Below are 72089 nucleotides of genomic sequence, written 5' to 3' on the forward strand. Positions count from 1 at the left end.
GAGGGCACTGACAGGCTTCTTTCAGAAAAAGGCCTCTGTCTTGAGTGGGAATCAAGGTGGGAGGCATCTCCTCTCAACAGGGGCACTGACTAGAAGAAGTAGGGGCTGAGGTTCCTCCCTGAAAACTGACAAAGAACTGGGTTTGCAGGACATGGGAGTCCTGGTTACATAGAGTTATGACTTAAATATGTGCTATCCCCCAAAAGCTCATGTGTGAGAAAATGGAAATAAAAAAGTTTAGAGGTGAAATTATTGGGTTAGGAAAGTCTTAACATAATCAATGTATTAATCCACTGATAGGGATTAGCTGGGTGACAACTGTAGGCCACAGTTAAAGGAGGTGGTTCACTGTGGGTGTACTTTTGGGGTTTATATTTGTCCCTGGTAAGGAAGATCTCTCTCTCTCTCTCTCTCTCTCTCTCTCTCTCTCTCTCTCTCTCTCTCTCTTCTCTCTCTCTCTCCCTCCCCTCCCTCCCTCCCTCCCTCCATCCTTTGCAATTATCAGGCCCTGAGCTGCTTTCCTTCGCACTCTCCTGTCATGGCCCAGAGCAGTGGAGATGGCCATCTACAGACTGAGAACTTTGAAATCATGAGCACCAAATAAACATTTCCCCCACTAAAATTGTTCCTGCCAAGTCTTTTGGTTATGGCAGAGAAAGAGCTGTGTAAAGCAGAAAAGCAGATAGCATCACTGAGTCACAAAAAACCTTCCAGGAAGCCATCAGGGAAAGGAATTCACCTTTACATTTCACAGTTTCTGGTCCAGATCAATTTTCTTTTTCCATCAAATATGGAGGGAAAACATGGACTTTCCTTCTATCAATTACACACACATGTGCACACACACATGCACAGACATGTATGTGAAAACTAAATTCTTTGCAAAATCACATTAGAATTGTGTATTCCAGTTATATATGAAATTTTCCTATATTATATATAACCATATATTTCATATGTATAATCATGTATGTAAAATATTTGTATATATGAATACTGTATCTGTTTATAGCTAAGTCGAACCTTTTGGCTTCTGGCCAAAGATGAAAACACACACACACACACACACACACACAAATATTGCTCAGGACAGATCACAGCAGCATCTTGGGTATTGACTGCACTGTGCAGGCAGCTGACCCTCCTGCTCTGGAAGGTGAGCATTTACTGATACTGACAAGGGGTCCCAGGTCTATTCCAAAGGAGATTGCATAGCAGCTTCCACACAACTGCTGCTTGCCTTAGTGCCCCTGCAGCTGTTTCCATCCCTGGAAATTCTTTCTCATACTTCCGTATAAAGAACAAGTCATTTTTATAATAATGGCAAATCAATTGCAAAACTTTGTTTTTCAAACCACAGATTATAGTAGAACAGAGTTGTTTTCTTGTTAATCTTTGAAGGGTTTTTGAATGGGGAGGATGATTCTGATTGTCACAATTTGTAAGCTACAAAATCTAGGCCTCCCGTACTCTGTTCACACTCTGCTGAAACCCTTTGCCTTAAGCTCATCACCGTGGTGCTCCTGGTGATATAAGAAAGCCCTGTCAGATGAGACACTTTTTATGAAAGCTTTTAGATATGAATTATTTGATTTAGTGAGAGTTTATTCTGGAACTAAGTAATGGAGTGATTGTTAATAAACAAAAATCAGAGGGGTTTTGGGTCTGTTTGCCTTTGGCTTGTTCAAGCTGAGTAAACCCATAATGTGGTGATATTCTAGAGTGGGCCAGAACTGTTTGCTTCTGGTCCATCTCTCTTCCTGACCGCTTGCTTCTTTCTGTGAAGGCAAGCCAGTCCCTTGCAGTCAGCAGTGGCCAGGGAGTGCTAAGTCACCTGAATCAGCACAAAATCTCTGTGTTTTCCTCCCTGAGAAATATGGTTGTGAAACATTCATCATCCCACCACTGCCATGATGTAAACTGACTGTTTTATTAATATTAAAAACTCTGCATCAAAATGGTGAAATGTACTTGAGGGGATATCATTTGAACCATATTATAATAGAGGAATTGATTAAAAATTATACTATTTGGTATCTTTGTACAAACTTTAACCCAACAATATTAAATAAGTCAAGTTCTATTTTTAAAAATTTCTTCTGAGTGTTTAAGTTATTTCCTCTAGAAATGCTTTAAGTTTTCCAACTGATGAACAGTTGTTTTCATATATATACAGTTAGAGTATATGCAGCAATGTATGAAGCGAAAGCTTAGTGGCCTTAAGGAATCAGTAGAAGCCCTAAAGATGCCCAAGTTATACCCATGGGGCAACAAAGGTTCTGAGAAGTTCTAGATTAAGAGGAAATAGACATCATTTTAAAAATTCAAAGCACTAACCCTTCTTAAAATGTGGACAAGGGCAGTCTAAAGTAACTAAGACAGGAAAGGATGCCTAAAGATAAGCCTTCAGTTGATTTTGTGGAGCTTTGGTGTCCCCTTAACACTGATTCCACTTGCCAGTTAGCATTGTTTGATGTTTTAAATAGTGACTGACATCACAATTAGAAAATAAATTCTTTCTCCATTATTCAGAAGGAGCTGCCACCTATTTTTGTACACTATGTGATGAAGAGAATCCTCTGTTTTTACATTAAGAGTCTGATCAATGATTAAACATGTTTTAAAGCAACGGAATATAGCATGTCTCTCCAAGTTTCTTAGTAATAGCCTCATTTCAAATTGGAAAATTTGATCTTACTCAAATAAGCACAAAATAACAGAGATAAAATGAAAACCAAGTGCCTCAAATCTTTCCATACATACAGGGCATGATAAGAATGTTCAGGTGACTTTGCGACCACATCTATTGTTCATTCCTTGCATAAGTAGGTGAGTTGGGTCAATTTCACTGTCTCGGTGTAGTTCTCTATCATGTCCAAATTAGGTTCTCAGAAAACTGTGTGGCTCTTTCAAAAGTCAGTTTTCTACGTAGAGGTGGTCTGGTTTCAGGTCAGCGGTACCAGAAGAGGTGTATTCTCTACAGAAGAGCTCTCAAGGTCCTAAGAGAGGGACATCATGAGGCAAGTCCAGCTTCCAGATATGACTGGATTTTTTTTTTTTTTTTTTTAGTAACTGGTATTGAACTCAGGGTACTCGACCACTGAGCCACATCCCCAGCCCCATTTTGTATTTTATTTACAGACAAGGTCTCACTGAGTTGCTTAGTGCCTTTCTTTTTGCTGAGGCTGACTTGTGATCCTCCTGCCTTAATCTCCTAAGCTGTTGGGTTTACAGGCATGCCCTACTGCGCCTGGCTGGATCATTTTTTTTAACAAACATACAAAATAATTATTGTGTTGTTAGAGTAGGCATTGTAGGAAATATTCTCTAATTTCACAGTAGTTCTTTATTAATCTCTCTCTCTCTAGATGCAGATATAGATGTGGATTCAGATATATAAAGAAAGCTACCAGATTAGGCAACAGTTGAATGTGAGTGGTGTTTATACATTGACACTGATTGTACTATTATATTATCTGAATGTTTAAATTTTTAACACTAAAAAATTAATATTAAAATATTATTGTGACAAGTTTCTGTACTTCCTTCATTGTATATTGACATTAAAACTAATCTTTTCAAACAACTTCAGAGAGCATATCAAAAATGTCCATTATCAAATGTGTCAAATAGGAGGTGAAAAGTTGACCTATATAATTAAGTGTAGTGTGATTTTAATGAAAACACAAACACTTATATGTTTTACATGTATAGAACATGTGTGTATGTGTGTGTGTTTAAGAACAGAAAATCCATCAAAATCAAAATGAGCTAACATGAAAGTATGGAATCATGAATGATTTTTTCCTTTTGTCACTTTTCTAAAACACAGTTGTATTTTACATGTAAGAAAAAAATAAAAAGTATTAAAATAACTTCATTTGCTACTTTAGTATGAATATTAACATGTTAGAGTGAGCATCAGCCAAACATGTCAAATGGAACCTTGGTCTTCATCAGTAACTGTCCAGCAATGGATTGTGTGTCAAAGACAATGAATGACCTGGAAATGTAAGCACTTGAAACCATGGTGCTTTCTTATTAAGCCTGGATGTTAGTTCAAACAAAACTACCCAGGAATCACTTGTGAGGACTAACATTTGTGTATTACTCCAGCACTTAGAAAGAGTTTTTATTTTAATTGTGGTTAAGTGAATTCTCACGAAATCTTAGTGAGTTTGGGTTGCACTTTTACAGATGAATGAGCTGAAATTCATAGTCCTTTCTACCACCCAACATTGCCGAGACAGTTGCAAGACTCATATGAACTTCATGGAGATGATGTAGCAGAAAGAAATTACCCATATGCATTATTTATAATAATAACTCTTAATTTCAAAGAATATGGGTCTTTTGCTCACTTTGAGATGGGGATTGAATTCACACAGAATAACTACACTTAGGCATTTCCCTTGCATTTCTTCTTTTGCAAAGGTATACAGAATCCTCCAATTTGGACAATATGAATAGCTCTAGAAAGATGCATATCTTTAAATATTAAATACAAGTTCAAGCTAGGAGCCTGGATGTTATGACTGTTTTAAAATATAATTGCATAAATGGTCTAGTGTATTGATGAGAAATTGGAAGAGTCATAAGAAAAAGAAAGTGAAGAAGTGGGAATCTAACCTGATTCCCATGTTTTTAGTTTCCTCAATCTGCTAGTGGCTTCATTTAGAAGTTTACATCTTTTAGTGGAAAAATTAATTTCTCTTTCACAAGTTCCACTCACATTTTGTTGCTAATAAAACGAAGGATGTAAATACTATTAAGTACAAAACAGCCTGCTGCATAATTGTTTCACAGCAATTACAGATTATATCGAGCCATTCGTGGAGCAGAAACAGTTTTTTCCAAGACACCAGCTCCCTGTACCTTGAAATTTTATTAGTCTAAGAATTTCATGCACCATATGTTAGAATATGAGACTAGCTGCAATTGAACAAACAACTTTCTGATATATAAGTGAATGATAACCTGATTTTAAATGTGTTTATCTAATGAGATAGTAACTGTAATTTACAACACATATAAAAACCCCCACTGTTACTCCTGGTGCACCTTTTGCCTAAAAAGGGTGATGCAGGGAGATATGCTAATGACGATCGTCTTGGTTTTTACCAAGTCAGTAATAAAATTTGCATTTGATATTGTGCACAGTAAACTGGGTTATTAGCCTTGAAAATGAGTCTCATAAAATTTAAATATAGGCTTAAATCATATTAACTGTCCTGTAGGTTTTCTGAGAGGCTTTAAAGCATTGTGTTGCCTCCATAGTGTAGGGAATGCAGATGTTTGTGTGCCTTCAAGGGGGCCCCAAAAAGGATACAGCCGAGAGCTTGAGGGATGTACTAGAAAAGCATCCACTACTGTGCTTGCAGCTCTGAGGACCCAGCCCAGGTCAAGTACCTGTAGATCCAGGAGGCTGGGGGAAGGTGGGTGGTTTCCAAAGAAAATTTTCAAGGAGATTTGGCCATTCTGGCCAATCAATTCCTATACAAAAACAGCTTGGACCATCAACAGGACTTTGAAATGCTCTCAAATCCTATGGCTAGATGATGCAGGAAAGTTGACAGCTATAAAACAGTCACTTGTTATCCCAATTGAGATGGATGAAGGACCTAAGGGTCGTAATTTCTCCAAGAACTTCTGATTGCAGTGTCCTGCTTCTAGGTCCACACTAAATAACAATCATTTACTGTTATGAGAAAGAAGTGCATTTGAAAATGCAGATAGCTCATTGTTGACTCCCTGACAGGGTTAGATACTCCACCTGGTACAATGGGTGTTGTTAGCTTTTGCACTGCTGTGACCAAAATACCTGACAGGAACAGCTTAAAAAGGAGAAATTCATTCAGGCCTCCCAGTTTCAAAGGTCTCCGTCCACAATTAGTCAACTCCTTGGCTCTGGGCCCAAGGAGAAGCAGCATATCATAAGGGGAAGGGCCCAGCAGAGGAAAGCTGCTCAGCTCAAGGTAGGGTCAGAAAACTGAGAGAGGGAAAAGAGATAGGGCCATAGAGAAGATGCACACTTTCCAGGGCCTGACTCCAGTGATCCACTTCCTCCAGCCATGCCCCACCTGCCTATAGCTACCACCCAGTCTGTCCATTCAAACTAGGATGATCTGATTAGGTCCCAGTTCTCATAATCTAATCACTTTAACTCTGCATTAATAGCCATTTGGGGGGACACCTCCCATCCAAACCACAACACTAGGCATCTACTGACAAGTAGCCTGGTGAGACTCCATCATCTGTCCAACAATGGTACTTCGCCCCTGAGCCAAAGCCTCAATCTTGGTAAGCAACTCTAAATATTTCTATCATTATAATTATTATTATCATTGTTACAGGACATCTCTGCTTGAGATGAAGAACTTGAAACTCAAAGTATTAAAAAATGGAACTTATTTCATTTCTGCTTAAGCTGCCTTTGGCTAAGTTTCTAAGCTTCATAAAAGCCTCAATATCATTTATTCAAGCCAGAATATTCCATTTCTTCTTCTTCTTTAGCTCACACATTTGATCAATCACCAAGTCTTACAAACTCTGCTTCATTTCATTTGATTTTATTTCCTGTTTCGTCTGTTTGTTCCCTAAACTAAGCCTTTATCTTATAACATCCTCTTAATTAATCTCTTGAGCCATCTAATACTTTGCCCACATAGTACTTGCCTGAGTGATCTTCCAAAGTCCAAATGAAAAATATTAATTTTCACATACAAACCCTTTAAGCAGTGTCAACTCTGTACCCTCACAGCATCTTAAAGCCATTTTTAATAAGCACTACTCATCCTCCCACTTATAGCCTAAGCCCAGATTCAAAACTCCTGTACTCTGTGCTCAGGTGTAGGAAACTATGGCTCCTGGGCCAAATCCATCCACTGTTTGTTTCTGTAGGTATTGCAGACTAAGAATGTTTTTCACACTTTAAAAATGCAAAATATAAAACCAAACAATAAACAAAAAGGCAAAAACATTTAGCCTTCCATTAAAAAACAGCTGGTTGAACAAGTTAGAACATTATTTCTTAGCCAACAAGCCCCAAATGTTTATTATCTGGTTATCAACCATCCCCTACTCTGTACCCATTTATGAAACTTCTTTCAGCTCCTCCATGAATCTTGCTTCAGGATCTCAGCATATGCACTTCTCTCTCTGTCTTAGTCCCAGACCTAACTCTTGTTCATCCTTCAAATGTCATCTTACATGTCATCTTGCCCACCCAAACTTTCTGATTCTGTAAATTTTGATTAAATATATATTCTAAATGCTCCCAGAATATTAACTTTTTTCTTCCCCAGCACTTAATACATATAAAGGGACACTTTTCATTGAACATCTCCTCAAGGTGTATGAGTCAACAACAGGCATTCAGCAAGCATTTGTTTAATGAATGAATTTAATTGATCAGTTTGTGCTTCAATCATAATAAACAACATAATCCACTGTTGCAGTATATCCTCAACATCAGAGAAAGTGAATTCTTCATCTCAATATCTAAAATATAATACAATTGTAAATACAAAATATTAATTTTTTGTTATACAGGCTAAATTGAAAGATTATTGAAAACATCTAGTTATATGTCCTTTTTAAATGTGTTCTTTTTATTAATTTTTTAAAAATTTTGTTTAAGAGAGAGAGGGAGAGAATTTTTTAATATTTATTTTTCAGTTTTCGGTGGACACAACATCTTTATTTTATTTTTATGTGGTGCTGAGGATTGAACCCAGCGCCCTGCACATGCCAGGCAAGTGCGCTACCGCTTGAGCCACATCCCTAGCCCCCAAATTTGTTCTTTTTAGTTACACATGACAGTAGAATGAATTTTGACATATCATACACACATGAAGTAAACCTTCCCATTCTTGTGGTTGTATACGATGTGGAGTTACACTGTTAATGTATTCATATATGAACATAGGAGAGTTATGTTCCGTTAATTCTACTGTCTTTCCAACTCCTATCAGCCGTCTCTTCACTCCATTCCCCTCTATTCAAACCAGTGAACCTCCACTCCTCCCTTCACCTCCAACTCCTCCCCCAACTACTGTGAGTCAGCATTCACCAAGCAGAGAGAAAGTTCAGCCTTTGGGTTTTTTTGGATTGGCTATTTCACTCAGCATGATAGTCTTCAGTTCCATCTATTTACCATAATTTCATTTTTCTTTATGGCACAGTATATTCCATTGTGTATATGTGTCACATTTTCTTTAACCATTCATCTGTGGAAGGGCACCTAGGTTGGTTTCATGCCTTAGCTATTGTGAATTGAGCTGCTATGAACATTGGTATAGCCACATCACTATAGAATGCTGATTTTAACTCCTTTGGGTATAAAGCAAAGAGTGGTATAATGAGGTCAAATGATGGTTCCATTCCAAGTTTTCTGAGGAATCTCCATGCTGCTATCCAGAGAGGTTGCACTAATTTGTAGTCCAACCAGCAATGCCTGAGTGGACCTTTTTCCCCACATCCTTGCCAACATTTATTGTCACTTTTACTTTTACAGTAAGCAAACTTACTGTATTCTTGATAATTGCCTTTCTGATTGGAGAGAGAAGAAATCTCAAAATAGTTTTAATTTTCATTTCTCTAATTGCTAGTAATGTTGGAAATTTTTCACATATTTTGTTGACCATTCATATTTCTTCTTCTGTGAAGTGCCTGGTCAGTTCCTTAGCCAATTTATTGATTGGGTTAGTTGGGTTTGTGTGTGTGTGTGTGTGTGTTATTTTTGAGTTCTTATGTACTCTGGAGATGAATACTCCATCTGAGGTGCAGATGGCAAAGATTTTCTCCCATTCTGCAGGCTCTCTCTTCAGTTTGACACCATCTCATTTATTAATTCTTGATTTTACTTCTTGTTCTTTAGGAGTTTTACTGAGTAATTTGTTTCCTAAGTTGACATGATGGAGATTTAGGCCTACTTTTTCTTCTAGCAGGCACAGGATCTCTAGTCTAATGCCTAGGTTCTTGATCCACTTTGAGTTGAGCTTTATGCATTTACATGTGAATTTACACGTGAATTTCCAGTTTTACCAACATCATTTGTTGAAGAAGCTATATTTTCTCCAGTGTGTGTTTATGATGGCTTTGTCTAGTATTTATGTGTGTTTGTCTTTGTGTCTTCCATACTGTACCATTGGTCTTCATGTCTGTTTTGGTGCCAGTACCATGCCATTTTTGTTACTATAGCTCTGTAGTATAATTTAAGGTCTGGTATTGTGATGCCCTCTGCTTCACTTTTCTTGTGAAGGATTGCTTTGTCTATCCTGAGTCTTTTATTTTTTTCAATGAATTTCATAACTACTTTTTTAATTTCTATGAAGAGTGTCATTGGGACCTTAATAGGGATTGCATTAAATCTCTATACTGCTTTTTATTATGGCCATTTTTGACAATATTAATTTTGACTATCCAAGAACATGGGACATCTTTCCATCTTCTAAGTTCTTCCTCAATTTCTTTCTTTAGTGTTCTGTAATTTTCATTGTAGAGGTTTTTCACCTCTTTTGTTAGATTGATTGCCAAATATTTTATTTTATTAGAGTCTATTGTGAATGGGATAGTTTTACTAATTTCCCTTTCAGTTGATTCATCACTAATGTATAGGAATGCAATTGATTTATGGATGTTAATTTTATATCCCACTACTTTGCTGAATTCATGTATCAGTTCTAGAAGTTTTCGGGTGGAGCTTTTTGGGTCTTCTAAATATAGAATCATTTCATAAGCAAATAGGGATAGTTTGAGTACTTCTTTTCCTTTTCATATCCCTTTAATTTCTTCCTTCTGTCTAATTGCTATGGCTAGAGTTTCCAGGAATATGTTGAATAAAAATGGTGAAAGAGGGCATCCTTGTCTGGTTCCAGTTTTTAGAGGAAATTCTTTCTATATTTCTCCATTTAGAATGATGTTGGCCTTGGGTTTAACACACATAGCTTTTACAATGTTGAGGTATGCTCCTACTATCCCTGGTTTTTCTAGTGTTTTAAAGATGAATGGATGCTCTATTTTGTCAAATGCTTTTTCTACATCTATTGAGATATCCATGTGATTCTTTTCTTTAAGTCTATTGATATGATGAATTAGGCTTATTGATTTCTGTATGTGTAACCAACTTTGCATCTCTGAGATGAACCTGATTTGATCATGGTGCATTATCTTTTTAATATATTTTTATATGTGATTTGCCAGGATTTTATTAAGAATTTTTCCACCTATGCTCATGAGAGATATTGGTCTAAATTTTTTTTTCCTTGATGTGTCTTTGTCTGGTTTTGGTATCAGGGTGATACTAGTTTCATAGAATGAGTTTGGAAGGCTTCCCTCCTTTTCTATTTCATGGAATAATTTGAGGAGAATTGGTGTAAGGCCTTCTTTGAAGATCTGGTAGAACTTAATTGGGAATCCATCTGGTCCTGTGCTTTTCTTTGTTGGTAGGATTTTGATGGTGTCTTCAATTTCATTGCTTGAAATTGATCTATTTGAATTTTTTCTATGTCCTCTTGATTCAATTTGGGTAGGATATATGTCTCTGGAAATTTTATGTCTTTAAGATTTTCTGTTTTATTAGAGTATAAATTTTCAAAATAAGTTCTGATTATCATCTGTATTTCAGTAGTGTCAATTGTGATATTTCCTTTTTCATTATGATTTTTAGTAATTTGAGTTTTCTCTTTCCCTTTGTTACCTTGGCTAAAGGTTTTATTAATAAAATTATATAATTTTATTAATAAAATTGTATTAATTTATTGTTATTAAATTAAATTTATTATTATTAATTTTATTATTTTTTCCAAAAAACCAACTTTTTGTTTTGTCAATTGTTTGGATTATTTATTTTATTTCAATTTCACTGATTTCATCCAGGATTTTAATTATTTCCAGTCTTTTACTGCTTTTGGTTTTGGTTCTTCTTTTTCCAGGGCTTTGAGATGTAATGTTAAGTGATTTATTTGTTGACTTTCTATTATTTTAATGAATAAGCCCAATGCAGTGTACTTGCCTCTTAGCACTGCCTTCATAGTGTCCCAGAGATTTTGATATGTATTGTTTCTATTCTCATTTACCTCTAAGTATTTTTTAAATTTCATCCCTGATTTCTTCTGCTATTTATTTGTCATTGAATAACATATTATTTAATCTCCAGGTGTTAGAATAGCTTTTATTTTTCATTTTATTGTTGATTTCTAATTCCATTCCATTATGACCTGATAAGATACAAGGTATTATCTATTTTTTTTTTTTGTATTTGCTGCGAATTGCTTTGTGGCCTAAGATATGGTCTATTTTAGAGAAGGATCCATGCATTACTGAGAAGAAAGTATATTCAATCATTGATGGATGTATATCTATTAATTCTAAATTATTAAATTATTGTATTTTTTATTTATATAGTTTCCTTATTTACTTTTGGTTTGGAGGACTTATCCAGTGGTGAGAGAGATGTGTTAAAGTCACTCAGTATTACTGTGTTGTGGTCTATTTGTTTCTTGAAATTGAGAAGGGTTTGTTTGATGTACGTAGATGCTCCATTGTTTGGGGCATAAATATTTACAAATGTTATGTCTTGTTGATTTATAATTCTCTTAAGCAGTATAAAATATCCCTCTTTGTCCCTTCTGATTAACTTTGGCTTAAAGTCCACTTTATCTGATGTGAGGATAGAAACATCTGCTTGTTTACAAGATTGATGTTAATAATGTTTTTCCCATCCTTTTACCTTCAGTCTGTGGATGTCTTTTCCTATGAGGTGAATCTCTTGGAGACAGCATATTGTTGGGTCTTGTTTTTTAATCCAATCTGCCAGTCTATGTCTTTTGATTGATAAGTTCAGGCCATTTACATTCAATGTTATTATTGAGATATGATTTTTATTCCCTATCATCTTGATATATATGGTTTTTTATTTGAATTAGTTTCTCCATTGATTTGCTGTTCTTTTAGTTTAATTCTTCCTTTTGCTGATTTTTACTTTTATTTTTAATTTCATCTTCATGAAATATATTATTGAGTAGTTTTTTTTTTCTCCTCGGGGGGAGGGGTTACCAGGTATTGAACTAAGGAACATTTAATCACTGAGCCACATCCTCAGCCCTATTTTGTATTTTATTTAGAGACAGATTCTCACTGAGTTGCTTAGCACCTCACCATTTATGAGGCTCACTTTGAACTCATGATCCTCTTGCCTCAGCCTCCCAAGCTGCTGGGATTACAGGCATGCACCACTATACCCTTGTACCACCATATCCTTATACCACCATACCCAGCCTAATTGAGTATGTTTTGTAGTGTAAGCTTTCTAGTTGTGAATTCTTTTAAATTTGTTTATCATGGAAGGTTTTTATTTCATCATCAATTCTGATAATTAATTTTGCTTGGTGTATTATTCTTGACTGGCATCCATTTTCTTTCCAAAATTAGTATCTATTATTCTAAGTCCTCCTAGTTTTGAGTGTCTGGGTTGAGAGATCAGCTGAGATCCCAGTTGGTTTCCCTCTAAATATTACTGTAGATTTTCTCCAGCAGCCTTTAAAATTCAATCCTTATTCTGTTAGGAATTTTCATAATAATGTGCCTTTGGTGTGGGTCTGTTGTAATTTTGTATATTTGGGGACTTATAAGCCTCCTGAATGTATTTTCCATTTGATTCTTTAGGTTTGGGAAATTTTCTGATATTATTTCATTGAAAAGATTTTGCATTCTTTTGGTTTGCATCTCTGAGTCTTCATCTATCACAATAAATCTTAAATTTGGTATTTTCAGGTTTTCTCATATTTCTTGGAGTTTCTGCTCATTGTCTCTTAATATCTTTTCTCCATAGTCAACTTTGTTTTCAAGATTATATATTTTGTCTTCATTGCCTGAAACTCTGTCTTCTAAATGATCTAGTTTGTTGGTGATGCTTTCATTTGAGTTTTTAATTTGTTTTGTTTTGTTTTTTGACTCCTTCATTTTGAGGATTTCTGCTTGTTTCCCCCCACCCCCCAGGATCTCTATGTCTTTATTGAAGTGATCTTTCACTTCCTGTATTTTTTCTCTGATCTCACTCCTTATATCATCCCTTACCTCACAGATCAGTTTAACCACATACATTCTAAACTCCTTCTCTGACATTTCTTCCACTGTGGTGGTGTTGGATTCTGTGGTGTTGTTATTGGAGTATGTCAGTTTGTTTGATGTGAATTGTCCCTTTGATTTTTCATGTTGTTTGTATGTCTACCCATTTAACAGTAAGGATCTTAGGCAATAGAGTTTCTACCTTGTTTACCTATAGTGTCTCTGAAGGTTTCCAGTACCTCAACTGGTTGAGAAACTGCCTATCCACTTTCTTGGTTTCATGCCATGGAGCAGCATTCTCTATTCCACCATCTACGATCCACCCATCCCCCCAGTTACATGTCCTTAGCAACAATAAAGCCACTGCTAAGCTAATTGTATATGCTGTGGTTGCCCCAAAAGTGAAAAGGGTTTATAGAAATTATGCTAATTGAAGTGGATTAGACTTTGCAAGTCACTTTCTTCAGGAGTGTGGCATCAGTCTCTCTTTCTGCAATTCCAGAGACTACCAGCAGGGGTCAGTGGATATATTTTAGGTAATCTGTAGATTTGGACCTGAATAACAAATAGGTAGGATTAAAATTATGAATAAGTTATACTCCATGTATGTATATGTCAAAATATATTTTATTGTCATGTAGACCTTAAAAAACCACAAGTTTTTATAAAGAAAAAAATAAATTTTTGACCAGATGAATTTTCAATTTTTTCAACAAAACTATGATGATTTTGCCAGGTGCAGTGGTGCATGCCTGTAAACCCAGCAACTAAGGAGGCTGAGGCAAGAGGAGTACTACTTCAAGGCCAGCCTTAGGAACTTAGTGAGACCCTGTCTAAAAATAAATAAATAAATAAATAAATAAATAAATGGCTGAGGATGTAGTTTAAAGGTATGGCACCCCTGAGTTCAATCTCCAGTACTGAAAAAACAAAATAAAGATTAATTAACAGAACAGTGTATATTTAACCAAATATTGATTAACTTTATTTATGTATTACCTATACTTAATATACTTTATCAGAAAAATAGAAAGAAAAAAACCAGTTACACCGAGATTTAAGCCTTGTCCTTTTTAAACAATTTATAATTTAAATGATACAATACAATCAATAGAACTTTTAAAAATTAATTCAGTGAACAAATACTTGCTAAATACCTGCTTCTGTCTTTCATCTCTCTAAGATATGCAGAATGAAGAGTATATATACATATATAATAAGTTCTAGGAAAGGAGAAATTGGTTTATATCAATCAACACTATTTCACTAGTCATCCCTTCAACTAGAGGAGACACAGTGCAGCTACAACTACATCTCTAGTTTTCAGGTTCCCTGGTCCCTCCTCAATAATGACCTGTCAGATGACTTTTACTTCTTTCTTCCTAAATATCAGAACAGAAGAGATGGTTTAAAAAAATAGATCTCTGCAGTTTCTTTCCCTTTTCCTCATAAACCTAGCCCAAATCTCATGACAGCTTCCTCCATTCAGTTGCGAGTTTCTATGAGCCCAGGAGTAAGGAGAAGAAAGAGAATTTGGAAAACTTCTTAGAAGACCATGGCAAGCTCTTGATTGGGAGTCCTACCATCCACAAGCATTGTCATAGCATGTCCTTTATCTAATCTCTCTCTATCAGCCAAAGGAATTTACTTGTTTAAAGTTATAGGCTCTGCCTCTATGTTTCACAGGCCCAAACCAGAATATAAGAACTGATTGAAGTTAACTCTTATCATATGCCAGTTTCATGTACCTACAAAACAATACTGTCTAAGTAGCTCCTTCTTCTGTGCAGTGTGTGTGTGTGTGTGTGTGTGTGTGAGAGAGAGAGAGAGAGAGAGAGAGAGAGAGAGAGAGAGTGTTTGTGGTAGTGTACAAGAGAGAGAAAGAGAAAAGAGGGGGAAGAGAAAATACAATTATTCATTTTTTTTAAGTTAACAAAATACAAAGAGGGCTGGGGATGTGGTTCAAGCGGTAGTGCGCTCACCTGGCATGCGTGCGGCCCGGGTTCGATCCTCAGCACCACATACAAACAAAGATGTTGTGTCCGCCAAAAACTGAAAAGTAAATATTAAAAAAATTCTCTCTTGCTCTCTCTTTCTTAAAAAAAAAATATGTGGTGTTCTTCTGCAAGAAAGACTTGTCTCCTCTCCTCCATCTTTCTTTAAAAAAAAAATACAAATACCTTAATTTCCTTTAAGAATAATAAAAAGAATATACAGACAAAAAAACATCAGAATGGTTCCAATTTATGTATTTATTAAATAACCATGGGAAAATTTACTTTTTAAGGTAGAAAAAGGAGAACACTTTAAAAATATCACAACTGATGTGATTCTGCAATCTGTATACGGGGTAAAAATGGGAGTTCATAATCCACTTGAATCAAATGTATGAAGTATGATATGTCAAGAGCTTTGTAATGTTTTGAACAACTAATAATAATTAAAAATTAGAAAAAAAATTTAAAAAATAAAGAGAAATATATAAATAAATAAAAATATCACAGCTTGGGAACTCAGGTTTGGTTTTTTCATCCAACTATTCCTACCAGAAAAAAATACATATATATATATTTATATATATAAATATATATAGTATACATATATAAACTGTATATATGTACATACATATATAAATATGTATATGTATATATTTAAACATACATGTTTTATATATTATATATAATATACATAGTTTTTATATATACACATATATACATAGCTTATATATGGTAGTTTATATATACATATATAGTATATACATGTATACTATATACTCAATAATTTATACATATACATATATTTATATATAAACAAATGTATGTATTTATATATTATATATAAACATTTACACATATATGTTCATACATATACATATATATGTTTATATATGCATTTACATATGTATATATGCACAATATTGAGGGACAATCAGATAAAGTCCACCATTGCTCTAAAATTACTTCCAATCTTGTGCCTTTGGGGACTGACTTCACACACTGGCAGACATCACCTAGAGGTGTTTATCATATGGGATTTTTCAGCCTACATTATATTTGAGGTATGCTGGGTGCCATTTCTCCACTCAGGCTAGCATTTTACTTAACAGCATTTTAAAGAGTCCAATATGTATGTAACAGAAAACAAATATTTTGTGTCAACACGTTCAAGTGACAGCCGCCTCTGAAAAACACATTGCCATATAGATTTATTTCATTCTGATCTGACACTAATTGACCACTCTACACATCAGCACATCATCAATTAGGCTGCCAGCCAGACTTGCCAAGAAAACATCCTTACCAAACACGCCTGTGACCACTCTGTCTTAATATTAACTTAGAAGCCAAATGCATTGTCCTGACATTTTAGGAAGGCTCCTGGCTCCAAGGCCAGGCTTGACACACGTTTATTTCTATCTTTGAAACACAGTCAAATTGTTTATTCAGAAATGTTTTTCTTCTTGCATGATTTTGCCTATACTGAACATGCGTCAGAATAAATCTGAAGCTTTCAGAGTCTAGGGAATCATTGCTGGTCAAACTATTAGGAAAGTTTAGGCTCAACTGCACTTTTTCCCCTACTACACCCCCTGTTTTTAAACCCAAAGAGCTTTTCAAAAATATCTATAAATCAGCCGACTCAGTCCATTGCTGAATAGAAATTACACATCTAAACAGCCAAACAATGCTGTTCTTCTCATTTTCGTGTTTTCCTTATAGATTGATGAAAATTTGAAGATTTTCAAGCCAAACCAATGAGTTATAGTCTGCATTTTACTTTCATCTTTCCTTATTGTGTGACCTTTTATTTGAGAACATTGATCGCTTTCTGCCATTTGCTTAATGATTTTGACGTCATTCCTTTGGGCATCAGATTGGAGTAATAAAAGGAACAAAAAGTCACATTGCTCTATTGCTAGTGCTATAAACAAAATTGCATGAAAACTAAGGCCAAAAACAAGTATTTGAAAATGCAAATGCATTTTAGAACGGAAAATAAATTTCAGAAAAGCTGTTGTGTTGTTTCCAGTTTGTGCCGACGTTCCATTTTGACTCTATAGGAAAAGAGTGTGGAATAGGAGCAGACAACTGCTTTATGGCCAGTTAGCCTCGGTACTCTTGTCCGGTGTGTGCATACTCCCAAATACAGGAATTAATTAGCGTGGGCTGTGTGGCAAGCAGATGGGACACTCTGATAAAGAAATTAAGCTTTGGTATGGACAAAATGGACAAGACAAACCACTTGCTCTAAGACAGTTTCTGTAAACACCAATGTTGTTCATCAAATTTCTCAATGGATGTTTTCTGCTGTGATTCTTCAGATTTTTTTTTTTTTGATGAGTAAATATTTATTGAGCTATCACCATATCCAAGGCACTGGTGTATATCACCATATAAATTTACATATTGTCATAGCTTGGCTCCTCTTCCCCCCACCCCCCAGCAAGCACTAGAAATTGGCCCTAAGCCTTGTACATGTGGGGCAAGCACTATATCACTGAGCTATATCTCCAGCTGCTGCTTCTTATTTTATTTTGAAACAGAGTCTTAAGATGTTGCCCAGGCTGGTCTCAAACTTGCCATCTTCCTGCCTCAGACTCCTCAGTAGCTGGAATTCCAGGTGTTCTGGCTTTCTTTACTCTGAATTTCTAACATTACAGCTGCCTCCCTCTATCTGTAGCTCCATCTCTTAATTATAAATATACATACATATAAAGAGAGAGAGATTCAACCAATTGTGTATTGAAAATATGTGGGGGGAAAATTGCATCAGTACTAAATAGGCACAGGCATTTTTCTTGTGGTTATTCCTTAAACAATATAGTATAACAATTATTTACATAGCATTTACATTGTATTTGGTATTGTAAGAAGTCTAGAGATGACTGAAAGTGTACTGAAGAATGTTCATAGGTTATATGCAATACTACACCATTTTATGTAAGGAATTTGAGCATCTTCAGGTTTTAGTATGCTGGGAGTGCAAGAACTAATCCTCTATAGATAAATACTGAGAGCAACTATAATTTGAAAGAAAGAATGAGAACCCAAAATATTTTTTACATGCTCCTAATTATTGCTGCACTTGTAATAAAAAGACCATTAAAAGCAGCAGAAATTTTGTATATTACATACTAAGACCTATTGACCTTCCCAGGGGAGTGGGTAACTGGGGAATAAACTCTTTGACCATGTTATCTACTGGTAGGCTCAGATTTCCATCCTATTGCCTGAAGAATATTAAACTGGAAAACTCCTGCTTCTGCAGATACCACCCCCACTCTCAGCCCCAGCTTTGTGTCCTGGGAGCTAGATGTTACAGGCTGCTTTGGTGAGCAGACTTGCCCTTGGACTTCTGATTGGGTTGGTCAATGTGGGTTCTGCAGATCAGAAAGAAGAAGGAAGGAAAGGCAGAGGTATTCATTATGGGCTCTTGGGCTCCTAGCTTGAGGACATCTTGATAGGTGGCTGACGTCCTTGACCTAAGTGCAAAGCTTTCATTAGGCCACCCTTTAGACATCTCCTCCAGCCCCAGATTCTGTCAATCCTTCTTCGACCTCCTCCAGCGGGAATAGACATTAAATGGAGCCCCAAATGTTAGTACTCATCCCAGGTATTGCAGTATCCCTTGTTTTCTTGAGCCCACTGCACACTTTTATTAATTGACTCTATTAAACTCCCTTCAAATTGTTTTATTAGGGTGTGCTACTTGTCTCCCTTCCAGACCCTGTTTGATACTCTAATGTAGAAATTAGCACAAAGATATGTGCTGATGTATAGAATCCTTGAAGCTGCGGTACTATCAGTCAGAAGCAGAAAAGATAAATACCAGAAAATGTCTCCATAGTAAAGAATCTGATTGCACGTTTGATGTTTGTAAACAACTCTCAAGCCCCAGTCCCCACTCTGCCCCTCTTGGCCCATATCTGTACAGGTTGAGAAGAAAGCCTGGGTGTTCCCTTCCATGGTTCAAATCACACAAGTCCTGACTACACCCAGGAACCTTCCCTGCCCCACCCCCAGGCACAATAAAGCCAGGCCAGTGTCCTTTCACTACCCTATCAAGTCAATTTTTAACCTGCTCGGGAGCCTGCCACCCCTGCCCCGAGAAAACCTCATTATGTGAGTCATAAACCTCTACTTATTCTCTGGGTGCATGTGTGACCTCATTAGTCTTGTTACTTGAACCAAATTTTAAGGAAAAAGGATACCCATTCTGCCTCTCTCTAGAGTGACCACAAGGGTCTTTATCTATGAACTATCAATGAAGCACCATTCAACTCACACAAATACACCCAACATAAACTCAGTGGGGCATGATTAGCTAACAGAGGAGTGAGAAGTGCTAGTGCCCTGGTATTGCAGGCACCATCTCTGCACCCTAGGAGAACAGAAAAGGGAGTCTCACTGGGCTGTCAGGAGCATGAAATGAAATAACTTGTGCACACTTGTAACAGTACCAGATTCACAAAGGCTAAGCTTATTGGTGCCCACCTAGGGCTCAAGACAAGAACTTGAAATGTAGAGTCTGCAAATACCGAATTAATACTTCACTCACCCGGGTCTGAGAGTGCATTTGTCCAAATCTCATTTGGGGTGAAAATAAGGGGTTTTTTAATGACCATTAGATCACTGACCTTTATTTTTGAAAATCCTCCTCTGTGTGCCTGCTTCTCTCCCCAATACTGGTCAGTGTAAGTCTTGGTGGATGATCTAAGAGACTGCCGAAAGGAAGCTTTGATAATACAAGATTTTTTTCACTAAGCCAATTCTAAAATTGGATTACCCCTCTCTCCAAAAGATGAAAACTTGTATTTATTTGCACTCCTTTAGGATTTGCTAAGTGTTTTTCTTAGTTAGGACTGTTTCTACTCACAAATAATTGAAATGAACTAAGCTAGTGCTTAAGTAAAGGGATGTGAGAATAGCTGGTAACTCAAGGAATCTTGGACTAGAGGTGCAGCAGGGTCCCCCTGGAAACTCTCCCTTCACGTCTTCTGTAAATTGTTCTATTATGCAACAGCCCAACAAAATCACCAAGTGCTTTCCATCTCAGAACCTTCCAAAAGGCTGATCCTTTACCCCCAAACACCCCCAAGGCAGAAAAGTTGCTGGGCTAACTTGTCTTCACATCCCACCAAGGAAACCACTTCTTAAGGAATACCTGTCTGCACCTTGGATATGCTGATAGCTCTCACCACACTTTTGTGGTCATTCGAGGGATTTTTGACTGGATCCTTCACATGGTGAAAAACTATATGAAAATGAATACCATGATTCAGCCTTACCAGATGAAGAAACAGATGCCCAGGAAGAGTTTGATACCAAATAGACAGCAAATACATTTTCAGTGTAATTCTGTGTTGTACAATATCTTTCTATAAGTCTGATAATCCTTCCAGGACTTCTCTTACCCCTAGTGCAGAGCCAGTACAAGGTATGCCCTTGGCAAATATTTATTGAATTAATGAATGTAGATCTGGTGAGCCACTTGCTGACTATAAACAGGATAAAATGCAACAAGTGGATGGAGATGGTGCCTGGAAAAAAATGAACAGAATTTCTCACTTCATATACTCAGAGCACATCCATGATTAACAATTAATACAAGTAAATTTTACCAAATAAATTAAACAAAGAATCAATTATGTGAGTTTTCCAAAATAAAGGTCGGTGATCTAATGGTCATGAAAACAACAACAACAACAACAAAAAAAACTTATTTTCTCCCCAAATTAGATTTGGACAAATACGCTCTTAGGGGTGAGTGAAGTATTAATTCAGTATTTGCAGATTCTACATTTCAAGCTCTTGTCTTGAGCCCTAGGTGGGCATCAATAAGCTTAGCCTTTGTGAATCTGGTACTGTTACAAATGTGCACAAGTTTTTTCATTTCATGCTCCTGACAGACCAGTAGAGGAGAAGCCAAATGTGAAGTTTGGAGACTTAATTTGCCTGAGCACATGCACTGTATCAGAGCCAATTAAGATCTTAGGACCTCTGCCTGTAGCAGCCAAACCATACATCCTACCTGCATTCTTGACTTTGGAAGACATAAGAAATTACATATAAAATGTCCATTAGTTTTTTTTTAATAAAAAATCCCCACAATATTTAGTGAGAAAACACCATTAGGACTACAGATACAAATGTACCAAATACTCCATAGTGACAAACACAAATTTCACAATTATAATGTAAATGCTCCTGCAGGCAGATTGAACACAGCCAAGATTAAAGGACCCATTCTCACACTAGAACTATCAAGTAGAATAGTTCTAACAATCAAAGAGTATAAGAATGGTACATCCTGTAATTATTTTTTTCCACCCCTTTCCCTGTTACTAAAAGCCTGACTTCCTGGCTTATGCCTCTAGAGGTCTGAGCTTCTATCCAACTCACCCTAGCAGCCATTTGCCTCAATGCAGATGCTCAAATCATGAACATCCACAGCAAGGTACCAACAAAGGGGGGGGGGGGATTAACATGGTGTAGCTTTGTCCTAGATAACTTGGGAACTTTGTGGCTAACAGAAACAATAAGAGAAACCATTACATAGAAGATGCATCTTTCTGACATTTTTCAGATAATGACTGGGAAAATGAGGGAAGGGCAGCTAAGAGCAATGATACCTTGCAGGCCATCATGCCTGACAAGTGACTGAACTCAGTGACTGTTGAGGGAATGGAAGAGTGTGGCAAAAGGATTTAGAAGCCCAGACAATGAAGTCAGAAAGATCTGGGTTCAGTACTGTCTCCACTCAGTGGATCTGGTTTGTGCTGCGTGAGCCAATTTTTAGGGAATTTTGCATCGTTAAACACAGACTTCATTAAAACAAATTTCTACAAACTTACAAGTAAAAAGTCACATTAAAAATAAAGGCAATATAGAGGCTGAGGTTGTAGCTCAGTGGTTGAGCACTTGCTTGGCACGCATGAGGCACTGGATTCGATTCTTAGCGCCACATTAATAAATAAATAAATATATTAAAAATATATTTTTTAAAAAAATAATAAAGGGAACATAAATTCAAAAGTCATCATTTCCCAATTCTATTACTGTTGTCTATGTTCTTGGGTTGATCTATATTTTTGTACCTACAAGATGGAAATCCTAGGTTATGTGTATTCTTCTGCATCTCTTTCCCTCTGCACTCTGGGTTGGTAGCTTGAAACCAGCCATGGTGGAATAAAGCCTAGACAGAGACAAACACTACAAACTGGGGCTTAATTTGTTATTTTGTCAATGGCCTAAACTATAAAAATCATGGAGAGAATATCAGCAATGCAGATTAAATCCCAAAGTGTGCCAGAACACTGATAAATTGTGAATAGCGGGAAAAAAATTGAGAAAGTAATTGACTATTTAAAAACTGTAAAAAAGAGATGGTTCATGGCACAGATAAGGCAAGTGACATTCCAACACGTGTCTAAGATGTTTCACTTCTGTCTGCCTTGGTATCATAAATGGAAATATCAACCAGCACTTGTGTTGGATATTTACACGTGGTTCTGGTTGTTAAAAATTTACCAACACAGCACTGTCCCCAGTTCATATTAGCTGTGAGTCCTTAGGAAAAGTACTTAATCCCCCTCACAGTACTGCCATGGGGAACAAAGCTCAGGAATAACACATGCAGAGCACTTAGCCCAGGTCCTCCCCATGATGAGCTTTCAAGGTGTACACCCCTGTCTCTTCTTCCCCAGCATCAATACTATTATTCATTCTCTCTTAAATTTGTACCTAACTTCTGGAACAGATTACATATTCACATAATAAAAATTCAAAAGATAAAAAATGGTATAGGGTAAAAAATAGATCTTCCCACCAAACTATCCACAGACATCTAGTTCCCCTCTCTAGAAGCATACACAGCTACATTTCCTTGTTTATTCTTCCAGAGAATGTTTATGAATTTACAAAACACATGTCTATATATGTATATATTTAATACAAATGATGCTGTACCATATACATTATTTCTTATTTTGCTTTATTCCCTAATAAAGTATCTTGCAGAGCTCTCCGGAAGAATGTGGATAGTTCACTGCAAACTACACAGTATTCTAATAATAGATGTAGCTACATAACCAGTTCCTTGTTGATGAAAATTTAGGTTGTTTCTAATCTTTTTCTATTACATTACTGCAAGAGTGTGCCATATTTGTAATTTTTACACATATATCTATTTTTACACATGTATCTATTGGTATTTTATTTTGAAAAATATTTGTCAAGGGGATAAACTCAGTGTGATATTTGCTTATACTCAGTATTATATCCACCAACTCACTGAAATATTTACTGAATGTTGACTATATGGCCAGCTCCATCATTTTATTTAAAAGTGTTGGATATTGATGAAAGGTATATATAGGGGGAAGGGAGAGAAGGGTTAATTTTATTTAAAATTGTACATAAGTAACCTGAGGAAAATCACTTTTTTTCCTTTAAACAAGCAAAATATGCTACTTGACAAAGTGAAATTGAGAGACAAAAAAAGGAGGCAATTAAAATAATCTAATCTGTAAGTTGACTTTATATGCAATTGACACTATAGTCATTGTAAACAAAAGCCATGGTTAAGTAATATTCCATTTTGTATATATACAACATTTTCTTTATCCAGGCATCTAATATATATTACATTTTCTTTATCCATTCATCTATTGAAGGGCATTTAGGTTGACTCCACAATTTAGCTATTGGGAATTGAGCTGCTATAAATATTGATGTGCCTGCATCACTGTAGTATGCTGATTGTAAGTCCTTTGTGTATAAAACAAGGAGTGGGATAACTGGGTCAGATGGTGGTTCCACTCCAGGTTTTCTGAGGAATCTCTACACTGCTTTCCAGAGTGGTTGCACCAATTTGTAGTCCCACCAACAATATATGAATGTACCTTTTCCCAACATTCTCCTCAACATTTATTGTTACTTGTATTCTTGATAATTGCCACTCTGACTGGAGTGAGATGAAATCTCAGTGTAGTTTAATTTGCATTTCTCTAATTGCTAGTGATGTTGAACAATTTTTTCATTTATTTCTTGACCATTCATATTTCTTCTGTGAAGTACCTGTTCAGTTCCATTTCCCATTTATTGATTGGGTTATTTGTGGGTTTATATTATTATTATTAAGTTTTTGAATTCTTTGTAATCCTGGAGATTAAAGCTTTATCTAATATGCGGGTGGTAAAGATTTTCTCTCAATCCATAGGATGTCTCTTCACATTCCTGACTGTTCTCTATGAAGAAAAATTTTAGTTTGATACCATCTCATTTATTGATTCTTATCTAGGTGCCCTTCAACAGATGAATGGATTAAAAAATGTGGTATATACATACAATGGAATATTATTCATCCATAAAGAAGAATGGAATTATAGCATTTGCTGGTGAATGGATGGAACTGGAGATGATTGTGCTAAATGAAATAAGCCAATCCCCCCCTCAAAAAAATAAAAAAATAAAAAACAAGAAAAAACAAAAGTGGAATGTTTTCTCTAATATGCAGATGCTAACATACAATAAAAGGTGGGAAGAATAGAAGTTCATTGGATTAGACAAAGGGAAATGAAGGGAAGTGAGGAGGAATGAGAATAGGGAAGACGGTAGAATGATCATACTTAACTTTCCTATACATGAATACACGACGGGTGTAACTCTACATCATATACAACCATAAGAATGGGATAATATTTAGAATATATTTACTCTGTGTATATATAATATATCAAATACACCCTACTGTCATATATGTCTAAAAAGAACAAATTAAAAATGCTTGTTCAAAATAAATAATCTATAGCTAAATCCATTGCTTTGGAGAGAATATGTCATTCTCGCAGTGGCAAGAGTCTAAAAATTATTCATTAAGTTGTGACTGTTTGCATCTCATTCTCCTTCCAACAGTTAAACCCCTCTCAATCTCTTTTATTCACATCTTTGCATAAGGTTCCATGGAAATCAATCACACTTCCCACACAAACAATTTATCGTAACCTTTATGTGAAAATTCTGGGCCACAACAACACATGGAAAGGCCTGCTTTGATGGCCTTGAACGACCTCGAACGACCTTCCCTTATGGAAACCCTTGAGAAGCAGCAGCAGTTCTTGATCACTGAGGGTGGGGACTTCCCATGAGGTGAGGAGAGATTTCCTAGAAGGAGTCACTTTTACAGCTGAGGTTGCCAAATCTCTGGTTTTGTTTGTTTGTTTGTTTTAAGATTTCCTCAAAGGTGCTAAGCAGTCTGTCTCAGGGGCCAAAATCAACACCACTTTCACCTTTGTAAAACAATCACATACATTACCAGATGAGGCAAAAAAAAAATTTCTGGTCAATACATGCATTTAAGTGCACAGCTTCTTCAGCTGGAGAGTCCCTTCCAGATGGAGGTGACCCTTGCAGTTCATAAGGGGTATTTGTCCTGCCTGACTTCTGAAGATAACCACCCTACAGAGTGCAAATGATTGGCCAACACTATAGCCAATGGCAGAACACAAGCTTTTTATCTGAAGAGTAGCCAGCAAACCATTAAGTCTCCTAATGGCACCAAAGGGATCTTCATTTCTGACCTCTGCTCCCTTTTGGGGTATTGAAAACTCTATTTAATAAAGTTGCTTCTCTATGCTTAAGAAATTCATATTCTATAAAAGAAAACAAAATCACATGCTTTTAAAAAAATACCTAAAATTTAGTGCAAAAATAAGTGGGGAATGAAAGAGTGAAATCAAAGGAAGCCTTGGGAGAAAAAAAAAATAGCATTTGAGCCATGCTTTCAAAGTGTGCTAAAGTTTCCCAGTGGAGCAGAAAGATATTTTAGAAGCTTAAATAACTCAGTAAATTGCTTATAAAGCATTGGGCCTATTGTAGAAATGGTTTAATTTGATAGCAGCATTGATTGGTCTCAGGCTATAAAAATATGTGGAAAAATATCTTTTTGAACAGGTAGATGGGGCTAGCTTTTTAAAGGCATTAAATGTCAAACTCAGACAGATAGAGCCAAAGGTCTGGTAGTGGGGAGCCCTGTAAGGTTCCCAGCAGTTGGCCTGTACACCCACAACATGACTAGAGGTCACTTAGTTTCCAGACATCCATCAACACCCCACAAGCACTCCCTTCTTAGAGCCTAAACACCAAACTAGCTGTTTTAATGCTGAATTCCTCTTTCATTTCTGATCCTTATGCCCTGTCCCCATCTTATCAAAAAATAAAATAAAATAAAATAAAAAACCTCTAACACTGAAAGCTCTTTTAATGAACAAAAATTTGGGGTCAGGGTGTAGCTCAGTAACAGATCACTTGTCTAGTATGCACAAGACCCTGGGTTCAATCCCCGGCACAGCAAATAAACAAATACATAACAAATGAATCAACAAAAATTTGACATGATGAGGCACTTTGGCAAGAGGGTGATGATAATTACTTTGGCAATAATGTTAAGAACAGATATAGGGGCTGGGGTTGCGACTCCCTGGTAGAACACTTGCCAAGAACACATGAGGCCCTGAGTTCGATTCTCAGAACTCCATATAAATAAATAAAATAAAGGTCTATTGACAACTGAATGTATATATAAAGAATAGAAATAGAAGAAATGCAGATAATGCAGATAGAAAATCCTGTTAAGAAATAAGTGAAGCAAGAGAAAAGAAAACTTAGGAAAGTGGCAGAAAAGTTAGAGAACAGGGCATGGGTAGCAGAGACACTGTTCACAGAACTTGTAAGATTTGGGAACCTGGGGTGACAGAGAGGGTGGTAGCTCCAGATAAAACAAGATCCATTCAGTCAATTTAGTAACAATTGTTTATTGAGCAACCACCAGGTGCCAGGCACCCAGCTAGACACTACAGAGTTAGGCAGGTGGTTTCCTGCCCTCACCTCCTCTTTCCAACATGGAAAACCTCTGTGAACCACCCCTCTGCCCACCACCTACATGTTGGCAGATGCAGTAGTCACCTTCAGGTTTTCATTCCATTTAGACTCTATGATTGACACTCTAGGCTACTCTCTGCCTCCTAGGAAACTCCTTTTTCTTGATTCTCCTGGGGCCTCCTCCCTGTTCCTTCTAGTTCTCCTATGTTTCTGGTTCTCTTCATTCACCTCTTCCTTCTCTACCATCAGTACTGGCCAGAGCTGTCCTTGACCCCCAGGGCCCCTCAGGCACATGCTTGCCTCCAGTGAGCCCATCACAATGGCTCCCATCACCACCATTCTGGAGAATTCCCAGGCTAGCTCACTCTGCTCATGAAGCAATCAGTTTCCTGAACAGATTCACTTACACATCCATCAAGGTCAATGTGGTCCAAAGAGGACTGAGTACCTTTCCCTTAAAATTGGTTCTGTGTTCTAGAATCTCAAAATGTTAGTACCTTCTCTCCAGTAGCCCAAATTGTAACTTGACAGTCACTTTACTCCTCTTCCTACCCTCTTCCCCCAGCACCTGGTCACCAAGGCCTGACAATTCCACTACTTTGTGTTGGTTTCTTCTCCCACAGCCATCTTTAAAATTCCTCACCTGGAAGCTGCAACAACTCATCCCCAGATTATAGCCTTGTTCCTTCCTCACTTCCCATGCGGCTTCCCACTCCTCTCCAGCTAAATCCCTTAATATAGGGGCTGGAGGTGTAGCCCTGTGGTAGAGTACTTGTCTAGCTTGTGTGAATCTGGGTTTAATTCCTAGCACTGCAAAGCATTTTTTTAAATCCCTCAATGTTTCTGCGAAACTTATAAGATAGATTTCAAGTCCATTGGTTGATTACACGGCGCCCTACATGACTGGCTCTTGGTGACCTTTTTAGCTTCTATTGTACCACTCAGTCTCTCTACTCTATCACCAAATTCAAGCACATTCACATCTTGGGACTGGTTAAACCCTTTCATAAATACTATTCTCTCTGCTCAAACTTTTATTTCTTTCTTTTTTTTCCCTCAAATTCTTCAGAACTTTACCTAAATTTTGCATTCTCTAGGAAGCCATCCCTGATCTTCCACCTGGTCACATGTCCTTCTTCTCCACTCCTACAATTCTAGCTGTGGTATTTGTTAGACAATTGTAATTACTAATCAAGTTACCCGTCTCTCCTGTCAATTTGGAAAGAGATGATTTACCAAAATTGTACTTTCCCAGGAGTGCTTGTATCTGCTTTCAGGCCGATCAGTCATGCATGCTTGATCTGGTGTGTGTGTGTGTGTGTGTGTGTGTGTGTGCGCGCACGCGCATGTGCGCGCGCATGCTTTTAAGCACCTGCACACATATATGGTGCAGAGAAAGAGAGAGGAGGAGAGGGGAAAATGGAGTGGGAGGAGGAGAAAGAAGGAAGACGAAAAAGGAAGTTACCTTTATTTCTAAGATAAGAGCACTGTCATAAATATGGCTGTGTATATAGATAAACTTTGTTGAGATAGCTTGGAGCAGAAGGTTTGTGTAGTTCATTGCATCCCATTTTCTCTGTGAAGTTCAAAATGAAGCTGTCTTCTGAATAGGGAGCTGGAGGAAAATGATAAACTCTAGGGTCAGTTATGGTGAGGGGGGGAGGTTGTCAATTCAGGACATGCAGGGGACTTCTGTGTACCAATGGCCTGGCTCAGGTAGAGGATCCTGGATTTATCGTGGCTACACACACCACCAAACTTTTCAATGAAATCTGTGCTAGGTCCTTATTGTGATGGAAGCTCCCTTCTTTTTTATTGCTGTTCAAAACCTACGTAGCATGTCGGTGCATTCAATTCCAACAGAGAGCTCAGTCAGGAAATTAATCTGTTTTCAGTGTCTTTTGCCCTTTCGGGCAGGGATACACTTGAACCCTGCAGCCTCTCAGCCTGGTTCCTGGGCTTCCATGGGGCTCTCCAAGAAGGCAGCACTGACTGGTCCAATCCCAGAGAGAATACACAGTTTAGATCTTCAACTTGCTTTGTGACCAGAACCACTACTAGACTGACTTGAACTGCTTCTCCAAATGACTGTGACATCCATTCAAACTGTTTGCTGATACCAGAGTCGAGAGAGCCCCAGCCTAAAATAATCTTCAATTCCATCAAAACTGGCCATTAAAAAATGTAAGCAGCCTGGCCCATGTGTTCCCCATCTCTCTAAGAGCAGACTGCACTGCAGCATTTGGCGCTTAGCCCCCAAATCTCTTTATGATCATTGTGTAAGGTCACAGAAAGCCATATACAAAAGGACCCCAAAGAAACCCAACCTAGAATTTTCCTACATCCTCAGGGTTAGGAGCTGGGAAGCAATAGCTCTACACTTTATTGGCTTGCATCGTTGAGGGGAGGCCCCCTTTCTCAAATTGCATCTAATAGTTTTCCACTAAAATATTCATCAGCCTCCTCTCAGGGGCATTGATTCCTCAACTATGCCTGAGATTCAAATGATTTGTAAAAAGTATGGCCGGATGAAGTACCTGCAGGGAGATCTTTTAAAGTCCAGGCTGTTTGGGATAATTTGGGCAACAGAACTGAAAATCATTATTACTCTGAGCTCTAAAGCTGACCTTTGCCTTGTAAATGAGGTAGGTATCTGTAGGTTTTCCTAGGGATCTATATTGATTTAAAAAGGTGAGGAAAAGTGGTAAAGATGCTCATGAAAAAAGAGACTCAGTACTAAAATGAAATCATAAACAGAGGCTGTTCTTAAAGGAGAAGTTGAGTATGGAGGATTTCAGCTCTCTTTCTCTTCTCCCCATACTCCCATGTGGGCTGGGATGACCCTAGGTAGAACCCTGAAGCCCTAAAGCTGCTTCTCCCAGCAGGTTCACCATGGACTTGGTCCTCATCCCTCTGCAGCATTTGCAACATCCCCACTTTTACTGCAAATCCTGCTTGGAGCCGCCAGTAGGGGGTTAATCTGAGCCCTGGTTGACACAATACTAGAGGCATTGCAGAAGAGGCCTACAGTTGCTGCATAGGCACATTTGGCCCACGTTTCCAAAGAGGCAGGAGCTGTTACTGCAGAGAGCACACTGCCTGCCACTGCTGGACCATTAGTATGGAAATGAGGCATGTGTGTGACAGGTGGCCTTACAACCAACACAATTAACTTTCTCCATTAGCTGATGCTCTGACAAAACAGATGCAGCATCAATAAGCACCCCCTCCCCTTCAGAAAAGGAACGACACATTGCAAAACCCTTATTTATAAGGAGGAGCAGTAGAATTTCTTCTGTACACACAAAGTGGACTCACTGGAGTTTGCTTTTTATCTTACTGCTGTGGTTGTTTATTTTTTTAATATTTGCTTCGCATTAATATTGCAATGCCCCCATAGATTGATTAGGGCTCCCAATATTTTCAGAAAGCCAGTCATCAGGGAAGTAGGGAGAGTAAAGTTAGAAAAACCAAATGGGAATTCTTTGCTTTAGGAATATGCAGATCAATATCTGACTTTGCTACAAATAGAAAGGGGAATGTTTCAGAGTTTTGCTGTAAGGTGTCTCCAGAGGCATCATAATCTTTAGCAGATTCTTAGAACAGAAATTTTGAAGAAATTGGTGGCTTCACAGGAAATGTTGAAAGTAAAATGGGATACTAAAATTTGGGAATATAAATTGCTTCCAGAAGGTCCCTATATTTTACTAAGGATAACCAAATTTTAAATTAAAATATTTATGAACTTTTTAAATCTATGCATTTAAAGGTATTTAAAACATTTTTGATAATAAAAAATGATTTAAAAAAATTCTAAATCTAGAAGTCGGGACTTTCTTGACTCTGAAGTTATGACAATTCCTCAGAATTGTCATGTATGTTTTTCTAATTATAGTTACATTGTTTACCTGGATACTTAACTTTGTACCTGTCCTATGTTTTCAAGTACCCTCAGAAGCAGAACATTATTCCAGCAGAAACAAAATGAAATTTTAACAAATTTGCTATCATTTCAGAAAATACAAATGTGAATATTTTATATTTGTAAAGTACCATATATGATGAGGAAGAAATTTGTCCCCCCAAATTACCCTTTAGACAGTTGTAAAATTTCTGCTATAAATTTATTTTACAATCTATAATATTTATGTATCCTTCTGGTGTTACTGGTCTAACACGTACGGACTAATCCTTCAGGAAAATCCTTTTTTCACCCACCTCAATGGAAGTTCACTAATATTTTATGCTGTATATTTGGAGGTCTCTTGGTAGAAGCTTAAATATGAAAACAAACGTATCAGATATCTCCTAGTGGAGAAGGGGCTCGGAGCTGCCCTGATTCTGATTTTGAAAAATTCAGGAAGTGGGCCTCACTTTCCACTGTGAACCATGGAAAGATGTGAGACCCACGCTGATGATTAGAAGCAGAATTCTGTTCCCTTAGTCACGGATACCTTTCCATATCTCAGTTCAGTCACTTGTAAGAGGAACAGAGAATCATGACCTAGGGAATGGTTAAGAGGAGAAATCCATAAAACAATGTATGTAAATAACTGCTTTATTTTAAATGTACAATGACTAAATAAGTTTGGAGGAGAGTGGCAGAGTCTCGAACACCAGGCTACACAATGTTGGGTATTTTTAGTCAACCCTCCCTCTCTCTGAAACCCAGGGCATTCCTGAAGAGGAAGGTGTCCATCGCCAAGGTGGTTGACTTCTTCAAGAAGAAAAAGTCTTGTAAAACCTAATAAATAATAGGGAATGCCATTGATCAATTGTTTTCAACCCTTGCTGCAAGTAGAATCAGTTGGAGAGATTCTTAAAAGTATTATTGGAAATTGATCAAATTATATTATATGCATGTATGAATGTGTAACAACAAATCCCACTGTAATTATGCATCATTACAATGCACCAATAAAAGTTAAATAAATAAATGAATAAATACATAAATTAATTAAATTACCCTTATTGAGTCTGCCAGATTGAACCAATTTAATCAAGCTCTTAGGGATGTGGTCAAGCATCAGTATTTAAAAAATAATAATAATATATCCTTCCTTGGTGATTCTAATCTGCTTCCAGGCTCCAAAAGTCTCACTTTTGTGCCTTAGGTGGGCTGCAGCTCCTCCCTCTCTTTCCTACCCCTCAGCCCGACAACAACCATTTCCTACTCCTTTTTCTCCCTAAATCTCCACATCTTCCTTATCCTCGCCTACTTCCTCTCTGTCTCTCTCACACCAGAACCATTCCTTAGCCTCCTGTGGGTGTTCTTGGCCCCAAGTGCTCTCACAATGATCATACTTTTGACTCCAAGATACAGATTCTAGGAGACATCTTTGATATTATTACAACCCGTTAACAAATGTGAATGACTTGCTGCTGCCTGACAACTAAGGTCTCAAATTAGGGATCCAAAATTATGATGGAAATACCCATGAACACATTAGAAATTACACGCTAATCTGAGGTCTTGTTGTGTGGACTATGAAAAAGCAGTTTAATATTATCGTGTGTGTGTGTGTGCGCGCGCCCGCGAACAATTTTATTTATTTATTTATTTATTTATTTATTTATTTTATACATAACAGCAAGTTGCATTACAGTCTGATCTGATCTCTACCTGATTGTGGAAATCCAATCCCACTGCCTAGAGTCCCCAAGGTGTTTTTTCTGTCCATCCTTGCTCTCAGCTAGAATAGGGCAACCAGCCAGCCATCCCAACTTGCTGCACACTGAGGGGTTTCCTGGGACTTTGAACTTCCAGGAAATGAAAACAGGCAACATAACATGAGGCATTCATCCAGGCTGGGATACTATCAGCCTAATGCAATGATTTGGGGGATGAGTTCCCTGTCACAGAGAAAGTATAAGCATCTGTTCAGCAGTCAGCTGTCCCTATAAGAGCACATTCCCGAGTAATTAAAAGGTCAGCCTGGTTGAATTCTTTGTCCCATTCCAATGATCTTGGCATTAAAAGGGGAATTGAAAGTTGGAATTGAAGAACTATTCTAGAATCCCCACTGACATGACAGGGCTCAGAGTCAAGCTATCCAGTGACAATTTTTCCAGCATTGTTTTTCCTGGACTTCCCTATTTCCTTGTCTATGACAGAAGTCCCTCTCTTGGGGACCCCGTGGTTTGCCAGGCAGAACCTATGTAATAGTGATATTTTCCCGAACAGCTATGTTAAATATAAGATGTTGGAACCAAGAAATAGCCTTCGTACCCAGAGATATATGGGCCCCTTTTCACAAGCTTTTGAGGTTTACAGTAAAATAGTTCAAGAAAGATATCTTCACGTTAACAACAAAAGTCAACCTTCTCAAGGCAAAACGAAATTCTCCAAATGAACCCCACACTATCTAGTGTTGTTATAGCAATAGGAAGGACCTCAAGTTGGAAAAGGATTATAGAATGTTGCTTGAGGAAAGAATTTTCTCCCTTGTAGGTCTTGTTCAGAATGTCCATTTCTGAAATGGGCTAACAGTCTCCTTTACTTTAGTTCCCATGATATTCAGCAAGAAAACAATTTAATTTTTATTTATTTATTTTATTTTATTTTTTTTAAAGAGAGAGAGAGAGAGGAGAGAAAGAGAGAGAGAGAGAGTTTTTAATATTTATTTTTTACTTCTCGGCGGACACAACATCTTTGTTGGTATGTGGTGCTGAGGATCGAACCCAGGCCGCACGCATGCCAGGCGATCGCGCTACCGCTTGAGCCACATCCCCAGCCCCAATTTAATTTTTAAACGTTTTTGTTTTTGAATATGTACTACTTTAACATAGTTCACTTTCAAAAATGCAAACCAATCAATCTCCAGCACTGCTAAAAGAAAACAACAACAACAAAATATAAATAAATAGCCTCAAAAACATTATGCTAAGTGATAGAAACCAAAGACCAAAGGTCAAATATTGGATGATTTGTTTGTATGAAGTACCCAGAATAGATAAGTCCAGGATAAGTCCATAGAAACAGAATAAAGATTGGCGGTTGCCAAGGATAGGGGAGGGGCTAAAGGGGACAAACTGCTTAATGATAAGGAGTTTTATTTTGGAGTGATAGAGATGTTTTGGAATGAGGTGGAGGTAGCTGTTGCACATGTCGCAAACATAAAAAGTGCTATTGAATGGTTCACTTTATAATGATTAATTCTGTGGTTTAAATTTTGTCTCAGTAAATTCCTGTTTTAAAAGTTAATTGAATAAATGTCTCCTTCCTTTCCTGCTTACCAACAACCCAAGTCTCCAGAGGTAACAAATGCACCCAGTTTTTGTGTTTTCTTTCAGATTTTTTTTTTTTTTTTTTTTTTTTGTGTGTGTGGTCCTAGGTATCAAACCCAAGGCCTTGTACCCACTAGGCAAAAGCTCTACTGCTAAGCCATATTTTCCATATTTTATGCGTATTCAACAAGTTAATGTATATTTTTCTACCTTTTACAGAAATGGTAGCATACAATACACAGTATTCTGCACTTGGCAATTCTGTTCACTAATTTAATAGACCTGGGGATCAAACATGTTCATCTTAAATAATGACCTCACTTTTAATAGCTATGTAGTATTTCAAATGCAGCATAATTAGTATAATTTAACTAATCCCCCATTGATGTACGTTTAGATAATTTACAACTTTTCCCATTAAAAATATCAAGGCAACAAGAAACATTGTAAATATATCATTTTGCACAGAAGTGAATACAATACTAAGATAAATTCTTAGAAGCAAATGCACTGGATGTAAGGGTAGGTGCTTTTGTGAATTTGATAAAGTCAAACTGCTCTCTCTTATTTTTAATAGAACCATGGAGGAACCATAGTAGAAATCTTCAGGAAAAAAGCAAAGGAATTTCACAGAGCTTAGGGTAAAGTGCCTGAAACAGAAGTTTGCCCAAAAGATGCTTTGAAAGGCAAAGAGGAAGCTTATCCATGAAAAAGCCAAGCACTACTACAATGGCTGAGGTTGAATGTACAGAACTGACTGGGATGACAAGAAAAGCTGGCAACTTCTATGTACCTGCAGAACCCAAATTGGTGTTTGTCATCAGGATCTGAGGTATGTATCCATGGTATGAAACCTAAGTCTGTAAGATGTTTCTGTTTCTTCACCTACACCAGATCTTCAATGGCACCTTGGCTAAACTCAACAAGGTTTCCTTGGACAGGCTGAGGACTGGGGAACCATATGTTGCATGGGAGTACCCAAATCTGAAGTCAGTGAATGCTTTGATCTATAAGTGTGGATACAGCAAAATCAATAAGAAACAAATTGCCTGACAGTTAACACTTGGATTGGCTGGTCTCTTGGTAAACAAGGCACCATCTGCATGGAGGATCAGATTTATGAGATTTGTACTGTCAGAAAATGCTTCAAAGATGCAAAAACTTCCAGTGCCTTCAAGTTATCTTCTCCATGAGGTAGAATGAAGAAAAAGACGGTCCATTTTGTAGAAGGTGGAGGTGTTGGCAGAAAGGAAGACCAGCTCAACAGGCTTATTAGAAGGATCAACTAAGGTATCTACTATGGCATCTTTGTAATCTGGTTAGTAATAATAGAACCATAGTAGAAATCTTCAGGAAAAAAGCAAAGGAATTTCACAGAGCTTAGGGTAAAGTGTCTGAAACAGAAGTTTGCCCAAAAGATGCTTTGAAAGGCATCTCCAAAAAAAAAAAAATGCCTGGTTTAAAGTTTGTAACACCTGTTTTACCACAATTGCTGGCAAAAGAATATTTTTTTTTATACTAGAAATTTGCTAGAGCAATTTAGAAGATACTGCATGCTTTTCCCAGATCCACTCTGAGTTTGCTTTGCTTTGCTTTGCTTCTCTGTGCTAGTAGATATACTTCTGGCTGGAAGTATATCTAATCAAATCCATTTCTCAAACACTGTATTGCTTTGAAATCTAGATAGTTTGGCCACCTTGGTGAATAGTAAATTCATAACTAAATTTTCTATGACTTTATTTTCTGAAAACAAAATCTTTTAAGTCAGTGCAAGCAGTTACAGGTGTGTTTTTGGTCTATTGATGTTTACTTAGCCTGGTTCATGAATATACCAAACACTCAGTAAAAACTTGCAGACCTACCAAAAAAAAAAAAAAAACAATTCAATAAATACATATCAAGCATCTTGCATTTGCAAGGGATTGTGTCAAATCCTTTAGATGATACAACAAAGAATAATAGTACAGAATTTTTTTTTTTAGAAAAAGCATGACAAATGATATAAGAAGAAAAAAATGCTCTAAGAAGACAAATGTTTTATATGCTTATGACAATTAAAAACAAAACAAAACAAAACAAAAAACCACATGGGTGGGGCCACGGTGAGGGACCCAAGGGGTGAAGAGGGACTAAGAGAATGAACCACTGAGTGATTTATCCCTAGAAAATGTTTTATTGCATATTTTATTGATTTATTTGTAGTGATATATTTTGTAATTTTTCTGAGCCTGGTTGGACAATCCAGGTTTTATCTATCATTCCTAATCACCAGTTACATCTATCTGCCTCCTTCTCCTACCTGAGGGGTTCCCAACATGTAGGTAGGTGTTAATGAAATGACTGAACCTAGAGATCTTGATGTACCCCTGAAGGAGCAGCCTTCCATTTATTAGCTCATGATCAGATACATTAATGGAAAGCTAATGGTCAGCTGTGAAGGCAAGACATGTCTCCTTACAGTTTCTATGAATTTAACTACCCTAGGTGCCACTATATAAATGGAATCTTATAGAATTTTTCTTTTTGTGACTGACTTATTTCAGTGACCTCCAGCCTCATCCCGTCACAGCATGCACCAGAGTTCCTTTCTATTTGAAGACTGAAAAATATTCCATTATATGCATGGACCACATTTGGTCTATTCATTCAACCTTCCATGGACACTTAGGTGACTTCTGTCCTTTGGCTATTGTGCAAAATGCTTCAGTGAACAGGGACATATTGAATCTATTCATGATTGCAGGTTTGGATATCCTCTTGGAACGTTAATTTGTTCTGTTCTTGGCTGCAGTAAACTCAGGGCTCCCTGTAATGAGTCAGAGATTGGTAAAGACTAAACTCATTCTTCCTCCTTTATTGTCCCCAGCCTATCTCCCATATGTGCTGGCAGCACAGGATGGTGGCTCAGTTTCATAATGAATTCCTGGGAGGACCTAGTCTCTTCCCCTGGCCTTTTGTCTTTCCACCACAGGAGGGGTTCTCTCTCCTTTCTATGCTGGGGGAACATCAGGTTTAAACCCTAGAAAGCAAACAGCTCATCAGGAGAATTGTTCATCTTCCTATTACCATTTCATATTGTCCAAGTTTGCAAAAAAAAAAAAAAAAAAAAGTTTGCATGTTGACAACATTTTCTTGTTAGGCTTCACAGTAATTTTAATGAGGGGTTCCTCTTGGTAGGTTGGTTGGCATAACTCTGCTCTACTCGTTTAACATGCATGACTCAATTACACAAGAGTTAGCTAATGAGCAATGGGAAAGAAGTTACAGGTTAAAACAAATGGCACCTAAATGAATCAAGGGCAGCCTTTCAGATGCCCACCATTCAACAAAGACCTGGCAAGACACTTTCTTCCCTGGGTATGAATCATCCAGATAAAAAGGGGAAACCAGGGCCACCTACGTTCAGAGCTTGTACAGTATGACCTTGAGGCCCAATGTCTACCAGGAGCTTCCTAGCAAAAGGCCAAGCCCCAAAGAATAAAAGGGCTTACACATAGGCATTAAATAATTCTCTTAGAGATGCAAATTTCTAATTAGTTACTGTGGCAACTGTAGAGGCCTAGAAGTAAGCCCCTTACACAATGAACCTGAGAGTTTACTTTTTTGATTTACTACAGGCCTGCAAGAAGCAAGGGGAGGAAAATAAATATTGCTTTAACAGTGACAAGAGAATAAAGTGCAACAAGTAAAGGGATTTCATCCTTTTGTTTGAATTCCTACAGGTCTAAGAGGGACATTGTGCTTGACACACAATCTTGCTGCAAAGAGGGGCTAAATTTGCAAAAGGATAAACTCACAACTGTTATAAACATCACCCAATATAAACAGACTATTTCTGAATTAGCATTGACATTTTACTTCCTTAAAGGGAAGAGGACCTAAGACTGATTTGAGGGAGCATTTTGGTTGTTTTGTCTGATTGGTTTTTGTTCTTTCAAAATTATGTACAGTTCCTTAAATGTTTTATTTAATATGGGAAAACAAAATTTGTATGTTGTTGGGATATCTACCTATTGGAAAGAAATCATTTTCCTAACTTTGCATAATCCATGAAAAGAAAGAAAAGTATCCACAAAGAGTCTGTAGCTTTAAGGGTAGAACATTAATTTTTATGAAGACACGAAAAAAAAAAAAAAAACAAAGAAAAGATTTATCCTAATAGATTTTTTTTCTAGGACTAATTACTTAAAGTTCAGAAGATAAAGGCATAACAGTTTGTTCCCATCTTTCAGTCTCAAAAAAGAAAATAAAATATTGTCCAAAAACTTGGCTGTTAATTTTCTCTGTGAGGAATATATTACTTGCATTTGTCTTCTTTATTTAAGGCTGTAAATCAAATGGAGAGTCCTAATATTTGCTCAGTGATTAAAATAAAACCTGGTTGTCTTGTGATCCTGCTTTGTCTAGATTGTGAAACCCTTATGGTCTATAAATAAAATATTAACTGAACTATGAATGCTTTGGGAGGAGGCAAGATTTGGATGATACTGCATGGAGGGAAAGTAGCATTTTAAAATGTCCTCCCCAATCAATGACACCCCTCCTCCTTCCATTGGAAAGTTTTCCTTTCCCAAGCCTCTCCAACCTCACTTGTTCTGGGTCTAGGATCCTACTCTGTGCTAGAATATGGAAACAGACACCCTCTTTGCTTAAGGGAGAGAAAATGGCTGAGATTAATGCTCAGGTTAGCTATTTCTTTTCTAGAAGGAGTCTTTATAGACACCGGTAGCTTCACCCAAAGAAGTGGCTTCATTTTGTAGAAGACAAAATCACAGTGTTTGGCTCATGATACATTCTCATTGTGCATCCATGCAAGGCTCCCTTTTATTTGTGTATTTCTTTATTTGTATTGAATAATGTAACAAACACCACGAAGATACTATGCAACATGGAAACTAGAATTTTGTCAAAAAACTTCTATGTGCCAGTGCAGGTCATCCCAATCCTGTCCTCCTGCAATCACTATCCTGAATATTACTGAGGGATTCTGTTCTTTTTTCCTTGCAGTACTCAAAATGAAACCCAGGGCTGCACACATGCTAGATAAGCCCTCTACCACTGAACTACACTCTGAGCCCTACCAGATGATTTTAATGCTCTTAACATATCTATGTGGATTCCTAAAAAGCATAGGGTTTTTTTTTTTAAACTTTATTGCTCAGTATGTTTAATCATCCAGATAAAAAGGGGAAACCAGGGCCACCTATGTTCAGAGCTTGTACAGTATGACCTTGAGGCCCAATGAAAAACCTACTTTCTCATTCAATGTTACCCTGCTAGGATTTATACATATTGCTACAATGCTGTAATCCATTAATTGATACATATAATACTGTATTGAATAAATATGTCACATTTAATTTATATCATTATTTTGCTTTGTATTACAAAAAGTGCCAGCTACATGTGTCCCCTGTGCCTGATACCTTCCTAGAAGAGGAAACATAACATCAAAAGGCTGTACAAAAGAAAGGCAAAAGTTCTCCAAATTACGTGATTCACACACTCACCAACAATATGTAAGACATTATTTTTTTATTTATATATGACAGTGGAACACATTATAATTCTTATTACACATGTAGAGCACAATTTTTCATATCTCTGTATACAAAGTATATTTACACCAATTCACACCAAAGTACATGTCTTCATACATGTACTTTGGATAATAATGATCATCACATTCCACCATCATTTCTAACCCCATGCCCCCTCCCTTCCCCTCCAATCCCTCTGCCCTATCTAGAGTTTGTCTATTCCTCCCTTGCTCCTTCTCCCTATCACATTATGAATCAGCCTCCTTATATCAAAGAAAACATTCAACACTTGTTTTTTTTTGGGGGGGGTGGCTAACTTCACTTAGCATTATCTTCTCTAACTCCATCCATTTACCTGCAAATGTCATGATTTTATTCTCTTTTATTGCTGAATAATATTCCATTGTGTATATATGCCACATTTTTTTTATCCATTCATCTATTGAAGGGCATCTAGGTTGGTTCCACAATTCAGCTATTGTGAATTGTGCTGCTATAAACATTGATGTGGCTATTTCCCTGTAGTATGCTGTTTTTAAGTCCTTTGGGTATAGACCAAGGAGAGGGATAGCTGGGTCAAATGATGGTTCCATTCTCAATTTTCCAAGAAATCTCCATATTGCTTTCCATATTGCTGCACCAATTGGCAGTCCTACCAGCAGTGTATGAGTGTACCTTTTTCCCCGAATCCTTGCCAAGACTTATTGTTGTTTGTCTTCATAATAGCTGCCATTCTGATTGGAGTGAGATAAAATCTTAGAGTGGTTTTGATTTGCATTTCTTTAATTGCTAGCAATGATGAACATTTTTTCATATATTTGTTGACTGATTGTATATCCTCTCCTGAGAGGTGTCTTTTCAGGTCCTCGACCCATTTATTGATTGGGTTATTTGTTTTTTTGGTGTTTAACTTTTTGAGTTCTTTATATATCCTAGAGATTAGTGCTCTATCTGCTGTGTGAGGGGTAAAAATTTGCTCCCAAGATGTAGGCTCTCTATTCACCTCATAGATTGCTACTTTTGCTGAGAAAAAAACTTTTTAGTTTGAGTCCATCCCATTTATTGATTCTTGATTTTAATTCTTGCGCTGCCACAGGAGTCTTATTAAGGAAGTTGGAATGTAATCCCACATGTTGGAGATTAGGGCCTACTTTTTCTTTTATTAGGCACAGGGTCTCTGGTTTAATTCCTAGGTCTTTGATCCACTTTGAGTTGAGTTTTGTGCAAGGTGAGAGATAGGGGTTTAATTTTATTTTGTTGCATATGGATTTCCAGTTCTCCCAGCACCATTTATTGAAGAGGCTATCTTTTATCCAATGTATGTTTTTGGTGCCTTTGGGGTTAGTCTCTGTGTCCTCTATTCTGTACCATTGGTCTACCAGTCTATTTTGGTGCCAATACCATGCTCTTTTTGTTACTATTGCTCTGTAGTATAGTTTAAGTTCTTGTATTGTGATGCCACCTGCTTTACTCTTCTTGCTAAGGATTGCTTTAGCTAATCTGGGTCTCTTATTTTTCCATATGAAATTCATGATTACTTTTTAAAATTTCTATGAGGAATGTTATTGGGATTCTGATTAGAATTAAATTAAATCTGTATAGTGCTTTTAGAAGTAAGACATTATTAATGTCTTGTATCTGCTCCACATTTAGGTATTATCGGATATCTTTTTTTTTCAAAAACATTACTTTTAATATGAAAAACTTTAATGTAAGCTAACTGTATTCCCAAAATGAGTTTGCTACATCCAAAATTTAAAGATGTTCATCAACTAAATACAATGGTTCTTTATTAATGGCAGGAGATATGAGCTTCAACTAATTCTTTATCTTAAAGGAATTGTCCTGGCAATCCCTGGGCTCCTGGATATCTAAACATTACATCATATGTTGGGTCCTGAGTTTACATCGGATTTATCTCCTAACCTGTGACACTTTACTAGGATATTCATGTCATCGGCCACTTTCTTCTTAATAAGTCTGATTGGCAGTATGTCTTCAATCTGCTGTGCCAGCATATTATATAGTTTATGAAGAATTAGGGCTCCTAAAGACTGCATCATGATAACAGCGAGTTTATTAGCATAACCCTGGGGAGATAGAGTGAATATGCAATGCCATTGCCAGGAGAAGGCCAACTTCTTCTTCTTCTTCTTCTTCTTTTTTTTTTTTTTTTTGTGAAGTGTGGTGATAGAGAATGGGAGGGCAGTGTCTGAGATTGGGGTCTTTGATGACCTTATGCTGTGGCATGTCTGGTGCCTGGGAAGGTTCCTGTGCAAGGGCACAGGATGCTTAGTTGCTGGGGTAATGTCCTGCATGAGGAGGCTCTGTACAAGAGTTTTATAACCTTGATCTCAGGCACATAGTTCCTGGAAATAGAGGAATTATCTTGCTAAACAACCACAATGTTTCACCAGCTCTGTTATTCCTGAGCCTGCCTGCTTAAGGGTAACTTTAAACAATGGACTTTCTTGAGCACTACACAAAGCTTCTAACATTGCACATTGCAACTGTAGATTGCAACTGTGGAAAAGCTACATAGATGTTTCTAGTTTCTGTAACTTTACTGAACACAAAGAATAATGCTTGCATAGTCTTTAATCTGATAATAAGACATGAATAAATAAACATTGCTGGCATAATTCTATATATGCTTCTCCATCAGAGAGCTGCACTCCAGCATTATTTTCAAAATATCTCTCTCTCTCTCTCTCTCCTTTCTCTCTGTGAGTCTTTATTTTTCCCCCTTCACCCCTCACCAGAACCTGCAAGTTTGGCTGCACTGGTCATGGCATTTTTTATTCTCCCTACTTATAAAATCAAGAATGACCCACTTGGCAAATCCATAATCTGTGATTATCTTTTGCTATAAAGACACTGTATTTGGAATGACAGCTGTGATCAGGTTACCACTGAGGCAATCCACTGCCGTTTGTTGAAATCTGATTTTGAAGGGGTCGGAGAGGCTGTCAGCATTCCTTGGCTTGTGACTGCATGTCTCCAGTCTATAGCTTTTTGATTACATTGCCTCTTCCTCTTATGTGTGTGTCATCTGAAGTGGTACTTATTAGTGGCCAGTAAATTGACAAATGTTAAGCACTATATAAATGAATGTTTGCCATGATGATGAAGGAGATAGAGCACTCAAGCAGACAGCCAGAAATATTTGCCCTCATGTTTACATTCTAGTAAGGGAGATCGTTATGGGCCAGATAAATATAGAAATCTGTACTATGAAAGGCGGCAATAAGTGTGTAGGAAGGAAAAAATCAGAAAAGAGAATACAGCATGTAAAGTCTCACATTGAAATGATGCACTGAATGGATGAAGAAGTTCTCACCAAGTTACATCTTGACTTAAGATCTGAAAGACTTGAGATAATCAACAGTGATATTTGAGGGAAAAGAGCTCCTGGCAGAGAGAACTGTGGGTACAAAAGCCCTGAGGTATAGATGCACCTGGCTCAATCTAAGAGCAGTAAAAAGACCACTATAACTGAGCCTGAATGAACAAGGACCAACATAGTAGGAAGCTTGTTCAAAGATGTAACTTGGTGGAGTACAGAGAGATTAGAGTGCAGAGGAATCATTTGTAATTCTGAATGAGATGCGAAACCACTAAAAGATTTTTTAAATATTTGTATTGAAATATCATCTATATAAAGAGAAACATACGCATCATAATATGAGTTTTGGATGGGGAAAGCTTGTATCTTTCCAGGTTCACTGCGATTGGTATGTTGAAAATAAATAGTTCATGGGAGAAACAGTGGCTTGCACCAGGGTGGCAAGAGGGGAATAAGAAGTGGTCACAGTCTAAGTGAACTGAGAGGTACAGCTCACATAATTTGCTAAGGAACTGGATGTGAGGCATGTGAGGACCAGAGAAATAATTGATGGTATTAAGTTTTGACCTAAGAAACTAGAGGAATAAATTCTCTATAATTTGAGAAATATCAGCTTCTCCTAATTGAGAAGGAAATGATTAAAGAAACAGCAGGCTTTGCCCTGAGATTGAGAGATGCATTTGGGGGCCTGTTGAATTTGCAACGTCCATCACACATCCAAGGGAGATGACAAATAGGCAGTTGTATGTACATATGGCAAGGAGCTAAGGGGCCATGAAACAATTGAGATCACTAAGGGAATACACTTGAATATCTTGAGGGAGTAGGACAAGGAATGAGTCCAGGAACTCATTTTAGAGGGAGGGATAGTGAACAGAACCTGAAGAAGACCCCCACCACCCCCGCCCTGAGAAGGAGCAACTAGAGACATGGGGAAACCCAGGGCAGTGTGGTATCCTGGAAGCCCAGGGCAGAGTGTGCTAAATGAAATGAGGATGATCAACTTGGTTAGAGGCTGCTCATGAGGTCAGAAAAAGGAAGATGCAGAAATGACCACTGGACTTAGAAAAGCCAGTTTCATTGTGACGTTGGTAACAGTGGTTTTGATGAGGTTCAAGGACAAGCACTTGGCTGAAATATATTCAAGAGATCTTGATGTGAGGGGAGAGTGACGAGAGCAGTGACAGATTTTTTTCCCCCTTGTGACTGAAAATTTAAAAACAGGCAGTAACTTTTAAAAAGGGGTGCAAATAAAAGAAAGAAAGAAAGAAAAGAAGGAGGAAGGAAGGAAGGAAGAAAGGAAGGAAGGAAGGAAGGAAGGAAGGAAGGAAGGAAGGAAGGAAAAGTAGCATTGTATGTTTTCAGGGTGACTGGGTAGAGAATAAAACAAAGAAGAAGAGACAGGGGAAAGAATTGCAGGGATAACATCCTAAGCCGCTAAGAGTGGATGGGATCCTGTGCCCCTGGGGGAGTCTGGCCTTGAATAGGGGCAGAAAACATTCACCCTTCACGAATGGGCACATGTGTGGAAGAGCTTTGGACCTTCTTTTCTGAATTCTTTGCTTTACCTCAGCAAAGCAAGCCGAGAGTGAGGGTAAGAAGAAAGTGTTGGAGATTAAAGGACAGTAGAGAATATATATAATAATGGTCTAGGAAAGTTGATGAGAAAATTCACTAATGAAAAAGAGTGGAATTGCCAGGTCACATTAAAGGTTCGTGTGAGATGAGCAGTTATTAGCTGAAGTCAGATTCTTCAGCCTGAATGAGAGGACTCCAGACAAGTTAAGTGTCTGATCCCAGAACAGGCAATAAATTTCAATCACAGCAACTTGTTTCTGATATTCAACCCGGTTTCTGCCCCACTTAGGTCTTATTGAAAACCTGTCAACCATTCTGTGGCTAACCAATTCTGCAAACGTGGTTGATCAGAATTTATCTTTCTTCATTCTCATTTCTCGAATTCTTGTGATCTTCGAACATGTCTCCACCCTTTTTATCCCACTCAGACATTACATTATGTGAAGCAGAAGATCTTGGCCAAAGAGTGTGGCTGCAGAAAGTGGCTCAGGGCATCACGTCAAGAAGAAGAGAGAGAGAGAGACTCCACTCACCAGATACAAAATACACACCCCAAAGTCACTCCCCCAGTGTTCCACCTCTTCCAGACACACCCTACCTACCTTCAGTTGCCATTCAGTTAATCCCCATTAGGGTATTAATTTACTGACTGGGTTAAGGCTCTCATAACCCAATCATTTCACCTCTAAACCTTCTTGCATTGTCTTACATATCAACTTTTGGGGGACACTTCACATCCAAACTATAACAATTACTCATTTCTACACTTATTTGCAAGGTTATGGTAACATTCACTGGAAAACTATAATATGTAAATTAGTTTTCTTTCACAACTTCTTGGAAATTTCTTAACTTCAGAATGTTTTATTTTCAGGTTAATATTGCTTTTGTAACCTGTTAAGTACTGTTAATATGAACTACTTCCCTGATATGATAGTGATAACTTAATATTTTTAGACTTTTAAAAAATCCCTTTGAATCTGATATCTCTTTGAGTGGCTTTGTGCCCCCAGGAGTAGGGTATGCTCAACACCAGATAGTGAGGTCTGCTGGGAGGACAGGGCTGGAGAATGGTTCCTGGTTAGCCTCTTGGTCCACTCTTCAATGTGCCAGCCTCTTTGGCATGAGATTTGGGTGAAAATTTGGTTCTATATTTTTCATGCTTAAAAACCATCAGATAAACAATCTAAAAAGGAAATTAAGATAATTTCATTTACATTGGCTCAAAAGGAATGAAATACTTAAGAAAAATTTCAACTAAGTAGGTGAGACTTGCACACTGAAAGCTATTAATGTGGCTTAAAGAAAATAAAGCAGACACCAAAAGATGAAAAGTGGCCATGTTCTGAGCCCTGATACCATCAATTTGATTACTCTAGGTATCTCGTATAAGTTGAACCACACAATATTTATCTTTGTGACTGATTTATTTCACTTTGCATTATGTTTTTAAGATGGACCTATTTTGCATTATGTGTCAGTATTTCCTTTCTTTGTAAGGCTGAAAACTATTCCATTGCATGTGTATACCACATTTCATTCATCCATCCATCTGTCTATCAACAATTAGGTTGCATCCATCTTTAGATAACTGTGACTAATGCTGCTTTAAACATGGGTTTATAAATATCTCTTTAAGTTCTTGCTTTTAATTCTTTTGGACTTATACCTAAATGGGAATTTATACATCATTGGATCATATGGTAATTCTGTTTAATGTTTGAGAAACTGCAAAGGGGTATTTTACAGTAGTCACAGCATTTAGTCTTCCCACCAATAATGCACAAAAGTTCCAATTTCTATTTACCCTTGCCAACGCGTTTTTTTTTCCTTAATGATAACTGTACTAATGGGTATGACATGATATCTTATTGTGGTTTAAATATGCATTTTTCCAGATGATTAGTGATTTGATAATCTATTCATGTGCTTACTGGCCATCTGTATATCTCCTTTGGGGAAGTGCCTCATTCCGATTTCTTGCCCATTTTTGAATTGGGTTGTTTTTCTTTTAAGTTTCAGGGGTTCTTTATATATTCTGGTTATTAACTCCATATCAGGTTACACAATTTTCAAATGTTTTATCACATTCCATGAGTTGCCTTTTCACTCTATTGATGTTGGCCTTTGATGCACAAAATATCTTTATTTTGCTAAAAGTCTGATTCATCTACTTTTCTTTAGCCTATAGTTTTAGTGTCATTTCCAAGGAATCATTGCCAAATTCTATGTCATGAAGTTTTTCCCCTCTTTTTCTCCAAGAGTTTTATAGTTTTAGCTTTTACATTTAGATCTTTGATCTATTTTGGGTTTTGTATATAATATAATATCAGGGTTCAACTTTATAGATAGATAAGATATTGAGTTTTCCCACCATGGCTTGCTGAGTGCTTGGAACTGTAGGACATTGAATGGTCTCTCTGAACTTCTCCTGCCACCCTCCCACCCCCCACTCCCCCATCCCACCCCCTATCTTTCACTCTTCTTCTTCCCCCAAAGCACGTCATAAAAACTGGAATTCCTCTTCCCTGAAGCAAATCATAGAAACTGAAACTATTATCTGCAGCAAACCAAAAACACCTAGAAAGTTCACTCTCTATTCTCCCCTCTCTCTCAAAGCTCTCTTCTACAGGGATCCTGTCTCATACCAGGGATAAAGGAATGCTACCCAGAGAGGCCAAAAAGAATCTATCAGCCAGGCCTTGCTGTTAAACGCTAACTGCTATGACTATCGGCATCCCCTCTCATCTTGTTACCAGTAGATCATGCTCTTTTATCTAATCACATCACTACATAACCCTCCATTCTTCATCAAACCTAAGCATAAAGATAAACAGTTTTCCCTGAGTCTATGGGTCTTCATTTCTGAAGTCTCCTGAGTCACATTAAATTTGGATTAAGTAAACTTGTTATGCTTTTCTCTTGCTAGCCTGTCTTTCATTATAGGAGTGCCTGTAACCCTTGAAATGGATTCACGACTTTCAGACCCTATGATAGGTACAGAAGGTTCATGATAGATACAGATGTTTACAGCTTTCAGCCCCAGAGTAGATACAGAAAGTAGAAGGGTGGTGGCCAGGAACTGGGGTAAAGGGAGATTGGGATGTTGTTTAATGGGTACAGTTTCAGTCAGGAATGACAAAAAAGTTCTGTGGATGGATGGTGGCAATGGTTTTTCAAAAATGTGAATGTACTACATATCAGTGTTGTACATGTAAAAATGGTTAAAATGATGTGCTTCACACCATGCATATTTTGCCAGCGTGAAAAAGAGAAACTACAGAAAAAAGATCTAGTGTTTATCTTTTATGGTAAGGAAAAAAGAACAGTAGAACTTAAAAGTCAGCAAACATTTAGGAAAAGCAGAAGTTGAGTTGGGTATGGTGGAGCACAGCTGATATTCCCAGTGGCTGAGGCAAGAGGATTGCAAGTTCAAAGCCAGCCTCAGCAAATTAGCAAGATCCTGTCTCTAAATAAAAATATTAAAAGGGCTGGGGATGTGGCTTAGTGGTTTAGCACCCCTGGATTCAATCCCTAGTACAAAAAAAGGAAAAGAAAGAAGAGAAGGAGGAGGAGGAGGAAGAAGAAGAGGAAGAGGAGGAGGAGGAGAAGGAGGAGCTTGTGGTTTTGAGGGCAGCCAAAATATAGAGTTCCAGGCATTTTCTTCCATAACCCAGTCTCCTTGCTGGGACATGCAAGAGATGGTAAAGGAATTCTTTTCTTCTTGCAATTTCCAATATCCCTCTTTGCTCTCCCTCTTTGTCAGGTTGGTGGCCTCATTGGTAGCACTTGACCACAAAAGTCTTCCTTTGACTTTCATAAGGCCACTTTGATTCAAAAATGTTCTTTTGACTGGATCAGAAGAGGTTCTCATTCTATTGGGCTGCAGAAATGTCTGCAGTCTGTATCTGCTCCTTTCTACTCAATACACATGGTTAATGTGTAATTAGTGGGACACCCGTTCTCAGAGTGGCTCATGATCAAGTCTTTCTTGGGCTGCAGTAAGGAGGCTGCCTTGTCAGCCCTGGACCCCATTCAGAAGGACCACTCACAGTCTTATCTGGCCAGCTTATATCTTGCTCTCCTCTTTCTGTCTGTGTCTCTCTTCTTCACTTCCACCTCCTTGGGAAACAGGAATGACAAATGGAGACAGGAGAAAACCTGCAAGACAAAACACTGTTGACCTTCTCTGTCTCTCGCATTATGAGAAAAAAGCTTAGTAGAAGAGGGGGAAGCCAAGCTCACAAAAATATACAAGCTGAATGGGGATAGGGCTGAAAGGAAATAGAGGTAAAGGAGAGGAAGGAAGAGAGGAAAGAAGGAAGAAGAACGAAAAGAAAAAGAAAAAACACTGCAAAATGGATTTGTTTGGAAAAAATGAACAGGATGGATTTTCAGGCTGGTGTGGACAGACCCCTAGTAAAGGCCCAGTAGCTCAGGGTTATGTTTACCATTCCATTACTACTTTCCTATTGTGTCACCAGACCAGTGACTGGTTACTCCAGAGAATAGATGACAAAGTCATTTTAGAGCCTCTTAAAGCACCTGCACAGATGCAATAGCAGACAGGTGGAAGGAGGTTCTCCCAGGGGCTCCTGACAGGATGCACTTGAACTAGCACTTTTCCCAAGGGTGGAAGAAAACTGAGCTCTCTCAGCCTCTGGACACTACATGTATCTTCAACGATTTCAAATTTGGATTATTTTAGAACATTCAAGAAGTTCTTGAATACCAACCTCAGAAAGCAAAACACTTTTTAAAGATAAGTCCTGAATCTCTGCTTTATGACAGGCAAGGCCAAGGAACGTGTTTCCTTTGGGACTACTGAGAGAAAACGCTATTCCAACTTGAAAGGAAGCAACCGTTATTTATAAGATGCACAGCAATTTTAACTGTAGCGCCTGAAACCATGAAGAATTTTTTTTTTGACTCTTTTCACCTGGTCTAAGAGAATCTCATTAAGCATTAGATGCTAAGAATATAAAATTGTATTGGAAATTCTTGTACTATCCTGGGTGACTGTCCAGTTAATATTTAATGTATTGCCTTAGTTTAACTGTTTTTATGTTAAAGTAAACCAACAATCAGAAATGACATGTATAGACTTTTCCAGCAGCAGAGGTTAAGAGCCACACATGTTCTCATTCTTCTGGAAGTTGGCAGAGATTGCCTACTTGGATAACATTCCATGTTCTAAGAAGCTTCCAGGAGCCTCCAGTGAAAAGGGAAACTTGGAATCCCTCTAATCCTACCTTCTATAAGTGACTCCACCACCAGCAAATGGCTTCACCTGAAACTGCAACCTAAAGAAAATCACCCACCTCCTTGGCATCATAAATAAAGGTGAAGGTGGGCACTATCCTCTCTTCAGCAGGTGTGGAGACTTCCGTAAACACCTTTCTATGAATATCCAGTTTCAACTGTCAGGAAAGACTAATAATATTCATAAATGACTTGGGAGGTACTACATAAATATAAAATATTACTGTGCCTTGTCTTTAGTAAAGAAAAGCTCTGAAGAATACTCTAGAAGAATAGGGTCTGTTGGTACATGCTCTGAAATAAATAAATTATTTGTTTGTTTGTTTATCTATCTCTTTATTTATTTATTTTTACAGCAGTGGGAATCAAACCAAGAGATTCATGCATATGAAGCAAGCACTGGACCACATAGCTACACCCCCAGACCATGAATATTTTTTAACTTCAGGGCTCAGCTGACATTTATAAAGGCCAGGGTTTAAGTGTTGGCACTGTATTTGACTCTGGAATAGGGAGTTTAGTCTAAATTTTATTTCTGACAGCATGGTCACTTTTCTATCTTTGAACTGAGTAAGTTACCTAAACTTCCTCATCAGAAACCGATTTGATAAAAATGGTTGACATCATCATCACCTGATGACTGATATCATCATCATCTATTCACTGAGTTTTAACAGTGTATTTGAATGGCTGTCATGACACATGAAGACATGAACATCTTTATAAATTCATACTACAATTTGAAAAATAGTAAACAACTCCTTATTCCACAAAGATTGTTCATGTGTCTGGTACCTCACAATTTGCTGCCCTCACTAATTTATGTCTTGCAGTTGCATGAATGAATTGCTCCAGAGCTAATATTATGTGAATGCTTGAAGAATGTCATAAGGAATTGGTAATAATATGTCACAAAGCAAATGGATTTGGGGATAAAACACCTTCCCTCCCCGCTGCCCCAGTTGTAATCAAGTTTTGGAAAATGCCAGCAGAATTTATTGGTCTTCCTTGAAGTAAATGATAGTAATTCCATTGGTAACCAGATTTATTAAATTCAGAATACTGTAAGGCTTTCACCATTTTGCTCAATCTAATTACTATCTCTGATAAAATTTAAAATGATTCAATAATTTCATATTCCAATATATTTGATATGGAGAAACACTGTTCCCCCAAGTTACTTCCCAGACTATTATTTACTTAATATTTTGATTAATATAATCTTATTTGATTAATATAATTTAATCTTATTTAGCCCAGATGTCAACCTTATTTAAACTGGTCTCTTTTATTTATTTATTTATTTATTTTTAATAACTTGAAAAGGGGCATGTGCAAATCTAGATTTCACATAACTAACACTTCCGTGTTGAGAGCTGATACTGAAACCTGCTGGAATCAAAAACTGGCCAACTGGGAGCATCTTCCCAGTTTGCCAGACTGGAAACACTCCTTACAAAGCCCAGAACCTAGTGAGGTACACAGATAAAGAAAGCTTCAAAAGAAACTTTGTGCCCTTGCTTCCAATGCCTTCACAGGTCAGGAGAGGATGTGTTTGTAGAGGGGATTAGCTCCCTGCTGGTTCCGCTACATCTGAGAGCACTGAGCCCCCCCGCCCCCGCCCCTCCAGGGCAGGGGGAACAGGATCAGCCGACCCTTCCAGAGCTGAAATTTCACCAGAATAATTCAGAACCATTTCCTGGCAACAAATGCCCAAAGCACAAAAGTAACATGGAGGTATAATGTGTGCAAGATTCACATTCCGAGAAATATTTCCTCTCAGACAAATAAAGGCACTGGGGTTGGGGAGGCAGGAAAGAGAGGGTGTATGTACCTCTGAGAGAGTGAAGAGGTCAGACAGTGCAGCCTTGCAAAACTAATGCAAAACTAATAATAAAAGAACTTCACCCTTAAGTAAATCTAATATAATCGTTGAGTTCTGTGTATAGCTAAATAAAACTATGGTCACAGAGCCTAGAGTCCTGGGAAATAACCAAACACAAATTTAATAAAATTCTTCAATTCCTCTTCTAGAAAACTGAGGAAAAGGGAGAAATACACTTGCTTGTTCTGACTTCAAGTGCTCAATGAAGTTGAAGTGTTTCCCCCTGCACGCCTGTCTGGGAAGCACCGGACTGAGCTAGGTAGATTTACATTTAACCATTAATATATTTATCTCTACTGACACTAACTTTTAAGTTATGCAACCCTAGAAGGTCAAGGATTCTGTTTATCTTTCCTAGTAATGTATTTAGTGCAGCACTTTACTCAAATGCATGCCTGGAAAATGCATGCATACAATCAAGATGGTGGCATGGATGAAGGTAGCCAACATTTGTTTTGCTCCATTTAGCAGCATCCTGCTTTGAGTAGCAGGTGCCTAGGCAGCTATCGGTTTAAATCTCAGGCTGATAAATTGGCTGAAAAGTTTTACCTATGGCGAGCTAGTTACTTGCTTTTCAGACCCCTATGACATCATGGGTTTGGCTCCAGCATAGAAAAGCCAAAGAGAGACAATCATTAGCAAGTGTGAATAATGCCCAAATAACACCACCAGATTGTGTTTGCCTAAAGTGCCAAAAGGAATTGTTCATTAACATTTCTGAGAAATACCCAAATAACACCAACAGGGGTATTAAACCATTCCAGATTGTTGGTGAATTTTTGCTTAGGAAAAAAAAAAAAAGCCTAAGCTTGCTGGATAAGGGTCAGTGTCCCCTCATCCTTACAGACAGACACAACCAAAAGAAGATGTAGGCAGGGAACACCCAGGATGCAGGGGCTTCAAACTCTCTGTAAGCCACTTTCCTCTGTCGACATGTAAGGAGCATGTTGGAGAGAAAATTAATGCCCATTGGCTTTTAATTCTATTTCCTTCCCTAAATGTCATATTTTTCTTTCTTTAAACATATTTTACACAGTTAATGATGAGCTAAGTTTTCTGCTATAATTTGTAGTGAGACTCTTAATTTGCTAAAGAATCATGTTGCCTGAATTGTATATTATTAATAGTGTGCAGCACACAAAATCTGCTTCCTTGATATATTCTGAAGGAAAAAAAGGCCAAGTTTATAGTATTAGAGCCACAAATTGGGATCTTATTTTGCTTCAAGATGCTTTGAAACATGTAGTTAACAAACGTGACTCTGCTTGTGATCTTGTCCTCATTAACTTAGTAATTAGCAAGATCTTGTTTGATCTGGGAATTCATTAGACATTACAGTGGAAGACTGCTTCAATTTTGACATGTTAGAATCAACAATTAAGTTGATAATAAAAAATCAATATCCGCTTTCTTACTTATTACATTTTTAAAGGCTGTCCTGTGCCTAATTAAGCATGGTTTTACATGAGAAATATTTTTAAAGAAGCATTATCACATTTATTTTAACATGAAGGCAGAATGAACTGTCACTTAGTAATAGACTGTCACCACTCAAGTCACAAACTAGATTTTATTGCCAAGTCCCTTTCCTCATCTGGATCACAGTGCTCTTGTGAACAGCAAGTGAAAAAAAAGTTGGAGTGAGAAGGTAGTTTAGGAGAACCCTCTTGCCCTTCGATTCTCAATACATCCCTCTGTGTGCTAGAATTCTATCAGAAACTCCATCAATGCAGTCAGGTGAGTAAGCTCCAACCAGTGCTCAGCAAATACTTCATGTCCAAAGCCCTTCTCATCAGAGAGTTGGGTTTGACAGTTCTTGCCATTTATGCTATTTGTTGAAAGTGTGAGTTTAGCTCATTCCAAAATTAATTTCATTTTTCTCTTGTTCTTTAATAGTAAAAAATTGCTCTCATTTTACTTTTTTTTTTTTTTTTAGCAATGTTAAAATTTTTGTGTGTGTTCTGTAAAAAGATGTCAGAACCCAGGCCAGATTTACATCAACTAGGTCAGGTTGGGATGAAAACTACTGGGTACTTTATCTTGAGAGCTAGTTCCCTTTATGAATCTTTCTGCCAAGAAGTGTTTACTCCTTCTCATTGAGAAACGTGCTGCCTGCTGAAGCAATTTGTCCACCCCCTACCTTTTTTAGCTTCTGTTAAAATTTTCTTCTAAGATTGCTTCTCTAAAGTTGCTTCCACTCACTAACCATAGAAACATTCTTCTAATATTAACACTATAAATCACACTTTCTGATGAATGCTATTCTGCCGATTCAACTTGCTAGGTACCATGGGACAGCTTCCCATTTTTCTGCATTCTGGCTGTTACCTCCTGGACCAGTTGTGCCTGTTAATACCTTCTTCAGATGTGGCAGTATCAAACATAGAGTTTTACACCAGGACTGACCAGTTTATGAAGGAAGTCACTGTCACCACATACCTATTAATAGTCTTATTGAATTTTTTCAAGGAATACATTAACCAGGATTGTCCCAGAAAACAGACCTAAGATTAGAACTTGTATACAGACAAGAAGTTGTGGATAAATAGTATAATTGGAGAAGAACTAGGAAATGGAAATACAGAATAAGAGGAATAAAACAAGATTGAAAGAAAGCTGATATGAGAGTGGAGTGTGTGCGTGGGTGAGGGGGTAATTACTTCTTTCTATCCTTCTGGATTATTTTGCTGTTCTGATTAAACTAACATAAGACAGATAAACAGGAGATAAACATAATAATGTGAGTCTCAAAGAAGTTGCCAGATAATTGAGACTTATACATGATCCTGCTCCATAGAAAGGAGTTGTGGTTTGTTGATTCTAAGGTCTGAGATTATGGGAGGAAACAGAAAGGGAATGTAGGATAAATAAATAGGCAGCCCAGTTATGCAGATAAAATCTCTCAGCTAATAAAAGTCATCTTGGATCAGCTCTCTTCTGGCTCAGGTACATGCATTAATAAAAAATTTCCTATTAGATATAAATTTTGCTTACAAAAAAGCAGCTCTTCAGAAATACATCTATGTCTGCAGTTCCTCAAAAAATAGCAGCTCAAAATCATTGATATGCAAGGAGGTACATATTGAGACAGCATATTTTGGTTGCCTACAGTCATATTTTAGAGTAGTGTGTCTTCAACCTCCATACAAGGGCATATTGTCCAGCTGGTCATGACTATAGATACCTGGAGCTCTGTCTGGCCAGGATCCCTAAAAAGCTATATAAAACACCTTCAAAATTATCTGTCTAGGAACAGAAGAGGAGGTAGGTAACCATTGACTCTGGTGCTTCTTTGATCCAGGGATACTGGGTGCAGGCGAGTACCTCCCCATTCCAGGCCTACACATGTACAAGACCACTTTTGGCATCCCAGAAGCCTCTGTGCAAAGCATGAGCTGTGAAAGGTGTGAGATGCCCAGGGGAGAAGCTGCTTACCAGCTGCAATGGAAAAGGTGGGTTGACAAGATGTGAGGTGAGGGGGGAACAAATGGCATGTGACACAAGTAATTGAATCCAAAGGTCAATTACATTTAACTTATGGTCTGCTAACCCCATGAGCCCTCTATTTGTGCACTACTTGGTTGATTGTTGATTCTGTCTGAATTTTTGAAAGTTAGAGAATCACAAGTATTTTAGAAGTAGACTGGACCTTCAAGATTGAAGACATGGGGAAATAGAGGCAAAGACTGAGGAAACCTCTTCCAAGGCCACAAATCTATTCCAAATAACTGTCTCAATTTTCTACTCCACCTTGTGGGGATCTTTTAAAAATACACATTTGAGAAATCATCCTTGGGTTTCTAGGATCTACAGAAAAATTGTGGTCTGAACTCCATCTATTTCGTTAGGAGCTTTCTCAGAGTGATTTCCGTTCTGCAAATCATACAGGCATTTATTTAGTTCACTGAGATTCACATGTGTGCTAGAATTTGTTACTGGAAGATTCAGCCATCGTTGTCCTGATTTGGCTTTCCCTTCTCATGCAATGAAGGACCTTAAAAGTGCATTTTATTTCTGTTTGACTCCATTGTTGTACTTTTGAGACAGAGTGTGTTCAGAACAGGGTGTTGGTAGGAAAGGCAGCCAAAAGAGAGGTCAGAAGCACAGCCTGAAGCCAGCCTGCCTGGGTATGTCCCAGTGTGGCTCAAGGACCACATTCCTGGGCCAATTAATATGTCCTACTCCCATTTTCCAGATGAGCAGAAATTTAAAATTTTACAAGCACCCACCTGCCCCTTAGAGCTACTATGGTGCTCCAATGAGTTAATATTTGGAAGTCCCATAGAATAGTAATGGATACATTGTAAGCAACATAATTTAAATCTTTGAAGTCAGTCTGGGGAGTTGGGTTTGTTTGTTTTCTTTACATTATCAAAGCCCCTTTTTCATTAAAAACTCTGAACTTCTCGCAAGTGTGGGAAAAATTGGATATTTTTGTGGATACACATGTGCGCGCGCGCACACACACACATAGTTTGTATTATAATGAATACTCTTTTTCTAAATTTTTCTTTGTACTAGGGTTGAATGGGAGGGGCATTTTACCATCAAGCCACATTCCTAGCCCTTTTTATTTTTTTTTTATTTTGAGACAGGGTCTCACTATGTCACTTAGGACCTTATTTGCTGAAGTTGGTCTTGAACTTGTAATCCTCCTGCCTCAGCCTCCCAAGTCACTGGGATTGCAGGCATACTCTTTTTTCCATTATATTTATGGCACCACTAATTCATTCTATATTAAATATAATAAAGCCATTTTCCTACTAAGTCCTGTGTTTTGAAAAATTTTCCTGCCTGACATTTTTCACACAGCTTTTAATAGCTGTTAATAATTTTTTTTAGTAATAATGAATGAACAAAACCAAAGATGACTCAAAGTAGAAAAGACAAGGGTTTAAATTACATCTCATGATACAACTTTTAATTGTAGTAACTATCTGACTGGTGTATTGTGCTAATGATTCTTTTAAAATATTCCAGGCTGAGTTGAAAAAAAAAGTATATCCATTCAGATAAATAAATCATATTTAATATAATTAGAATAACTTTTCCACTGAGCAGAAAAGGTAGTATCTTTCTCACTAGGTTTATAAAATGTGAAAGTTCAATATAATTCAAAAAAATGGTACGTTTTGATTCCTCATCAGCATTCTGCCTGTGGAACATGTTTCAAAAATCAGTAATTAAATATTCCACAAAGTTTAAAATAGTCTGTTTGCAAAAGTTATTATTTGTGAATGGATGGACTCATGCATTCTTCACCAGGAAGAAACTACAGCCTCGTTTCCTTTAGAAAGTTCAAAAGCTGCCGAGCCTCTTTATTGACAATCACAGCCAGGATGTCCCAGACTCCTAAGTTGCTCCTAAGTTGCCCCAAAACGAAAAAAAATTAGAAACTTAGATTGTGTCTCTGACTTCTGTTTTAAAAATCTTGACAAGGCCGAGTTTGTGGGGTTATTCTATCTCCTGCTTTTTCTATCAAAATTCACACACACACACAAACACACACACAAACACACACACATACAAACACACACACACACACACACACACACACACACACACACACACACACACACACACCCCACCACCACCACCACCACCACCACCACTACCCTCCCCATTGGAGTGAGAGCAACAACTCAGAAATCTGTAAACAGCCGGCGCCTGGTTTAAAGGAAATTCTGGAACATAATGAAGCCCTCACGTCTTGGGGGCCTGGCCTGCTGGGTTCAAGCCCTTGAAAGCAGCTGCTAGGGGAATTTCCCAGCCTTTGGAAACTGTCTCCGTTCTGTGAATTTGCTTAAGTGCACCAAGGGCTGTTTGCATGGGCGGACTCCAGCTGGGTGGGTTTGCTCTCCTCCCAGGAGCTCAGAAAAGGTGAGAGGGCTCCTTCATATCTTCTCCCCAGCCCCAGTCCCCCCTCTTTTTCCTTGAACCGACACAATAGCTTCTTCAGCAGGTCCCTCTGCCAGGGACTCTCCCTTTCGCCTCTCTCACACTGGGACATTTTTCCACATTTCCAGGATTAGAGCCACTTTCACTTAGATCTATGTGTGCTGCCTCCACATACAAAGAAGCACTTGGGGACAGGATTAGTAGGATTAGAAGAGATTCACATATGTCCAGTTCAAGCAATTGGTATTCAAAGCTTTACACTTTCAAATGCCACCAAGAGAGAGAAAAGGAACAGGGAGCTTGCTTTGCATTTCACACCTTCAAGAGAGGAACACTGCTTTTTATTGGTGTTTAAAGCTGAGGGGATAAACAGATTCCTCTTCTGGTTTAATCCAGTCCAACATACCCTGGCCTCTAATCTGGGGAACCAAGTAGCACTGCTCCCAGGCTTTAAAATCACAAACTTCTGCCTTTGGGTGGTTGCTGATATGCCAGGTGCCATACAACAAGGCCCACGATTACAGGTTCCTTTAGGGGTTGTGGTTTTCTCTCATACACAGGCATGGGTTCCTTCAGCCCCCCACCCCTTTGCAAAATATTCATTGCTCTATCTGCAGTGGGTGACAATGGAACTTTCTCAGCATGCACTTAGACCAGAAATTGAGTTTGTTTCTATTTATGGACGGGAGCGGGCTGTTAAAGGGCATAATGGGTAATGAAAAGTGCAGAGAATCACACTTGAAATCTGAAAATAAAAGTTGTGGAAGGAGTGAGATTGTTTCTGACCCTTACTCTGGGGGCCCTGCCCCACCACTTTTGTTTGCAAGCCACGAACAATCCCCTCTTCTCCCTCTGTCTCCTAGTCAGATAAAGGCCTGTTTTTTTTTCTTTTACTTTGCAAGGAACAAAATATCAAAGGAACATAACAGCCACCTTTCCAGGTCATATTATATCAGCCCTAATTTCATAATGCCCACGAGGCAATGTGTAAGGCAAGTCTATTCTAGATGATAAAAATTTTGTATTTTAATTGACGATGGCAACCTTCATTATAAGGTACTATTATGATGTATTTTGATAGTATTTAAGCATCTTTCCCAGTGCTGTGGGTTTTTGAAAATTTGACTTCCGATAAACTCTTGAATGTTACCTTCAATAAAAACATGTCCCTTTTTATGGATAATATCTTTTTAAAATTTTTTTTTTATTAATGGAAGAAAGATTGACTCCTAGCTGCTATTGGATCTGGTGACCTGTGCCAAGTTCATCATTAACAAATGTTGACCTTAAGCAAGTCACTTTGTTTTCTCTTTGCCTGAAATTCTTTATGTATAAAATAAAGGGGTTGATCCTGGTGTGGTGGTACATACCTGTAATCCCAGCAACTCAGGAGGTGGGGCGGGAGGATCACAAGTTCAAAGTCAGTCTCAGCAACTTAGTTCCTAATAATACAGTGAGATCCTGTATCAAAATAAAAAGGGCTAGGGTTACGGCTCAGTGGTTAAGTGCCCCTGGTTCAATACCCCCGGCATAAATAAATAAATCAATAAACAAACAGAATGAAAATATCCGATGATTTTATTCCTAGCACTATACAATTTACAACTTATAAAAATGCTTCTTTAAAGTATTTTTTAGCTTAAACATTCTATGCTCCTCTTCATAATCTTTTCAAAAGAAATACACTGTGTCTTCCATAAAACAGTCTTCACAAGAAAATACACACACACACACACACACACACACACACACACACACACACAGCTCCAAACAAATGAACTGAAGTATTTCAGGACAGTAACTCTTTTGAAGAGATGCTTTATGATGAGCAACATCTTTTCAAGATCATCAAATTCTAAAAAAGCCTGTTTCGTGGCAAAGTACATCTCACCCCCATAATCATTTTTTAAGTCTACTTTCTATTATCAGATTGGGTAAATTCTATTGTTTCATGTTCAGGTTTGCTGTGTCTTCCCTCTGCCATCTCCTTTCTTCTTACTGAGCTATCTAGTAAGATTTTTACTTTGATTGTATATTTTTCCATTCTAAATTTTCCATTTGGTTCTTCTTTATGTCTCCTATTTATTGACAGAGATTTTCTATTTCCCCCCATTGGTTTCAAGTGTGTAATTGTTTATTGAAGCATTTTTTGATGACTGCTTTAAAATACTTTTCAGATAATTCCAACAGCTGTGCTATTTGGGTGTTGGCATCTGATGATTGTTTTTCTCATTCAATTTCATATATATATTTTTTTTGGTTCTTGGTATGATGAGTCATTTTTATGTCTTCTGGACACTCTGGATATTACAAACTCTGAATCTTATTTTAGTCTTTTGTGTTAACGGACCTCTGTGGAAATTGTCAGGAGGAAGAAAGGCACCTACTCTTTATCTCTTAGGGTAGGTGTAAGTCTAGGCTCCCTCTTTCCATAATCAAAATTTGATGACAATCATTCAGAATAATGTGAGACAAAGAACAGTTTCTAGAGCTAAACAACTCTGAGTCCATCTTGTACCCTGCTTACTGCATGTTACAGGATATGCTACATGAAGTTGTTGAACTCAGTTTTCCCAAACCCAAAATGTAGAAAATAATGTGTATCTGGGTATCCACTTCCAGGATTAGAAATGAAACATATGAAGAGCCTGGTGCATGGCAGATGTTTCAACAAACATCAAGTCCTTCCAGTTACAAAGCAAGGATCAGTGTATTGCCAAAGAACATTCTGTAGGGCATACCAACCCACAGTCTCCTAAGGATAAAAGCTCTGTCTTCTGTCACAATTCCATATTCTTTTTTGCATATTTTTCCTGAGTAATCCTGTTTTCCAACAACAGTTCATGTTTGGCAAGAAATGGTATGACATATTTGCAAAAAATTTACTGCTGGTGACATTGGGAACACCATCAGGCCTTCAGATCTTGCCCTTGTTTCCTTGTTTAAGTTTTCCACTTATTTCACACAATTGAATGACTTAAAAAAAAACTGCCAAAAACTTGTTAGAATAAAAATCTCTCTATAGTAAAACCTCCCTATAGTGGAGATTTTCATGAATTCTCTCTTTTTCTTGATAAGCCGTATCATTTTATCTGTGAGATATTCCTTACCTCTGTTTCTCGTTTATTTATTTATTTTTGTGATACTGGTAATTGAAGCCAGAGACATTCTATCACTGAGCTACACATCCCCAGCCCTTTTTATTTATTTATTTTTTTAATTTTAAAACAGAGTCTCAGTAAGTTGCCCGGCCTGGCTTTGTAGTTGTCCTGCCTTAGCCTCCTGTGGAATTGCAATTATAGGTGTGCATCATCACACCCAGTTTCTCAGTTGCTTTTAATTGTGGCAAAATATGCATAATACAAAATTTGTCATCTTAACTATTTTTTGGTGTATAGTGTTTTAATGTCAAATACATTCATACTTTTGTACATCCAATCACCAGCACATTTTTGTCTTGTGAAACTGATACTACCCAATTACCAAGTCCTGGTTTCTTCCTCCTCTGGTCTCCTAAAAACCAACTTTTATTTTCTATTCTATGAATCTGACTCCTCTAGATAGCCGATATAAGCAGAATAGTATTTTTTTCCCTTTTGTGACTGGCTTACTCCACTTCACACAATGTCTTGGTGGTCCTTCTATATTGTAGCCTGTGTCAGAATTTTTTTTTCTTTTTAAGGCTAAATATATCCTATTGCATGTATGTACTATATTTTGCTCATCCATTCCTTTGTCAAAAGACACTCAGGTTGCTTCTACCTTTTGGATATTGTCAAGAATGCTGCGATGAGCATGGGTGCACGAATATCTCTTTGAAGCCCTGCTTTCAATTTTTTTTCTATTATATACTCAGAAGTGAAATTTCAGTAATATTTTTTACATTAAGTGTAGTATACACCTTATTTGGTATAAAGGAGGACCTGACTCTTTTATATAGCCACATACTGTGTGTGTTATGGTATTGTATTAATCAGCTTTCTGTCAATGTGACAAAATACCTGAGATAAACAACTTAAAAGGAGGGAAGGTTTATTTTGGCTCATTGTTTCAGAAGCTTCAGTCCCCTGTTGCTTTGGGCTGATGGCAGCACATGGAAGGGGGGCCTTTTCACCTTATGGCAGTCAGGAAGCAAAAGAGAGACCTGAAGGGCACACCCGCAGTGGTCTAACTTCTTTCCACTCAAGTTCCACCTGGCTAAAGGTTTCACTATTTCTCAATAGTACCATAGGCTAGAGACCAAGGCTTCAATATGCAGGACTTTCAGGAACATTCAAGATCCAAACTCTAACAAGTGTCAAATAAAAAGTTTAGGTTATCACATTAAAACTTAGGAATATTATTTAAAATGCATATGGCTGGGGATGAGGGAGGGAAGAGTAGAAGTTCATTGGATTAGAGAAAAGAGAATGAAAAGGTGGAGATTCCAAGAATGGGATCCTAATTAGCCTAGGTTATACTCCATGAATGTATAATATGTCAAAACGCACTCTATTGTCATATATATATGTAAAAAGAACAAATAAAAATGCATATGACTACAAGTGACAAAATATCCAAGTAAGCGAATTTAACAAAATAGGATATTTATTAGATTCCAGAAGAAGACTGTAAGGAAATTGATCCAGGTCTGATTTGCTGGCTCAATCCACTAGATTTAATCTTCCATTTTTCTCTGGGAGAAGGTTGACGTTTGCATTCTTTGTAACCTCATTGTCACACAATGTCAACCACAACTGTAGGCATTTTCACTCGGGAAGTAAATTGAAGAAGTTAAAGTGGTTTTCTTTATTAGAGAGGAAAACAGCTTTCAGAAACTTCCTATAGTCTTCCTCTTATACTCAGTGGCCACAACTGGACTATATAGTTACCTTTATCTCTAGTAGAAAAGCTGAGTATGTGACAAAATGGAAATAGATTATCATGACTGAGACCAAGCTTGAGCCATCTTCTCAGTGTGAGCACATCATCAAATATGCAAAATTAGGAAAGTTTAAAGGGAAGAAAACAAGAAATGACTTGGATAGATGATAGGTATTGTCTGTGTGGTAGGTCAGCACGCCTGCACTCCATCCCTTCTGTTCTTAGCAGGTGGTGCTTATTCATGCCCATGGGTGGTCATGGCTCATACTTCCAGTGCACCCATTTATGTATGGTAATCATTTCATATTTCCTTAGTCCTTTTACTTTCCCATTTTCCTGAAAGGTGCATTGATTTCCTTCTTCCATCCTCAATGTCTCATTCTCCCAAATCTCACTTCCAGTTTTCATCTTCTTTTTATTTTACTTAGAAAAGAGATTTACAGAAGAAATCTTCCAGAAGCACCTACCATCACTTCCACCTACCCTCCTACATCTAGTCCATGTGTTCTACCCTCTTTATCATTATCATTCCTGCTCCCATTTAAGGCCTGTCCTCTCCACCTGTGTGCAGTGGCCATCCCTTCTCAGGGTTATGGATCTAGCAATTGTCTGTGTTCTTCTCTCACTATAGGATCATTCCTATAGGTATACTTACACCCTGTGATTTCTTCAATCTTTAAAAAAATATGCTCCAGTAATTATCATTTTTCTGATTCACTGACAGTTTTTATAGTTACATTCTCCATCTTGTCCCTTCTCATTTTTTTTCCTTAACCTTATTCCAATCTAACAACTGCCCTCACTATACCATCAAAACTGATTATCTAGCTGGGTGCCGTGGCACATTGCTGTAATCCCAGTGGCTTGGGAGGCTGAGACAAGAGGATAGAGAGTTCAAAGCCAAAAAGTAAGGAGCTTATAAGAGAGCATTTGGTCTTTGGTTAATTGAGGGGACATGGGAAAAATGGAGGAGCTTTGATGGGGAAAGGGGGAGATGGGAGTTAGGAGGGGACATGGGGGTAGGAAAGATGGTGGAAAAGATGGAAATCTTTACCCTAGGTACATGTATAACTGCACATATGGTGCAACGCTACATGGTGTACAACCAGAGAAATGAACAGTTCTGAAATTGTGTACAATGAATCAAAATGCATTCTGCTGTCATTTATGCCTAATTAAAATAAATTAATTATGTTTTTAAAAAGAGAGGAGTTAAGCAACTCAGTGAGACTCTGTCTCTAAATAAAATACAAAAAGACCTGGGGATATAGCTCAGTGGTCGAATGCCCCTGAGTTCAATCCCTGGTACCAAAACAAACAAACAAAAAATCGAACAAAACTGATTGTCCATGTTGCCAATGATGTCCATGTTGTTAAATCCACATGGACAAATCTCAAGTCTTCATCTTACCAGAACTATGAGAAGAATGTGACTTTGATGATAACTACCTCCTCCTTAAAGCTCTCTTTTCCTTTAGCTTTCAAGAACTCTTCTGTTGCCAAGATTTTGTCTTAGTGGCTGACCCATTCGAGTCTCCTTCTTTGTTGTCTCTCTCCAGGAAGGTACCACAGCTCAATCCTTGGGATGTTCTCATCTTTATCTGCATTTAATCCCTTGGCAATGTATTAGTTTTTTTAAATTACACTTTGGGCATTTAGGGTGTGGAGCTGGCATTGGCTCAGCTCTGGTGAGGGCCCTCTCAGCTGTACCACCCATGGTGGATGGCAATGGGGGGAGTGTGTGTGGGAGCAAGGGGTTACATCACCAAACAGGAAGCCAGAGAAAGGCTGGGAGGAGCCAGAGAAAGGTTGGGAGGAGACAGACTCTGGCTTTCATGACAGTCTTCTGGCAAGGCAAGAATCAACCAGGGTCACAGGAGAAACAACTTAGTCCCTTTCAAGGGCACAACTAACTATCCTAAAGATCTCTAACTGGGATCCACCTCTATGTGTTCCACCACCTCTTAAGACTACCACCCTGGGGACCAAGCCTCCAACATTGAAATCACAGTATTCAGCAAATCCTGTGGGTTCATCCCTCAAATTATGTCTAGAATCTGACCACTTTCACCAATCAGTACAAGCCACCATCATTTTGTTCCTGGATTCATGTAATAGCTCCCTATGTGGTCTCCTTTTTTTTTTTTAAGAGAGAGTGAGAGAGGAGAGAGAGAGAGAGAGAGAGAGAGAGAGAGAGAGAGAGAGAGAGAGAGAATTTTTAATATTTATTTTTTAGTTCTCGGCGGACACAACATCTTTGTTGGTATGTGGTGCTGAGGATCGAACCCGGGCCGCAAGCATGCCAGACGAGCGCGCTACCGCTTGAGCCACATCCCCAGGCCCAGTCTCCTGACTTTTGACCTTGCCTTTTTTATTTATTTTTTAATCCATAGAACAGAATAAGCCTTACCACTATGCAAAGCAGTATGGAGATTCCTTGGAAAACTTGGAATGGAGCCACCATTTGACCCAGCTATTCCAATCCTCAGTTTATACCCAAAGGACTTAAAAACAATACACTACAGTGACACAGTCACATCAATGTTTATAGCAGCACAATTCACAATAGCTCAATTGTGGAATCAACCTAGATACCCTTCAGTAGATGAATGGATAAATAAACCATGGTATATATACACAATGGAATATTACTTAGCATTAAATGAGAATAAAATCATGGTATTTGCAGGTTAATGGATGGAGTTAAAGAATATTAAGCTAAGTGAAGTAAGCCAATCCCCAAAAACCAAAATTCTGGATGTTTTCTCTGATATGAGGATGCTGATCCATAATGGGGGTGGGAGGGAGCATGGGAGGAATGGAGGAACTTTAGATAGGGCAATGGGGAGGAAGTAGAAGGGAGGGGGCAGAGGGATAGGAAAGATGGTGGAATGAGATGGACATTATTACTCCAAGTACATGTATTAAGACAAAAAAAATCATATTCATGTATATAAATATACCTCACATAGTAAGGGTAATATCAAATTTTGTACTGAACTAGGGTTAGGGTTAGAGAATTAACATTAATATAGAATATATGAATAGTCATAAGAATGTACTTTTGAAATTAAGTGTGAAAACATATATAAACATATAGAATCTGAAACAGGGAAGAATAAATTGTGAGTCCTCTGAATAGATATTTTGTAAATTCGGGGACATATGGATAAAACCTACATATAATATATTTTGATATGCATTAAAATTTAACATTGAAAATAGAAAATAAATGTCAAAACACTTTAAAATTAAAAAAATAGTAAGCCTTGTAAAATATCAGTAGGCTTAAGTCACATCTCTGGCTTCCATGTTTACTCAGAGTAAAAACTAAAGTTCTTGCTTAAGAGTAAAGTTTTACAAAGCACTATATATTCTTGGAGCCTCTTTACATATCTGAGACATGAGAAGAGCCTTTCCTTGCACAGTCTGAATATCTTTACCACCAATTTAACCAAGCATGCCATCTGCAAAGAACTGGGAGAAAACAAAAGAAATCATCTTCACCAAATTTTCCTCAGGCTAGGCTAACTTTTTAGCTCCCTTACATAATTTAGTCCATCCATCATATCTTATTATTGTACTTAGTGGCCCCCTTGCAAAATGTTTGTTCTGTGTCTATGTAGGGTAAAGTGCAGCAAGATTTCTCTAACAAGAGGGGCCAAATATAAAATCACATAGAGAACAAAAGAGTTTCATTCTTGTTTATGCAACAGATCCAAGATTAATACAGTTCCATTAGTTCCCATAATTCCAGGTCTTTAGGGAAGTTCTGTTCCACACTGTAAGCTGGGGGACTAGAATCTTCCTAAGTTACTGCTTTGCAAAGACTTAGGACACTATTGTCATCTGTATGGTTGCAGTGTGGTCAGAGAGTAGACATGGGTCAAAAATGGAAGGATTATGTACAGTCTTAGCTCCCAGACCTAGATATGACTTTTAAAACTCACATTCACTTTCTATAACCAATGACCTAGTCACAGGGTCACTTCTAACAAAAAGGATATCTTGAAGTTAGTCCATAATCTAAGCTGGCTTTGGAAAACCTGCAGCCACCTCTGTCGACCCATCCTCATTACTTTGAACCCTGATCCTTTAATAGTCCTAGATACCAAGGAAGAATGCCCCCATTCATTAAAAAGACACAATATTATTTCTAACGAACCGGAAGTAGACTACAATCTGGAACTCAAAGTTCTTCATACTACTCAACCACAAGGAGAATAAAAGTGTATCACTGTGTTAGCTGAAATTGTTTTTATGATGACTTTCAAGAAAACTAGTTTGCTGCAAAACAATGGGGAGAGGGAAGAGTTTGCAAGTGAAGAGATCTTTTGGGTACCTGACACTGCTTCCATAGTCAACAATAAAACTTCTAGAAGATCAACATGCAGGACTGTCAAGAAATGTTAGTGTGGCTCACTTCACCAAGTAAAGAACCCTTGCCACTTGAGAAGTTTGCAATAGGGAACAGATAGTGGTAAATGAAAAATTAAAAACTTAAATGTAAATTCATCAATAGTGAACCACAATTTTCTTTTTCTTTCTCTCTTTACTATATAGAATATATATATATATGTATATATATATATATATTTATATATTTACACCAATTTCCCTTTTTTTCTCTCCCACTTTTTCTTCACTATTTTACATAGGTTGTCTTAATATATTTAAAAGACTAGTTTCATATAGAGAGCCTGATATCAAGTAGAACTGACTAACTTAAAAGAAGAATGAAAACTTACTACATGCTAGATATAAGGAGTGGTAGCATATTAGATTTCCTTTGAGAAGAAAGGCTAAGTACATTTTTATTGTTATTGTTCATGTATTTGTATGAGTGGTGATTGCATTATGTTGCATATGAGTATGCTTTTATTCTAATCGTTGCTATTCAGAAGTTCAGCTATGAGGTTATGGGCATATTAGATAATGAAAGGAGTAAACTTGATGGGCATATTTTTTTGAAATTTCATTCTATCCTCTTTTAATTAGAGAAAAAGAAAGTTAAATCTTCATTTCATGAATTACCTAATGAGTGAATTCAAGTTACACTCCTTCATTTAGTTGTACTCATGTTTGGGAAGTAGAAGAGAAGCAGAAATCATTCTTCTGCTTCCTTTAAAAATCATCTCTTATGCAGCTGTGTCATTGAAATGTTGTTACATTTCTGTAACGATGTTCCAGGGACCATTCTCCTGCTTCAGGTTATGGAGAGTCAACAACTTCTTGAATCCAGTTTCCTAACTCCTGGATCAATGTATGCTGTGTATTCTTAAATTTATGACTTCACCTGCAACCTCAGAGGTAGTAGCTCCCTTGTGGGTTATTTATAATAAGTTGTTCTGAGAGTTGTTCTGGAGACCTGGCTTATGTCCACTCATTTGGTCCTTCTAAAGACTTTAAACTTAGCAATTTCCTATGCTGAATACTGAAGACAGAACAGTTTCTGTTGCCAGCACTGAATTCTCAGATAGGAGTGTGATTTTGTTGCTTTCTTCCCTACTTCTCCATCATGCTTGCTGGAATGCCAATGTGATTACCCCATTTTGAGCCAAGACCCTGAGAGTTATCTACCACAAGTATTAGAACTATAAACTCAAAGTAATCAAGTTCTTGAGGATATTATATTTTAGAGTTGCTCTCCCAGCCCTGAACTACTTTCTTATAGATTTTATATAAAAGAAAAACTTGTATCTTTAAGGCAGTGTTATTTGGGGCATTTGTTATAATCAACTAAATCAAACTTCATTGATACAAACTCTGAGGAAGATACAGAGAATGTGGTTAATTGTAATTCTTTATCCTTAACACACTGTGCATACTTGTGTGTTTATTTGAAACATAAACCAATGGACATCCTTCGCAATTTCTTTAATAGGATATAGTTTGAGTGTCTATATGGTTGGAGGCTTCATCCCAGGGTGCTGGTATTAGGCAGTGCTAGAATCTTTAAAGAAGTGGGACCTACCTAGGGCTAGGTCCTTAAGTCACTGAAGATATCAGATAGTTGGTAGTTTTCAGAGCAGGGTTGGTATAAGAACAATTCTGGCTTCTCTCACTCTCTGTTTCCTGGCTCAGATGTAACCTCATGCTCTGATCCTCTCCCACTCTTGCTGTCAATCATGAGGTGATGCAGCCAAAGGGCGGCCCTCACCACAGAGCTGGTGCTATGCTGTTTGAACTTTGAGCCTCCAAAAATGTGAGGAGTCAGGTATTTCATTATAGTAACAAAATCTGACTAGTACATCAATGCATAGACTGGAAAATTGATAGTAACCTCTTTTGTTCTGTGTGGTACCTCCCATATGCCTTCCTCCTCCACCTGAAATGTCTGTTGAAGTTGATCTTTCTATTACTTTCTTTATTTTCTCTTTTAAATATTTTTTCACTTCTCTGTTTATAAAAATATTGTTTTATCTTGGTTTCTTAAGTCTTACAAAGTTTTGATCATTTTCCATGCAATCTTTTATTATTCTTGTTAATTTTATGTTGATAGGATTTATCCATATGTCTTGCATGTTGCTACTGAATGATTCAGTAGCTTTCACTCCAATTGAGTTACCTGTTTTTCTGTTAATAGCTATTTGGTACTGTGAATAGTGATGGTATGAGCATTTTATTGTAGTATTTGTCTTTAGGTGTTTAGGTTCAAGAGTCTGGGGTGGAGTCGTATAACCTAGGAGGAGAATTGCTTGGTCACAGGGTAAATGACTGTTCAATCTAATAAGAGGACATCAAACTGGTGCATCAGCTTCTGCTTCTACCAGAAATGCACTTAGGTGCTGATGAGCTAAGTGTCTACAATATTTCTGTCATCAAGTTTTTTAATATTTCCCATTTGAAGAATATAAAATACTATCTATTTGTGGTCTCTATTTGTGTTTTCTTAATAAGTTGAAAATATTTCATATATTTAATAGCATGTGCATGTACAAAATAGGGCTGGGGATATGGCTCAGTGGCCCAGTGCCCTTGAGTACAATCCCTGATTTAAAAAAGAAAGTATTATTCTATGTAATATTGCCTTTTAAAAAACTGAAAAAATAAGAAAAAAGCAGTTTGATTTAAGGACTTATCTCTAGGTCCCACCTCTAAAGATTCCAGCTCTGTCCTGTGATATTTCTGTTTGTTTTTTGCCTGTTTTTCTATTATCCTTTTTTCTTAATTTGTTAGACTTCTGTATCTATGCATGATACTTATGTTTTATTGGTACTTTATGTTGCAAAGATCTTTTTCGGTGTAAAAATAGTCATTTCACATTCTTTCAGTGAATTTTGAAGAATTGTCCATTTTAATGTAGTCATATTTATCAAAAATTTCCTTTTATAAATAATTGCTTTTGCTAACTTAAGAAATGTACCCCTGTTTCACCATCATAAATTAATAATTTATTTTTATTAAATGTTTTAAAATATTGCTCTTAAAATTTAAGTCTGATCCATCTGGATGAATTTGCACATGATATTAAAAGGTTTGCAAAAGACATACTTAATTCTCCCAATTGTACATCATGTATCTCATTATGTTCGTTATAGAGATGACAAAACAAGGGTTCAGAAATAGAAATGTGTCCAGATGCATAGCAGGTAAGCCGCAAATCTGTAATATCTGACTGCCTTTTGTACCATAGTGAGGAACCCCCACCAAAGGAATTATTAAAAAAAAAAAAAACCATCTTTGTAAAATTTGACTCCAAGCTGCATATGCCAATGAGTTTGTTGTTGTTGTTGTTGTTGTTGTTGTTGTTGTTTGTTTGTTTGTTTTTTGGTTTCTACAGCCACTTAAAACTCTCAAGTTCAAATGGTTATAGAACCCTGGCACATCTTTTATGCCACACATATCTTGCATTACTTTCCCCAAAGGAATCATTTCATATTGAATGTGATTACTTCAATTAATAAATCTAATGGAAGCAAAAGAGCTATTATCCTCTGACTGAGTTCTCTCTCTCTCTCTCTCTCTCTCTCTCTCTCTCTCTCTCTCTCTCTCCCTTTCTTCTTTTTTCATACTAGGGATTTAAACCAGGGACAGTTTACCACTCAGCTACACACTCAGTCCTATGTGTGTGTGTGTGGGGGGGCACATTATAGTTGTACATAATGGTGAGATGTAATATGGTCAATATTCTTCCCCAGTATTTCCTCTTTCCCTTTCTTCCTGCCACCCACTGGTCCTATTCCTCTACTAATCTCCCTTTGATTTTCATGAGATTCCCCTCCCCACTTTTTTCTTCCTTTTCCCTCACCAGCTTTCACATATGAGAGAAAAAAAACTACAACTCTTGACTTTCTAAGTTTGGCTTATTTTGCTTAACATGATGTTCCAACCATTTTTTTTTCCTGCAAATGCTCAGTCCTTTTTAATTTTTTGTTTTGGGACAGGGTATCATTATGTTGCTAAATTGCTGAGACTGGCCTTGAACTTAAAATTTTCCTGCCTCAGCTTCCTGAGTTGCTGGGAAAACAGGTGTGAGCCACATGCACTCAGCCCCTACTTTACTTTTAACAGAGATAAAATATTGATAGAGATGAAGAGACAGGACAATTTTAGTGTATTTAAAAATTGCATACATAATTGCATGTGATTCCCTTTTATACAAATAAATCACTAATAAAATGTTTTCCCAGAGAAAATAAACTCTGCAAAGAATGTAAAATAGGCTTTCAAACCCATGTCAATGACATAAAAATTATCTTTTCCTTACTACAAATATCTAGTATTGTATTTTTACTTGAATAAATACATTATTGCATGCTAAATAATTATTAGAGCCACGTCTTGGTATAGAGTTAAAACTTTTTGCTTATTTTTAGCAATAGAGAATTTCCACTTCGGCTCTTCAGCATAGTTTCTAAGCCATCCCCAAACCACAAGTATCACCCCTGAGGGATTATTTGGTGTTTTCATTCTTCTCAGTACTTCATCTCTGGCAATTTGACTGGTTCAACATATTGCAAGATGGCTAAATGGTAAAAGAGAATGACAAGAGTCTACAGGGCATTTAAACAAGATTGGCAAACTTGCTACACTGTTGATCTTGGAAAACAACCACAATGTGCCCTATATTAAAATATCACTACCAATATGATAACTTCCATGAACTTATAAAGTGAGCATATACTTTGGGAGTACTCTTATGCAAATCACTCCATAAAATGCCCTGAAGAGTGGGATGAAATTTATGTATTATGAACTAAGGACATGTATAATTATGATTTTTATGCCCTCCTTTTTCTTTTCCTGTTCATTATAAAGTTTAACTCGTCTAAAATTCTACTCAAATTTATTATATTTGCAATATAAAAAGATAAATATGTCAAGTTGTTTTAAAGTAATTAATTGAAATACTTCTGCAGATGTAGTCAAATGTTCTGCTATTTCTTATTATCAAGGGTGATAGGAAAGGTAATTTAAAGTTACTAGAAAAAAAATGAAGACCTGAAAAATTACCAACTTTCTTTCATCAATACCTTAAATGATGTCATATTATAAAGTTTTAATTTCTATTATCTTTTTAATATTATAAAAATTAACAT

At 37.4% G+C, this 72089-nt stretch overlaps 1 pseudogene; it reads left to right on the forward strand.

Moving 5' to 3' along the window:
- The first annotated feature begins 34792 nt into the window (after positions 1–34792).
- Positions 34793–35464, forward strand: LOC113184976 (large ribosomal subunit protein uL30 pseudogene; annotated as a pseudogene).
- The last annotated feature ends 36625 nt before the right edge of the window (positions 35465–72089 follow it).

The sequence above is a fragment of the Urocitellus parryii genome, chromosome 8 (genome assembly GCF_045843805.1).
Source record: "Urocitellus parryii isolate mUroPar1 chromosome 8, mUroPar1.hap1, whole genome shotgun sequence".
Classification (NCBI taxonomy): domain Eukaryota; kingdom Metazoa; phylum Chordata; class Mammalia; order Rodentia; family Sciuridae; genus Urocitellus; species Urocitellus parryii.